At 42.5% G+C, this 53,244-nt stretch overlaps 1 protein-coding gene across 1 annotated transcript; it reads right to left on the bottom strand.

Moving 5' to 3' along the window:
• Positions 1–5,345: 5,345 nt before the first annotated feature.
• Positions 5,346–45,542, bottom strand: IL20RB (interleukin 20 receptor subunit beta). The gene is made up of 7 exons (XM_027584045.2): positions 45,364–45,542; positions 24,558–24,684; positions 22,659–22,849; positions 17,711–17,835; positions 15,826–15,976; positions 12,232–12,374; positions 5,346–7,007 (listed from the first exon to the last, which is right to left on the bottom strand). The coding sequence occupies exons 1-7, from the start codon at positions 45,476–45,478 to the stop codon at positions 6,900–6,902; spliced, it is 960 nt and encodes a 319-aa protein (XP_027439846.1). The 5' UTR covers positions 45,479–45,542; the 3' UTR covers positions 5,346–6,899.
• Between the last annotated feature and the right edge of the window lie 7,702 nt (positions 45,543–53,244).

Genomic DNA, 53,244 nt, shown 5'->3' with positions numbered 1-53,244 from the left:
TAGGTGCCAAATTTGCCAAAAAAAAAAAAAAAAAAGTCGTTGCTCTAGAGTCACTTATAATCTCTCACTCACATTTGTCTCTGTGAGTCCTTATCTGGCATAGAGTTTTGGTTCAACCATTTTCTTTCATTTTCAATCCGAGAGCCCTAGCATTACAAGAGCCGACCGACCAAAGCTCTTAGGAGTTGGAGACTGGCAGCCACTAGGAGAAAGAAGGCCCTCTCTGACACAAGATGATGGTGAGACCTCCAACAGTATGGTGGCCAAAATTCTGCATGATGGTTGCATTTCACCATTATCTGCCCATCTACCATGGCTTAACCCAGAGGTATAATATCAAGATTGGTACACATGAGTTCTGCCTCCTATTAACTAGCCTATCCAATCTATATTACTTTCATGTATTCAGTTGTTTTTTTTCTTTTTTTGTAAAATCCTGTTCTAATCTTCTAAGCTTTTTAATTTATCTTGCTCCTTTTATGAACTATAAATCCGCCCTTCTTTTATAATGTTCAACATTCCCTTCCCAGTCGAATATACCGTGTTATGTATTGTTACCTCAAGGTTGGCAGTGAAGAATAAAAATCAATTAGTAGTGTCTTAAGTCCAGTCAAAGCTTTTAATTTTCTCACAAACGGATCAAATTATTTATGATTATCCAAGAACAGTACCTATAAATGCTGTATATTAAGATTTTACCTGAAATTCCTTTTGACTCATGGGTCAAAATTCAGACTTTGCTTCATATACATTATTATTGCCCTTATTTTAATTATTGATCAACAGAGAGTAAAACTCCAAATTCTCTGAAGTCTCTGGAAAGTACAATTACCAATTACCTTCATTTTATACAAAATTCAAACTTGCCAAAGCCAAATAAGAATGTCATAAAATACAACCAGATATACTTCAATAAAGTTTCAATTAAAAATGCATAGCCAGGGAGGCCTGGGTGTCACAGTCAGTTAAGTGTCTGACTCTTGGTTTAGGCTCAGGTCACCATGTCAGTGTTGGGAGATCCAGCCCTGTGCCTGGCTCTGAGCTCAGCATGCGACTCAGCGCTTAGGACTCTCTCTCTCCCTCTGTCCCTACCCCGCCCCCCCCCACACACACACACTCTCTCTCTCTCTCAAATAAATAAATAAATCTTTAAAAAAAAAAAAATACATTACCAGATATATCAAATTATATCACAACCTTTTAATGACTGAAAAAATGTTATCAGATTATTTCACCTTTAAACCATTCTCAGAAAGTTCAAGAAGAAAATTTTACAAATTCATACAATTTCCAGATTATGTGGGTTCTCATAGAACTTTCATAAAAGCTATCAGTGTTTAGAAATCAAAGCACACTGCCTCATGGGACACAACTAGTTAATGTTAGAGGAGACATCCAAATTCTGCCCCAGAATCAAATAAGCCATGCCCTAAATTCCTGACTTTGCATTCTGTAGAAGCCTCTTTTATGACTTCAAGTGAATCACAAAACTACATTCTTTGAATTTAAGGTAAAAAGATACATTATCTGGTTTCAATTATCAATATCGTTAATACCTTTTTAAAGTTTTAAATGGTGTCTAATTCAAAAACTCTGGGAATAAATGTTTTTGGGGGGATGTGATTTTTTGGGGGGGAATGTGATCTTTTTAAATGAGTCATTAGCCAAAGGAAAGAGTGGGCCCCACCTCGGGCACACACCCTGCTGATACCGTACACATCCCTAGCACCCGCATGGTTAGAACCACACCTCAGACCCAAGCTGCTGACTAGCAGTTCTTCAACTTGCGGCAAGAGAGGGAGGGAAGGAAGGAAGAAGGAAAGAAAAAAAATGAAGGGAAAGGAAGGAAGGAGATGAATCCTTTTTTCTGACAGTTTATCTCAGGAACTGAAACGGAACTGCTTACAGTTACACATATTTAAATTGCAGCATCTACTCGCTGCCATCTGCTAACTTAAAACTCTTCATTTAAAATAGAGTAATTCTTCACCCCATTGGCAATCCTCCATAATCTAAGCTTAATCTGAGGAGAAGGTGCTATTCCATTTTGATCTAGTTCCAATTGCAAGACTCAAACGTGAAGGTGAGAGAGTGGGGCGTTAACTTCCTGACACGAGCCTCACCTGCGAAGGCCCTTCGGCCTCACTAATGTAGGTGGGATGATATCCGAGGGCCCTAGTTCTGGGGTAGGATTTCCTAAGGCTAAAAACCTAAGATGGTGTCTGTAGGCTTCATCTTGCACCGAGGCAGTTTGGCAGAGACGTGACTCTGGCATGTCCAGGAAATGAGGAGCCATGGGGTCCCTTCATAGATGAGTGGTTTAAAATACAGGAGCAAAATGTAGCAGTTATTGAAGTTTGTACAGACACTCATTTTTCTAACAGTCAGGATTTTTTCAGTAGTTTTTAAAAATTTCCCCAAGGGGGTCCAGTGAGGGACCAGGGTCAAGTGCCTCCTTCACAGTAAGAGGGTTTGTGCTTTTGCTCTTGAGGCTTTTTGCAGGTACCCAAGAACGCTCCTGCTCAGTTTTCCCTCCAGGATCCTTAATGGGGTTTTACAACCTCTCCTGGGCTTGCAGCTTCTCACTGAGGGAGGCAGGAAGGGCTCTGTCTTCCTTTTGGGAGCCTCCTGCTCCCACATGTGCCTGCTCCCACTTCAGGCGGGATTGGGTTTTTCCAGGCTTTTTTGTTAGATGCTTGAGGACCTTGGGGTCCCTGGAACCCACAAGACAAAACTGTAATTTGGGGTCAGATCTTGTATGCCATTTTCAAATTTTACAGGGTAGGTGTCACAGTGGTTTGATATGACTACCCTCTCGTGAACCATGGCCTGAGGAAAACCCCAGAAAGTCAGTCTAGTCCAAGAATAGGCTAGAAATATGACACACAGAAAAAATAAAAATTCAGAAAACTTTTTTTTTTTAAGAGATAAGGAAGGATAGCACAGAGGAAAGACGGACACAGAGTGAGGCCAAGGCAAGGGCGGAGTAGGGAGGGAAAGCCACACGGGTAGAGTGAAGCCACTAATGATGTGCTGGAGACAGAGCCCGAGTGAGGATATGGCGGCCACTAAATTCTGAATCCACTAATGACAGTGGAGGTTTGTTAGGGGCCAAGCCCATGGAAGTTCGGTAATTGAGTTCTCATTCTAGGAGATGTGTCTGAGTTTTTCTTTCTCCATCCCTGAAACTTGGCTCCGTGGGAACAGAAGAAGGACTTTTTCCAAAACTCAACACAAGGTGGCGCCAGACACCCGCGGACTTAATGAGCTCCCCCTTCCAGGTGGGCTCCAGAAGCTTTGCGAAAGTTCCCTGAAGGGATCAATCAAGTCAGGCCAGATTCAAAGGAAACAGAGAGCTCTGCATCCACAGAGAATTAGCCTACGGATAAAATAGGGCACACAGAAAATAAGATATATATATACGTATATTATATATATATGATATAGATACTATACACACACACACATATATATATATAGAAGATGGAGAGAAGTAGCACAGAGGCTAGACAGACAAACTGGACCTACGAAACCTCTGTAAAAGGAAAATAGAGGCACGCCCCCAGGGAATCCCTGGCAGGACAGGAGACGGGCAAGTGCAGAAGGCCTGGAAGTGAGGAGCAGCCAGTAAAGGGGCTGTTGCAGATGTCCCGTGGGGAGAGGGTCGCAGCTTGGGCCAGGGACTGGTGGCAGTGGAGAACAACGCCTCCTGACTGAGGTATTTACACTCACCAGTATTCACTGACGTGGTGAGTCAATAAACCCAACAGGACTGCGTCACAAGACTCAATTGAAAGGCATTCTGTCTGTCTTTTCTGAGAATTCACTGTACCAGCTCTGCTCTTTTTATGTGTTATTGTGGGCTCATGACATTTCAGATGTGCTGATGTCAGCCAATATTCTCATTTTGATGGTCACGCTGCCCCAACTTTGGCCGCTGGGGACCCTTTTAGCTTTCAAATGCCCCGGTTATTTCAAGCTTTGCTTCTGGCCCAGCAACATGTTAGGTGTTCTGAGATTGCCTTAATAGTCTTCTGCCCCAGACCAGACATGGGATCAGACATTGTTCAAAGAAACCCTGGTTCCTTTTGGGAGAGAAATTAAAACCATAATGTAGGCATCAGGGTGCATTGTTATGGGGTAACATTGCTACTGGGCCATTTTGATGGGGGGAAAAAGCCAGAAAAGAAATATATTTTTAATTACGTGTTTTACAAAGGCATGACTTCATACTGATATGTTCGATTCAGTTCTAAGAACACACTGCTCCCACTCAAATCTGTGAGTCTACAGTTAGCCTTCCCTTTCACCAATCTTGAAATCTAGGTTCCTATCAAAATAAACATAATTATTTACTTGTTCTGACAACTTATGAGAATAGCTCCAAAAGCAAACAAAAATACACTATCAATAAAAATAGTACAAATACTAAATAAAGTTTTTGTTTTAGACTGCAGACTCCTAAAGATTTGTTGCCAAAGTACTCTGTTCTAGAGCCATTTGTAATCTCCCCACCCTGTGTGGCTATATAAGGAGGGAACTGAGAGATAGTTGTGGTCCACTCATTTCCATTCACTTTCACTTAGAGGAGGCTGCAACCTGCCCCCACCCCCCATTTTCTGCTCTACCTTTTCATTTTTCATAGGACTTGTACACTCCCAATATACCAGATAATTCACTTTAAAAAAGTAATTGCTATCATTATTTGGTTTTGTATTATTTTGCTGTTATTCTTTCCCCTTCCCCCAGTGGAAATGTAAGCTTCATGAAGCAGGGGGGTTTTGTTCAACTGGACTCTGAAAGCTGTTCCCTGAGGACAGGGCTGAGAGAGCTGGGCTTGATTCTGGGGGCAGGGGTTTTCTACGGGGTTGAGTGCAGAGATGCGCAGTCTTCCTGTTCTGTTGTAGTTATTAACTGTGCCCCTTTTCACTCCTTAAAGTGTCATAGTTTAAAGAGCCAGGTGATGGGGGTAAAAGGAGAGGAGGCCCGGGGAGTCAGGATATAAACACTCCAGGAGGGAATAACCAGCTACAGAGGAGGGAGCCCCTCTACTATGGGGAACTAGCTCAATCTCTGATGCATGGTTGGACCTCAGTAAATGCATGTTTAGGAACTGGGAAGACAACAGAATAATAGAAATTTTTATATACATATATATGCCAGCAGGAATGGATAAGCACTGGGGCAAATTGCGAGAGGCACTCAAGCAGAGGGAAATCAAGGGTGATTTCTGGGTTCTAGGCCTGGACAGGTGACAGAGGGATAGCAGTCCCAGGGTGGAGGGGCAAGGAAGTGGGACGGGGGAGAGTGATGACCAGTATAGTATAGCTTTTATTTTTGCACACTGAAAATATGTTCCCAGTTTAGGCTAAATATAAAATTAACACATTCTCTTCATGAAAAAGTCCAACTACACAGAAGCATACAAATGGTACAAAGGAAAAGATCTTCAGTACTACCATCCTTCTGGAGAGCCAACCCTCTGGCTACTTGAGACCCCACCAGGAAGAGAGGGGGTTGTAGGCCTCTATCTTATAGGAGAAACACCTGGTTGAAGTAGTTAGCTTGTCCCCACCTCTGGGCTGGCTGGAAGGGGCCCAGGAAGTTGGTGTGGAGACAAACCAACTCAGAGGCTCCAAAGCTGGGGGCTAAGAAGGGAGGCACAGGCCTTGCCCATCAATCCCTTCACTTCTCAAGAAACTTCCCTCTTCATTCCTTCTCTAACCCTGACTCCTTTCCTCACCTGGTGGGGAGAGGGGAAGGAAGAGGCTTCCAAAGGTGGGTCCTGGAAGATCATGCTGGAAGGGGCTGAGGACACCCTGAGTGAGCTGTCTTAAGGAGGAGAGGTACCCAAAGGGATTTCCAGTGGAGCACCCTGACCAGGTGAGGCTTTGGCCAGCTGTACCGGTCAGGGTTCTCATGAGGCCAGAAGCTGCCTGCCACTCTTTCCCTGCCCCATCTCCTACATCCCCTTCCTGGGGTCACCCCCACAACTCCTGACCAATGGTGGCCTTCAGGAGCCTCTCAGTTTGATGATGTAACTAGAACACCAAAGACGACTTTTTTGGAAGAAACCAAAAAGATTACCCAAGGTGACCTCTTTTTCTTTTTAATGCTATACTTTAACAACTCTACAGGTGAAAGGAACACAGCAAACACCACATTTATTATCAACATCCTTCTGCATTCTCCTCTCCTCAAACACACACATTCTACCTGCTGCCTTCGGTGTGCATATGTTATTTACCTTTTACAATATCTCATGTATGCACAGCACGTCCCATTTTCCATGGGCCTGTGGCCTCCTTCTAGGTCATGTATTGTAGAGCTGGCTGAGCCATTAGCCCCCGCACAGGCATTTGGCTTGAAGTGAAGTCAACACCGTTGTACCCATCCTTCCTTTCCTCATCAAGGTTTCCTCTAGGAAAGTGGGCTCTCCAAGCCAACTGGTGTAAAGAGTTTTTATCATTCTTGTTACAATTTATATCCTGCTCTGCAGAAAAGTTGAACCAATCACAATGTACAGTGCTGCCAGTTTCCCAAAGCTCTGCAAGCGCCAGATATGTATAGTGGTTTCACAGTTGTATGGTTAATTCCCCCATTGTAGAGATGAGAAAACTGAGGACTAGAGAAACCAAACTACTTTCTCCAGGGTCACTCAGTCAGTGAAGGGCAGACAGACCTAGTTCTAGAGGTCACATCTCCTGACCCCCACTCAGTGCTCTGTCTGCCAAACCAGTCTGCCTCTGACAGTTGCCTCTAGACGTGGACACAGCAGGCTCTTCTTGCTTTTCTTGTCCTTTGTCGGTGGCGGAAAACAGCTACAGGGCCTTTCCCCTCATGGCTCCTGTGCCGTGCCGATCAGATTCTCAATTTCAACAGAGACCTTCCCCAGCTTGCTAGAGCCAGGCCCTGAAGGGTTCCTCAGAAGACAGCACAGCTGTGGCACAGGCTTCCACCTCTTCCCTTCTGCAGCTGATTAACTTCTGGGGTGAATTGGTTATTTTCTGGGAAAAAAAATAATTTTCATCACTATTCATTAGAGGAATGGTAGCAGTGGTAGAGTAGTAGTCACAATTACAGAGAATGACACAGAAATCCCAGCTACTTGGTTAACTTTCAAGCAGCAAAAAACCCCAAAGACAGTTCTAATCCCTGGTTCAGGGGCTTCCAACATTGACTTTGATCATCCCCCAGTTCAGTGACCAGCAGATCTCTTGGGGCCCTGCTATGTCAGTGCTCCTCTCTCTGGGACGCTGCCCCACAAAAACCCAGAAGGTAATTCTGGTCAAAAAAAATCTAACCTTCTTCCAGCAGAGAACTCTGAAAATAATGACCTGGGGTGAGATGCTCAATGTACAGCACATGGCAGTGTGCCCAGTCCAGAGATGGGACTCCATAAACAGGAGTCCCTTCCCACTCATATTCATGTTCCTACCATCTTCTCTCAGCAACCCCAATAAAAGGCAGGTGTCAACATTTCAGAGAGACTCTCCCCACTGTTGCTAGCCTGCTCACCCCCACCAAATTCATTAGGTTCTTCTACAGTTCTTTCCCATGGCCCTTCCCGTCATCACTCCAAAGAGGGGCGCATGGACACAGTAAATAGCCACAAAGGGTTCCTCAACCTCTGTCCTGGGAAACACTAGCTTCATGGAGCCAGGGGCCCTTGATCTTTGTTTGTAAAGAGGTGGCTGTGGAGCTCAGGCCTAGCGTTCATGAGCAAATAACAGGGAAGGACCACGTACACACAGGGTTCACTGAGGGGGAGTGTCAGTGTGGAGCCCATAACTCACTGCTGCTGGTCCAGTCAGATCCTTAGGATACCAGCCACCTAAATCTGCAGTCATTATATTTGATTATTTTTTTTTAACTTTAGAGAAGTACTGTCCAATGGAAACATAATTTGAGCGATATAAACAATTTAAAATTCTCCAGTAGCATGTTTTAAAAAGTAAAAAGAAACAGGTGAAATTAATTTTAATAATGCATTTTATTATTAAAATATTATTTTAACTTATGATCTATATAAAAACATTAATGCTTTTTTTGAAATCCATGTGTACTTTACAGTACATCTCGATTTGGACCAGCTACATTTGAAGTGCTTAAGAGTCACATATGGATAGTGGCTACCATATTGGACAGCATAGTTCTAGAACATGAAAGTGAGACACATAATCTCGGAAGTTCAGAAGATGTAAAACTGTTGTCCCATAGGTTAGAATAAACTTTCAAGCAAGGTTCAGTTGATTTTTTTATTTGAATTACTTTTCAACATTTAAAAAAATCAGGAGATCTCTCATAAATATTTGGATTTCTGGCTTCTCATTTAAAACTTGGAGATCTGGTAGGGCGCCTGGGTGGCTCAGTCACTTGGGCATCTGACTCTTGATTTCGGCTCAGGTCATGATCTCGGGGTTGTGAGATCAAACCCTGCGTCAGGCTCTGCACTCCGTGGGGAGTGTGTTTGGGATTCTCTCTCCCTCTGCCCCTCCCCAACACACACACACTCTCTCTCTCTCTCTCTTTTTCTCTATAAAATAAATAAATAAATCTTAAAAAAAAAAACAACTTTGGAGATCTGGTAGCATTGGTTCACATTTCTTATTAGCAACAACATGCTAGAGCTGAAAAACAGCTGCCTTCTTCAGCTGAAACACGTTTGCCATGGTCCCTACCATCTCCCCCTATCCAATTATGTTCACTGCGGTGCACACTTTGTGTGTGTGTGTGTGTACCTCTCTGGGCCCCAGAGGCATCAGAGCTCACAAACTCTACTTTCTATGAAGTACACAAAGCCAAATTTGGGATGACCCACTGAAGAATGACTAACCTGGAGCTATCTTTATGCTTGCTACCTACATTATAGTGGAATGTGACATCAAAAAGAGAAAGAATAAAGTGAGCCACAGCAAGGAAAGGGAGACCCTTTAGTACCAAAGCTTGTATCCCCATAAAGAAATTATGGAGGAAAGACAATGAAAAGAAATAATACTTTAAAATAGGGACTATACACTGAGCCTTCTTGATGTAATTTTCTTTGCATATATATTTTTGCTTTAGACTATTACTTGGTAATATAAATTTGAATGGAAAGAAAATCTTAATGGTGTATTTCAGAGTGTAACCATCACCAACCGTGAAATTATAGATGTAGACATCAAATGTTTAATCCAAACAGATAAATTAAACACTTACAAACTCAAGAGGGATTTTTGAAGAATTGTCAAGGATTTCCACTTGGTAATTTCCCGTGGTTTAATTGGAAAGATGCATGGGTTTTGCAAGGATGGCTGGAAGTTACTTTTTAATATTTTGGAGGATTATCTATAACTAAGGTAAATGTTGCAGTGCAGCTAGGCTATGCTAAAGTCAAGGCTGAGGCAGAGCAGGGGGTAGTGGTGACATACAACTCCACAATCTGTTTGGGATTTAATGGATGCTAGTGATCAATTTCTCATACAGCATTGTGGGAAATACATATACTCAGAGAAATTGTCCACTTAAAAAATTGAGGGAGAAACAATAAAAATTAAAAACCTTATGGAAAGAAATGCACATAGACCAGACACTAGAACAATGTAGGGAGGATGGTAAGGAGAACAGAGAAGCAAAAGGTAGTCAAGGGTAGTGGTATCTATCTCCAATGGATGAAAGTGGCCACACACTATTATAGAATATCCCTGTTTCTGGTCTCCTCTAAAATTCTTAGGTTTTCTCCAAAAGCTATGTTTAGGGTGTGGCTCATAATGTATTCGGATCCCTAGGAGCTCTAGCCATTTAAAGGGCTCTTCTTGTGCACCTGAAATTCTATAAGCAACTGACCCTTTACATGGTTCTCTCCCTGGCCCTTTGCTCTGTCACTCACTATGGGTCCTGGAAGGATTCTAGTGCCCCTGATCCTGAGGTAGGGAGGAACCTCTACTGAGCTGCTGAATGTAGACCCAGAAGAAGAAAAATGAGAGAGGGTGTTAGGAATGGAATACCCTGTGAATAGAGGGTAAGCATGAGGAAAACCATAAAAATGTGACTAATTGATGGAGTTCAGCTGAGGAAGGCTGAATTTTTTTTGCCACATGTGGAAAAGAAGAGCTGTGACCACCTCAGCCAGGATGCTCCCCTACCATTATCATTTGGTTGGTCCAGGACCTCTTCTTTGACTCCAGGGTACTGCTTCTACTTACAGTGGAGGAGCCCCAGTCAGACCAATCCTCCTACAGATAATAACTTTAAAAACTGATCAAGGGGTGCCTGGGTGGCTCAGTTGGTTAAGCGTCTGCCTTCGGCTCAACCATAATCCCCGGGTCCTGGAATCGAGCCCCGCACTGGGCTCCTTGCTCAGTGGGGAGCCTGCTTCTCCCCATCCTCCAGCTTGTGCTCTCTCTCGCTCTCTCCATCTCTCTCAAATAAATAAAGAAAATATTTTTTTAAGATTTTATTTATTTATTTGACAGAGAGAGACACAGCGAGAGAGGGCACACAAGCAGGGGGAGTGGGAGAGGGAGAAGCAGGCTTCCCGCCGAGCAGGGAGCCCGACGTGGGACTCGATCCCAGGACCCTGGGATCATGACCCGAGCTGAAGGCAGACACTTAAAGACTGAGCCACCCAGGCGCCCCTTTTTAAAAAATTTTTAAGACCAACATATGCTGCTACAAGAGACATACTTTAAATATGAGGACACAGATACGTGTAGAGTAAAAATGTGGAAAGAAGATATGCCACACAAACAGTAAACAGTGGAGAGCAATATTGATAACAGGATAAGGAATCTTGCCAGAGATAAAGAGGAACACTTCATGATGACAAAAGACTCAATTACTGAAGAAGACATGTCAACAGTGTATGCAACCAAAACAGAGTGTCAAAATACATGAAGGAAAAGTTGACAAACAGAAACAGACACATCCACACTCCTAGTTGGAGATTTTGTTGTCTCCCTCTCAATGACCAATAGAACTATACCAAAATATCTGAATGGGATTATCAAACACTTTGACCCAACTGATATTTATAAAACACTACTCCAACAAGTGCAGAATACACATCCTTTAATGGTCCTGGCAACTTTGAGCCCTGGGGTTCTTGCTGAAGGGGAAAAGGCCCGCCCTGCCCCCCTGTGTTCACCAGACCATGGTGCCTTCATGGTTAGCAGTGAACCATTTAATCATTCAGAGTGGCTGGCAGGGCGCTGATGAAACGCACATTGGTAAGCAATTATGGAAGAGAAAAAAATGAAATGAGTCAATGTATGTAAAGCCTTAGAACAATGCCTGGTGCTTAACTCTGTCCTAGTGTCGGCTAAAGTTAGGACTATGTAGAAGCGCTGGAAAGAAACAGAGAGAGATGATGTTAGGATAACAAGGTGAAGGGGTGTCCTGGAGAATGGGTCACAGGGAGGATTACTCCCCCGTGCTGGGAGAACATGGCACTCACTCTCAGGGCCATGAAGATATCACAAGAGTGACTCCAGAGTGACTCCAGGCTGATAAGGAACTACAGGCAGTTCTGAGTCTAGTTGCCTCTAAGAAGCCGACTGCTACCTCCCTCTTCCCAGGAGAGAATGGTGAGAAATCCCTGAGGTGACAGGGATGGGTTTGTTTTTGTTTGTTTTTGCTCAGTTTTGTTTTGTGCTGCTTTATGTACTGAGGTCTGGGGGTGGGTGGAGGGCACAGGAGGTAGGAAAATGGAACAAAGGGAGCTGCTGGAGGCCTGCTTTTGCTTTTCTCCACCCTGGGGTGGGCACAGGACCTACCTGCACTGGAGACTGAAACCTGTGGCCCAGTGTTCACAGTGCATGCTTCACACAATGCGCTTTGCCCTGGGAACCAATGAGGCTCTTGGCGTTTGAATTGAATATGTTGGGTTGGAACATACTACTGGATGTAGCTGCTGTTTTAATTATGGCAAGGGACCAAGAATCCTTGCAGGCCAGTCTAGAAGAGTAAGGCTGCGCGTGACTCTTGAAATGCCGAGCGTCCTGGTTGGTGTAACACACCTGCTCTCTTGGCTGGGCCAGGTCCTAAGGGCAAGCATCAGTGGCCTGACGGGAGCCTGAGGAAGGTCACCACTCCCTGGAGAAGGGGGTTCTCTCCCAGCCCCACTGATTAGAAGTGAATTTCTATAAATCCTCTTCTCTTTTCTTTGTGCAAATGCTCGTACAGCCATAGACTAAGGCTCAAACTGCATCTGGTCAGCGTCATGCCAAAATGAAAAAAGAATACCATTACCAAGGTGTCAGGGAGCACCACCACGGGGCAACAGGAGTTCCGGAGCAGCTGCCCCATTTTCCAGATGGAAAGGGGCACAACCACAAGGATCAGCATGAAGCCAACAAACGCAAACAGGGCCAGCGCCAGGGGGAGGGTCTCTCCTAGAGATGAAAAGATAAGGGCAATCTTAGGAGACAACAGTGAAGATGAACTCACCAATCCTGGCCTCTCTCACTTTCCTGGAGTTGGCTCTGCATGTCGGCCAAGATGGCAGATGCCGACATCCTGAGATTTGATATATGCCTTAGTGACTAAAATTACCACCATTAAAGCCATTTTTTTTTTTTTAGAATTCAGAGGAAGGCGTTGTTTCCAGAAAGCCCCAGGGGAGACTGAACTCTTGTTCTTGGGAAGGGAAAGGGAGTTAAGCCACTAGCTGTGTTAGCACGTACCTCGGCGCAGCTGCCAGGAGGAAGGCAGAGTGCCAGGACCCCCGGCAGGATGAGGGGGAGGGGCCGGAAGAGAACAGCACTGAAGGGAGCTGGATGGTAAGTGAAAACAAAATGTGTTTCACAATTTGCTCTTGGCATTGACTCACATTGTGGAGGAAAATCCTGACTTCAGAGAACAGTCACGGGATAACTGCGATCTACCGAGCCTCTGCTAATTGTTATGTGACTTACCCCGGGTCACACGAGTAGCTCTGGCTCCAAAGCCCAGGGTCATTCTACTAAGTAAATGTATCGGAAAGTGCCAAGTGTGAGCATCTGGAGATGCAAAAGGGGTGATCGATTACGTCCCCATCTTTCTGTTCTATGTAACGTGGAGCAACTCCTGCAGCCCCTCTAGGTCAGACTACTCACCCACCACGTGAAGGGCGCATGGCCAAGGAGGCCGCAGAGAAGATGGTGGTATCACATAGGTGGCCGGGGGGCACTGTACTTTCTCTCAATGCTTTTGGAAAATACTTCGGCAGTACACGTCAAGAGATAAACAAACGTTCATACCCTTTCATTTACTCCTCTGAGTGGATTCCAAAAAATAATTTCAAGGAAGGAAACAATTATATGCCTAAAGCAGTTCCTAGCAACATCTGGATTAGGGCAACAGCCTCACAACCAGTCTCTGTCCACCCACAGTGGCATACCTCCACCTCCAGGTATGCTCTGGTGTGTTTTGTTCATAGCACGTACCACCAAGTGAAACTATCTCATTTGTTTACTTGTTTGTAGCCTGTCTCCCCAGCTAGAGGATAAGCTCCTACGAGGGCAAGGACTTCGGTGCTACATCCCAGTGACTAGGCCAGCATTTGGCACACAGTCAATGCTCAATAAGTGGTCACTGAATGAGTGAATCAATCAATCAATGAACATCATCATCATGACCTAAAACATAGAAATGATCTAAATACCCCCAAATAGGAGATGATTTAATATATTATAAGACATCAGCATGGTAGCTCAGGAAGTCGGCTATTAAATTGGGAATTGGGATATAAACCAATTTGTTCACCACGGCATGATATAGTGGCAAGACTGGAAAGCACAGAATATATCTATTAGTGGGAGGATGGTTACATTTATTTTGGCACATCGATAAATTCACTTATTATGCATCTTCTTTAAAAAATGAGGTAGATCCACAGGTACTGATATGAAAAGATGATCCCAATATACTTCTAAGTGAAAACAAGTAAGGTGCAGAATGGTAAGCACAGTACAGTCCCATTTGTGCCTGTGAGCATTGGTATCACACAATGATGGGAAGATTAAATGTCAAACCTGCCAGAGGAAACCTCCTGCGTGGTGTGGGGGAGAATGGAGAACATGTACCTCTCACTTTACATACTTCTGTGTTGTTTGAATTATTTTTTTAAGATTTTATTTATTTATTTATTTATTTATTTATTTATTTATTTGATAGAGAGAGAGCACAAGCAGGGGGAGCGGCAGGCAGAGGTAGAGGGAGAAACAGGCTCCCCACTGCACCCCTGTGTTGTTTGAATTCACTAACAAACTTGACCTAAATGATTTTTAAAAGTAGCATAAAATAGTAATCAGAAAATCCATGTGGAAATATGATGGATGTGATATTTGTGAAAAAGCAAGCACAGAGTGTGTGTCTATACAGGGATGGTGATGGAACAACCTTGCAGAGCAGTCTGGGAACAGCGGTCCCAATTCAAATGTGCACGCCTCTGACCAAGCAGCTCTACTTCCAGGAATTTATCCTTCAAATATATACACACCAGCCAAATGATCCATGTACAAGGTAATTAATTAAAGCATTGGCTGTAAGAGCAAAATATTGGCAAAAAACAAAATGCCCATCAATGAAAGACTAGTTAAATTTGTTATCCATCCATACAACTATATACTGTGAGGTTGTAAGGAAGGATGAGAAAGTTCTTTATCAATATGGAAAAATCTATGATATATAAAGCAAAAAGGACAAGATCCAGAAGAATGCATAGAATATGGTACCATTTGTGCTAAAAAGAAGGGAAATATATATATATTCTCATTTACTTGTTATGCATTTAAAAATCTTTAGAAGGATGGGCACCTGGGTGTCTCAGTCAGTTAAGCATCTGCCTTCAGCTCAGGTCATGATCCCAGGGTCCTGGGATTGAGCCCCGCATCAAATCCCACATCGGGCTCCCAGGGAGTCTGCTTCTCCCACTCCCTCTGCAGCAACCCCTGCTTGTGCTCTCTTGTTCTCTCTCAAATAAATAAATAAAATCTTTAAAAAAATAAAAATAAAAATCTTTAGAAGGATATACAAGCAGCTAATACCTATGGGGGAGGGGCTGGAATTGCAAGGATTGGGGAAGAATAGAAAGGAGTTTCCACATGTATCTTGTATTTTTTGAATCATATGAAAGTACCAAATTTTTTAAATAACAATTTAAAAAATTTAAAGATGAAAAAGCTATACACAAAAATGTGTGGTATTTGAGCAGCAAAATCATGGGATGTGGGGGTTTTGTTTTGTTTCTTTTCAAAGGAATTTTTAACACTGTAGGGTTTTAGACTATAAAAAAATTCAAGGGATGTGGTGCCTGGGTGGCTCAGTCGGTTGAGCGTCTGACTCTTGGTTTCAGCTCAGATCATGATCTTGGGGTCCTGGGATCGATCCCGTGTCAGGCTTAGCCCTGAGTGCGGAGTCTGCTTAGGATTCTCTCTCCCTCTCCCTCTGCCCCTCCTGTTCATGCTCTCTCTCTCTAAAATAAATAAATCAAATATATAAATATTAAAAATTGAAGGAAGAAAAATTAAGTCAAACAGAACTCTGTAGACTTTCCACCAGGTCCCTTCCAGTGGAAAGCAGTGGTGATATAGAGCAGGGGGCCTCCTTGCAAGGTCTGACTCTCATACCCCTGGCTGCTTCTCTACCCCGCCCCCCCCAGCCCACTCTGGTTCCCAGGCCGTTGCCATCGGGGTAAACCAGACTTTCACCACACTTTCACCACAGACACCCACCCGGCTGGGGGGCAGGTCAATGAACCCTAGGGGAAACTCAGAACCAAAGGACCCCAGCGGGCAGCCAAGCATCCACCAGGAGGGACTATGGCCTGTGCAGGACTCCAGGGAACAGGCAGGCCATCCGTACCTTGCACCTTGACACACTCTGCCTGGCTGGAAGGGCTGTGCCTCCCGATGGCCTTCACGAACGTCCGGACCTTCACACAGTATGCAGCCCCTGGTTCCATGGTTTCCAGGTGCACCGGAATGCCCCTGCTCCTCACCACTTGGACATGTTCCTTTAGGAGACCAGAAAACAGTTACAGCCTGGGGGAAGCAGGACAGGAAAGGGCAAGAAGGGCCAAGGAAGGAAAGTTCTAGATATTTCCTTTCTGGGATGCATCGAGAATGTTCCCTCTCATTCATTTATTCATTCATTCTTGTTTATTTATTTATTTATTAAGCACCTCCTACATGCCAGTTTCTATTGTAGGCCCTGAGGTATATAGCACTGAACAAAACAAAGTCCCTGTTCTTGTGGAGCTGATGTGGGGGGAGACAGAAAATGTGTGACACATGTCAGGGGGTGATGGGGCTGTGAAACAAAAGGAAGCAGGGCAAGGAGGTAGGATGAGAAGGAGGCACTAAGCGGAGTGGTTAGGGAAGTCCTCTCTGATAGGGTCACATCTGCACAAACACCTGAAGGGCAGAAACCTGATGAGCCGGGGATTTGGCATGGCCAGTGCTGCCTCGGGGATCGGTGCATAGGAGCAGTGGAGCTGGCGGGCTATGTCTCCTCCTGCGTTCATCCATCTACCCACCTGTCCATCCATCTGTATTCCCCTCCATCTCCACCCGCCCACGGGAGCCTGGGCTCCACGTTTGAACCTGTGGAGGCTTGTCTGGGCCAAGCCCTATGACTCAGGGTACATGCTCCTCTCCGGGCGCTGGCCCTGCCTGTTACCGAGGGTGTGGAGTGGGCTCCATCCCAAAGAATCTGAGGGAGCCGCATGCTTCCTCCTGCCCGGGTCCTGACCTGTCCCCCGTACTACTCCATCTGCCTGGCTGGCAATTTCCTGTCCTACCGCTGAGCCCTGACCCAGCAGGAGTAAATACTGGAAACCATTGTTATTGCTTGCCCCACCTACACATATCACCTTTCAGGGGATCGTCCCTGTCAAGTAGGTGGTAGGACATGGGCTTTGCACCCCAGATACTGCTATGAGGTCAGGGGTAGCCTAGGCCAGCTCTGTTCATAGATTCCGTGAAAGCCCCTTACTGCAATCCTATCCAGACTTAGAATAAAACCCGTTTTCCTTGTGCTGGCAGGAATAGCCTTTGCCAATGATCTCGGACAGGGTCTCCAACAGGTCTGACTATCCCTCGGTTCCTGCTCAAGCTCTAGCCCTTCTGTTTGTTTGGCCAATCACTCTGGGAGTGTGGACATCCCACCCATCCCAGTCTGCAGCCAACTATCCCACAGGAGGATGGGCAGTGCCCCACCTAGGCATTCTGGGTGGCCAATTAGCTGATAATCAGACAGGTTTATTCACAAGCCAGCTCCTGGCTCTCTGCCCTGACTTCTGCACCCTACCCAGATACACACCCTCGAGAGGCTTGTGCCAGTTTTCGTACGCTTTTGAAATCATCTAGATGATCTGGAACACCCTGGTCTGCTGCACCTAAACCTGCCAGGGAGAATGGCTGAGAAGCCAGGCTGAGGAGGGAGAAGAAATGCACTGAAAGGTACTCTGGATCGTACTGTGTTCGAGTTTAGGGCAAAGAGGCAACCCCCATACTTCAACAAATCTGGCCTGAGCCTGCGGTGGACCCAGGCAATTCTTTGAAGAGGAGGCTCTAGGATTGTCAGTGTACTCACATCTCTCCTTTCCCACCCCGCACCCAGGCCTGCTCGTGCTCAGGCTACCCCTAGACAGTGAGCACTTCAGGGGACAGCTTTCCTCACCCACCTCTCAGAGGTCTGTGTCTCCTTCCCTGAGGACTGACTCCAAGGCCAAGGCTGGAAGTCTCACCTTGGCACCAGGCTCCCTCCTCCAGTAAGCCACAAGGAACTCAAACTGGGGCCCCAGGTCTTCCAGCTTAATAACCAGGTGGAAGCCATCCTTGGTGACCTCCATCACAGGCGGTGTGAGGGTGGCTGTTGGCAAGACGGGGGGAGAATCAAAGCCAGTTCCAGACAGGGCTGGTTTCTGTCCTGAGAGACCAGAACCAAGTCATCAATAGAAACATGCCGGGGTTGTAAGGAAGGGGGCGGGGTGTGGATGGAACTCCCCAGCATGCAGAAGCTATACCATCATCCCTCTTATCTGAGATCTTGCTTGCTGGGATTTCAGTTACCTGTGATCCGGGGGGAAGCAGGTGGTCCTCCTTCTGATATATGATCAGAAGGTCAATACACAGAGCCTGCGTCATTCCCCTCACTCTTCCCCTAGCCATTTTAGCATCTCACATTATCACAAGGAGGAGGAGGGCCAGTCCAGCACAATAAGTAACTTTGAGAGAGAAGACCACATTCACGTAACTTTTATTACAGTGTATTGTTATAATTGTTCTTCTATTATTAGTTATTGTTGTTAATCTCTTACTGTGACTAATTTATAAAGTCAACTTTATCATAAGTACGTATGTATAGGAAAAAACATAGTATATATAGGATTTGATACTATTCTCAATTTCAGGCATCCACTGGGGGTCTTGGAATGTATCCCCTGCAAATAAGGGGGAAACTGTATACCAATACTCTCTTGTATTTAGCAGGTACTCAGTAAATGCTTTTTGAATGATGAGCAAATTTTTTTTAAGTGACAAAGACTTACTGCAATTCTCTTTTTTCACTCCTCTCCTTGACCATAATAAAGTCTCTGCTCCTTCTTCAGGAGGCACACATACTCGAGAAAAGTGACTGAATACTCAGGTGTAAACATCTTCTGTTTTAAAATTTTATAACCCACACTCCTCTTTTTACTTTTTTGGCAGAAACTGTTCCTCACCTTGACCCATCTAAGTGAGCAGATACTATTTCTTAATGCTTGCCAAGCATCTGCATGAGCTGAGGTCTATATTGAACAGTTGGGTGCTTTCTTTGCCCCTTAGGAATGAACATTACCTGCAGGGATATGTGTATCTCTGTAGCTCAAAGAGATCAGTAATATATACTGGCTGCTGATGACTCTCAAGCATTAGGAAGTCAGCAGCCTGTGGATGGGTTGGCCATTCTATTCTCGGTCCAAGAATTCTTCACTTCATATTTCTAAGGGGGATGTTAGAAAGTCAGAGGGCTTTACAAATTCTAATAATCAACTCTAGAGATTACAGCTTAAGCACAAACACCCATATTTCACATTGTCAGATCCTAAACAGGGAGGCCAGCAGCCCCTGTGGATTCTTTCCCATCAGCGGACCAAGAACAGAAGGGCACACACAGGCAGCCTCCAGTCCCTGGCTACTGATGATGGATCCATACTTGCCTGTCAGATCTAAGCACTGCAGGACCAGAAGGGCTACCCCAATGGTTGGCCTTGGCTTGGGAAGTGCAGTGGGGTGTGTTCTGGGCTAAACCCCCCTGCACTGGGGTCAGGGGGGCATTTAGAGGAAAAGCAGTTCCTGGAGGGAGTTTTTGGAGAGAAGAGCATTTCCTGGCATTTGAAGAGCTGCCTGGATAGGAGACAGGAGAACTGGGGAAGTCAGGGACCAACTGTGCAAAACATAACCAGTTCAGTTCAGGAGCTTCAGTTTTAAGTAAACATGATTAAAACTGGATCCTCTCTTCTCCAAATTTATTGAGAGTAGAATTAGAGAAAAGGGCCTAACATCATTTCAGTTCAGAGGAAAATTTTTGATGGTGTTGTGGCAGGAACCTCTGTCCTGTGACTCTACATACTTATTTCATCCATCCAGCAGGCTTAGGAAGGCACACACTATTCCTGTTGTTCAGATGATGTAACTGAGCCTCAGAGAAGTTATGTGACTTGCCCAGAGTCACACAGTGAACAGCCAGAATTTGAGCCCATGTCTTTCCACACTTCTAGACTCTGCTGTGTGGGGGTATTTAGCCTCCATAGAAGTGGATCTCAAATCCAGCTATGTATGAGAACAACCTGAGGAAATTGTAAACTCCCAGGAACAGAATGCACACAGATCATTTAAATTAGACTCCCTGGGGATGGGCCCCAGACAGGTGGTTCTAAAGGTCTGCTGTAACTGGAATGTATAATCAAGGTGAAGAACCTCTGCTCTCAACAAGGTTTCCCCTGAAGAGGAGGAGAGCCTTTTCAGAAGAGCCTTAAAACAAGATTTTTCACATGCCTGCAGAGAAGTTGGGGTGGCCTTTTTCAAAAGCAAAAGAACAGATGTAATGCCCCTATAGGAGTCAGGACTCCATCCCCACTCCGTAGCTAACTCTGCCCGCACAGGGATCACATAGGATGACATCTTCTACCTTCTGGGGCAGGTCCAGAGGCTCTTCCTGTTCCTCAGCTTCTCCTGCAGTAAGACCCTGTTTATACTGGCCTTCTCAGGCACGAGTTGTTACTGCACACCCCTGCCCATGTAGTTTTATAAGCACTTTAGCTCCACCTGACCTATACCTTCCTTTCCAAAAATAGCTGCCAGTTCCCAGCAATGGTCTTGACTAGAGCCCCAGGCTCCTAGGAGCTGGAGAGAGGTAGTGCTGGGTGCTGCCTGGGCACTGCACCCTCCAGTGCCCCTCAGCCTCCCCCAGCGCCTCGCACTGGGATCCCACTGCCTCTGCTGTATCCTCTCAGTGCCTGGGGAGAGAGGCCCAGGCAGAGAAACCCACATTTTGCACCAAAATTCCTATCGGTACCCCATTCTTGTGGTTCCACTCCTGCCCCCACCTCTTCCCTCCTCTGCTCTCTGGCTCGCAGCGCCAAGCATCCGTTGGGCAATAATACGAGAACATTCACCAATAGCTGAGTGCTATGATAGGACAGCACTGCCCTGAACATTTACACGTCTCACCTTACATAGTCCCCCAAACCACCCAGCGAGGCCCTTCTTACAGGTGAGGAGGCAGGGAGTCAGCTATCAAGCAGCTGAGCTGGGATTTCAATTATACCTGTCTGACTCTAGAGGGCCAACTGCCCCTTCAAATCTGTCTTCACCTTCCCCAGCCCCTTCCAGCTTGGGCTCCCTGACCTGCTGGATCCTCCTGATTTCTACCCAATCTTACACACTCCTCAGTAACATTTGACCCATCCTATTACTATAGATGCTGCCCCAAACCTTTCCTTGTCCTCACTCACAGCAGAGGATCTTCAGCTACATCAAGAAAACAGAGATCAGGGGCGCCTGGGTGGCTCAGTCGTTAAGCGTCTGCCTTCGGCTCAGGTCATGATCCCAGGGTCCTGGGATCCAGTCCTGCATCGGGCTCCCTGCTCGGCGGAAAGCCTGCTTCTCCCTCTCCCTCTCCCGCTCCCCCTGCTTGTGTTCCTTCTCTCGCTGTGAGATAAATAAAATCTTTTAAAAAAAAGAAAAAGAAAACAGAGATCACCGAAGGCCTTTTCCCTTTCCTTTCCCACAGCTCCAACCTGGTCACATTATTGCCTGCGCCTCTCAGAGGAGGAGCTACCTTCTCCTTGCCCCCTCCACTCAGTCCTCCACCTAGCAGCCCCACCGCCATCCCTAATATTCCATGAAGCCATTTTCCCAAAGACCCATTTAGGGCCCTCCTTCAGACCTGTCAGCAGCCCTTCTTCCCTCCATGATGCTACCTGCCCTTCCTTCCATTCACTTTTTAAGCCCCGAGGTTTCCCAGGACCCTGTCCTGGGTTCTCTTTGTCCTCCTATCTTCTCCCTGGACAGTGTCATCTGCTCCCAAGACTTTAGCTATTAATTTCGTGTTGTATCTGATCTTGGCCTGTCTGAGCCCCAGGGCCTGATTTCCAGCTGCCAATCAGACATCTGTGGCATGCTATCTTGTAGGAGCCTTGATCTCAAAGAGCCCAAAGCCAGGAGTGTCTCCTATTCCTCCCGGGTTCTCTGTCTTGGATGACGTTCTCACCGACCACAGCTGGAAGCCGGACAGCATCATCGTCTCGCCCCACTCCATCTCCCAATAACTGGTTCCCAAGTTCTGTCCTTTCTAACTCGGCCATGTCTCTCGAATGTGTCCTCTCCTGTCCCTCACTTCTAGGGTCAGGACCAGTCTTGGCTCAGCTGGAATGACAGTGCCCTCCTCACTCTTCCCCCGCCCTGCAGACTTGTCCTACTTCAGTTCACTTTCCACACAGCATTCAGAGAGATTGGTGTAGAAAACAGGCCTGGCCTAAACCCCGTCTCCTCCCATGACTCCCCTCTACTGATTTTGGTAAGTTTCATGTCAAAGCCCTTCACCACAGGACCAGCCCTTGTTCCTGCTGTTCCCCAAACAAACACACCCTTTTATACACTGCCCATTACTTGCACTCTTGCCATATTAGGCCACGCATCTGGATTCTTCCCATACTTTTTTCTCACTCATTTTGCAGGTACTATTACTGTAGAAAAGTTATTCATTTCCCAGTGACGGTTTCTGGTGAGTCTGATAAATGTATAGATCCTATTGCATGAAGAAGCTGTTCACACAGGCAACAAAGACGAGGTTAAGGAGGCACCAGATGGGAGGCAATGTAAGACGTACTGAGGCACGATCAAGGTAGGAAGAAGCAGTGCTAGTTCTACCTCCTCACTTCAGAACAGCTTTCTTTCCATGTTCCCCACCGCCTGCAGACCCCGACAGAGACAGTCAGGAATGACTTCCAAAGTCTCTTTCAAAATGAGAGGGTGTGTGGGAAGCAGTTGGTAATTTCTTAAATGGACCCATTAGGACTGTGTGTGTTCATGGTACTCTGGCTTTGCAAGGCCACTTTGAGGCTAACAAGGATGCGGACAGTCTCAGTGAATTTGGTTCCTGAAGATGAGGCCAATGGGAGTGGGAGAGTAAGAAGAGAAGCGCCTTACTTGAGTTTCGGTTAAAGGGATGCTGCAGGGTGCTCCAGGCTGAGGTCTGTGAGCCCAGGGTGGCCCTGACACGGAGCTTGTATGGCACAGTGGCAGTGATGTCATCAGTGATGTCACACTCAGGACATTCCGTGGGTGAGCACCAGCTGCTGGGGATCCAGATGTGGCTCATGTACAGGCTCTCATACTCTCTGGCCAAGAAGAGGAGGGCACAGCGTCACACCAGCCCCTTTTACCCAGGCTCAATGACGGGTGCAAGTAACTGCTTCATTCACCTACTTTTTATGGGTCAGCAAAACAAGCATTTGCTCCACACTCCAGTTCCTCGCCAACCATCCATTCTTTCTTAGTCCTTTTATCACCAAACAAGGGAAACATAGGCGTAAACCCCAGTCTGTCCTGGCTTCTCCATCTCTACAGCAGCCCCTCATTCTCAGCTGCTGTCATCCCTGGCCTTGCTATGGTCTCCTGACTGATCTTCCAGCTTCGACTCCTGCCATTCTTCAAACCATTCATCACTCAACAGACCATGACATTTCTCTCCTTAATGGCTTCCAAAGCACTCAAAATGGAATCCAAAGTCTTTCCTGTAGCCTGGAAGACTCTCTGGCCTTCTCTCTCACTCTGCCCCTAAACATGATGTTCCCTCTACACTGGCCTCCTTGCCATTCCTCCCACATGCTGAGCTCTTGTTACCATAGGACCTTTGACTGCCTGTTCACTGTCTCAAATGTTCCATCCCTGCTGTTCATTGGTTGGCTCCTCCTGTCCTTCAGATACCAGCTTAAACAACACCTCCTCAGAAAACATCACCTCCTACCTTCCCTGACCACCTAATTTTTTTAATTTAAATTCAACTAGCCAAGGTATAGTACATCGTTAGTTTTTGATATCATGTTCAATGATTCATTAGTTCAGTATAACATCCAGTGCTCATCACACCTGAACCTAATTAAAAGGAGCCTCAGAGTCGACTTTCTATTGCATCAGCCTTTTAGCTTCCTCTAGCATGGAATACTATCTGAGGCCACCTCGAGCAGTGCTGCCCAATAGAACATGTTCTATATCAGTGTTGTTCACTATGGTAGTCACTAGCCACGTGTCGCTATCAAGAACTTGAAATGTGACTGGTATGATTGAAAAACAGATACTTTAATTTAATGTAATTTTAATAAATTTAAATTTAAATAGCTCTCTGTGTCTAGTGCTACCACACTGGACAGTGCAGATCTAGTGTATATATTTCTTTACCCTTTTACTGTCTGTCTCCTCTTCTAAATGGAAGCTCCCCATATCTAGAAACCTTGTCAACTGTACCCCTGAGTCTAGAGGAATATCTACACACATAAGTGCTCAGTTTGTATTTACTGTTCATGAAACAGATTGAGCGCCTTCTGTGTCCCTGTCCCTCCTCAACAGCTCTCAGAGCCTGGACACCTGGAGAAGAGCAGAGTCCTGCTTGGCCCCAGGTCCAGCTGAACTTTAAGGTCATGATTTATTTTGGTTCCTACGGGCATGCTCTAAGTCAGGAAAACTGAGGTCTCCTCCCACTTCCAAAGGATTTGCATCTCCAATGATTTATCCACCTCAAGTCAGAGTCAAACTCATTTCTCAAGATTTTCTTTAGCATTGGACATTTGGCTCACTGTTGAAAAGAAGCTCTACCAAAATGTGTTTATACACACTTATATTCCCAGAGAGTTCATGGTCAAATCCACAGGACAATTTTCCTTGCTTCTTCAACTGTGCTAATGCCCATGCAGAAGAGGAGACAGATCATGGGAAATGACCTATCCCTGGGCTTACAAAGTCTCCTTGAGCTCTGGAATGAGGAGGACTTTACCTCCAGGAATCAACTACTCTTTAAAGGGAGAAAAATTAGAAGCAAAAAAAACTCACCCCTGGTACTCGACAAAATAGTATATTATTTCTCCAGGCACAATCACTGGGCTCCACATCAAGAGATGCTTCATGTTAGTTGATTGTACAGAGAGGTTCTGAGGGGCAGGCAGGACGGCCACTCCATCTGGGTTTGAGGCATTTAGACAGGCTGACATGTGGGTTCGTATCAGAGGAATGTCACAGCTTCAAATTAGTTTCTAATGAAAGGCCTCACATGTTAATGAACCAGAAACAATTCTAATTTCATCATACTTGTATTGATGCTAAATTTTTGCTATTGTCATTGTAATTCTGCCTTTGGTGATAAATGGCATATTAACATTAATAATAATAATGGCTAATATTATGAGTACTTACAATGTTCTATCTAGGCCACATGTTCGATTGTTACGTGATTCTCTCATTTAATCTTCATGATCATATGGGGAGGTAAGGACCATTGGTTTCTCCATTGTACAAATGAGAAAACTGAAGCACATTATTTACAACTTATGTCAGATCCACCTAGATGCAGGCCTTGGCTCTGCCACTTACTAACCATGTGACCAAACCAATGCAGGCTCCTGCCACTTTCTCATTACCTCCTTCTCCTGCTACTGCCATGCTCGGGGACGAAAACACATCCCTTCACATCCCCCAATAAGCCAAATGGGGCATCAGCTGCCATCTGGGAAGTGCAGGTTCAGGTCTCCTGTGGAAGCAGTCCAATCCAGAAGGGCACCAAGCCATATCAGAGACTCCACCAGGCAGACCACAGGACCCTAAGCCAGGGGGGACCCACACATCTCCTCACACAGGTGTGTGTGGTGTGCCCAGAGTGTGCCCAGAGTGGGTCTGCGGTTTTCATGCAGAATCAAAGAGACCTGTGGAAATGAACCTGCACTCCTAAGGAGGTGGGCAGTCCTGGGGTCCATCCTTGCATGCAGCCCAGGGTGCAGTCTGGATCTTCTGTTATGGCCCTTCTCCTCCCTCTTTTACACACTTCTCTTTTAATGCCTAACACCTGCCTCCCTTTGCTGTTACAACTGCAGTGATAACATCGATAACAGTGCGGGAGGAATGGGGGCCCTCACCCGGGGCCTTTTCATCTCTGTGCCTGTCTCCAGATTGGCACCTGTTGTTCGTTATCAAGCCCTGTGACCACGAGGGGATGGGGAGCTGCTGGGGACATCCCACCTGATGCCCTTGCTTCTCTGATGTAGGACCGTGGTGATACACCTCCATCTCACTCACAGCATCCACAGCTTGCCCTGCAAGGAAACACCTGGTGTACCCACAGGGAGGCTTTCTCCCCTCCCCACTCAACTTTGCAATCACCCGAGAGATGAAAAGGACAAGAGCCAGCTGCAGTGGGATGGCACAGGAGGGGGGAGCATGGTCCTCTCCAACATCCTTCCTCTGGTAAAGTACACAACACATTTCTCTAGTAACATATATGGGTATTATATAGCTATGTAAACATACAACTATAATTAGTAATTTTTAAACTCTCAAAACTTAAATCTCCAGGCCCAGATGCTTTCACTGGAGAATGCCACCAATTATTAAAAAATAAACAAATAAATAAACACCAATTTTATACAACCTCTTAAAAAAATAGAAGAGAAAAACTTTCCAACTTATTTTATGAAGCTAGCATTACCCTGAAACCATAATCAGACAAAGATAGTGTGTATTTTTAAAAACAAAACCCAACAGAACAATGTATCTCATGTACTTAGATGCAAAAGTCTTCAACAAAATACCAGCAATACAAATTCAATAATGTATAAAAAAGGTCATACACCATGACCAAGTGGGATTTATTCCAGGCATGCAAGGTTAGTTCAACATTTGGAAAATCAATTAATGTAATCCACCATATCAATAAACTAAAGAAGAAAAATCATACAGTCAATAAAATCTAACACTCATTCATGATATAAAAAAGAAAACATCTCTCTTCAAGTTAAGAACAGCAGGGAGTTATCTCAATTTGATAAAGACCATCTATAAAAAACCTACAGCTAGTATCTTACTTAATGGCAAAAGACTAAACGCTTTCCCCCTAAAATCGGGAACAAGGTAAGGATGTTTACTCTCACCACTTTTATTCAACATAGTACTGAAAGTTGTAGCAGCTGCCATAAGGCAAACAAAAGATGTAAAAGGCATTACAGATTGGAAATGAAGCAATGAAATTCCTCCTGTCTGCAGTAACATGATAGGCTATATAGAAAATCCCAGGGAATTGGGGTACCTGGCTGGCTCAGTCCGTAGATTATGCAACTCTGGATCTCAGGATTGTGAGTTTGAGCCCCACATTGGGTGTTGAGAATACTTAAAAAAAAAATAAAAGCAGAAAGAAAGAAAGAAAAAAGAAAGAAAACCCCATGTAATCTACAAAAAACAAGACAAAACAAAAACTTCCTAAAACTAATAAGGGTGTTCAGCAAATTCATAGGATACAAGATAAACAAAAAATTAATCGTACTTCTACATATTAACAATGAACACTTATACACCAAAGTTAGAAATACTATTGACAATCACTCAAAAAAAAATGGAATACTTAGGTATAAACCTAGCAAAACATATCTAGGATTTGTATGGAAAAAACTCCACAATGTTGGTGAAAGATTTCAAAGAAAATCTAAATAAATGGAGAGACATACTGTGTTGATAGATGGAACAATTCAACATAATTAAAATGGTAATTTCCCCCAAATTGATATACAGGTTTAATGTAATTCCTATCAAAACCCATCAAGGGTTTTTATAGATATAGACAGGTTTTTTTCTAAAATACATAAAAGATAAAGGAACTAGAATAATTAAGACAATTTTGAAAAATAATAAAATGAGGAGAATAAATCTACCCAATTTCAAGACTTATAGTAATTGAGACTATATGGTTTGGCAAAAAAAAAAAAAAAAAAATAGACACTTAGATCAATGAAACACAATAGAGGTCCCAGAAATAGACCTACACAAATATGCTCAACTGATTTTTGGCATAAGTACAAAAGTAATTCAGTAGAAGAAGGATAGCCTTTTCAACAATACTAGAGCAATACGACATCTGTAAGACAAATAATAATTCTAATAAATCCCAGCCTAAATTCCACATCTTACTTAAAAATGAACTCAAAATGGATCATAGACTTAATGTAAAATGTAAAACTCCAAAACTTTTAAGAAAAAAACATTAAGAAAATTTTCAGGGCCAAGCAAAGAGTTGATACTGAAAGCAAGATTCATAAAACGAAAAATTTATAATTTAACATTATCAAAATTAAAACCCTTTGCTCTGCAAAAGAACCTATTAAAAGAATGAGAAGAGAGGCTACAGAGTGGGAGAAAATCTTTGCAAGCTACGTAGCTCACAAAGGACTCATGTCTAGAACGTATAAAGAACTCTCAAAATTCAATAGTATAAAAGGAAATAATAATTAGAAAATGGGCAAAAGACATGAAGAGACGGTCCACTGAAGAGTACATACAGATGGCAAAAAAGTACATGAACAGATGTTCAACATCATTAGCTATTAGGAAAATGCAAATTAAAAAACCACAATAAAATAGCACTATACAGCTATCAGAATGGCTAAAATTTAAAAAACAAAAACAAAAACAACTCCTGTTGAGGATCCAGAGAAACTGGATCACTTACACATTGCTGGTAGGAATGTAAAATAGTGTTAACCACTCTGGAAAATATGTTAGCAGTTTCTTATAAAACTAAACTTGTGATTACTATATAACCCAGCAATTTCACTCTTGGGTAACTTATATCACAAAAGATCTGCACATAAATGTCCATAGACAAACTGGAATTAGCCCATACGTCCTTCAAGAGCTAAATGGTTAAACAAACTATAGTATATCCATCCAAGGAATACTATTCAGCAATAAAAAGGAGCAAACTAATGATACACAAAACAACTTAGGGAATGTCCAAGGAACTTTGCTGAATGAAAAAAGCCAATCCCAAAAGTTACATACTATATGATTCTATTTATATAACATTTTTGAAATGATAAAATTTTAGAAATTAAGAATAGATTAGTGGTTACCAGGGGTTAGAAACAGTGGGGAAGGGAAAGTGGTAAGAGGGAGGTGGGTATAGTTATAAATGGCAACAGAAGGTATCATTGTGATGTTGGAAAAGTTCAGTATGTTAACTGTGGTGGTAAATAGACAAAGCTATACACACATGCACACACATACACAAATGAGTACAAGTCAAACTGGAGACATCAGAACAAGATGGGATTATATCAATGATGTCAAAATCCTGGTTGTGATATTGTGCTATCATTTTGCAAAATACCACTTGGGGAACCTGGGCTCCCTGTATTATTTCTTATAATTTCATATGAATCTAGATTTTCCTCAACAAATTTTCAATTAAAAAATACAACTATGAAGTCATCACACCTAAAAAATAGTATTAATTATGATTATCTGAATGACAGGATATATTTTAAAAGATCATGATGGGATAAACTCAATATGAAATGTACCTAGGAAAAACATAAAGTTCTACAATTAGATCCAGTCAATTAAATCAGTGAGGGTGACCTGTTTAGGGAGAGTGACCTGATGATTAGGGCACTCAAGGATTTAAGCAACACACCCTGAGGTTGAATTACTAGGTATGTCTTTCTTCATGTGGGGGCGTCCAGGCAGGAAAACAGCAAGAGATGTTCCAACTTTTAGGTGGCCCCATTATGTTAATGCAATAATTTGCACTTGCGTTACTCTCTTCTACTTGTGAATTTCCAAATCTAACTTGATTATGGTCAAGATACTCAGTGTCATTCCTGTATCAAAATGAAAACTGCTGCTTCTTGAGGCACCCGGGTGGCTCAGTTGGTTAAGCATCTGCCTTCAGCTCAGGTCATGATTTCAGGGTCCTGGGATCACAGGTCCACTTATACATAGATCTCTTTTGATAAATACAGTACAATACTATAATGTATTATCTCTTACGATTTTCTTAATGACATTTTCTTTTTTCTAGTTTACTTCATTATAGAATAGAGGATATAATATATATAGCATACAAAATATGGGTTAATCAACCGTTTATGATAAGACTTGGTAAGACTTCTGGTCAATAGAGCCTATTAGTAATTAAGTTTTGGAGAATTCAAAAGCTATATGGGAGGGCACCTGGGTGGCTCATTGGTTAAGCATCCGACTCTTGATTCCGGCTTAGGTCATGATCTCAGGGTGGTGAGATCAAGCCCCAGGTCGGGCTCCATGCTCAGCAGGGAGTCTGCTTCTCTCTCTCTCTCTCTCAATCTCTCTCTCTCTGCTCCTACCTTCGCTCATGCGCTCTCTCTCTAAAATAAATAAAATCTTTTTTAAAAATCTAAAAAAAAAAGTTATAATGGATTTTTTTATTGCACCAGGATTGGTGTGTTGTTCAAGTCTCAACTGTATAGTCAAGGGGAAAGAGGAGAGTAAACTTAAGTGTGAACAGGAAAGAGAGATCAGCCACAGTAAGGAGGTGACAAACCCGAAAGAACTGTATCTTCAGCCACGTTGGAGGAGGGTTCTCACCAGAGTCGGAGAGAGATGCCGGAACCCTCTGTATAATCTTTTGGTTCCTTGTAAATATTTTTGCTTTGGTTTCTATAGAACATTGTACTTTTCTCATTCTAGCAGTCTGACTCAAGTATCTTAAGAAAGATCACTGGGTGGAGCTCCTTTGGTGGTGTTTCCAACAGGGACTTGAGCCTGGTGACAGTGACCTGACTATTAAGATTCAGTGTGGGCAAGACTAAGCAACATTTTGCACAGAGTTTCATTCACAATGCTGATCTCTCTCTCTTGCCACTTATTAAGTGCTCTATTGCTGTTGTAACAAATTACCACAAATTTAGCATCTTGTAAAACAACACAAATTTATTATATTACAGTTCTGTAGGTCAGAAGTCTGATACAGGTCTCCAGGGGCCTGTGAGTTGGCAGGACTGCATTTATTCTAGAAGCTCCAGGGGAGAATCTGTTTCTTTGACATTCCAGCTTCTAGAGGCCGCCTACATTCCTGCTCAAGGCCCCCATCCTCCATCTTCAAAGTCAACAATGGCTGATTGAGTCCCTTTCATGCTTCAAATTTCTCCTGCCTTCTCTTCTGTCTTCCCATCTCTCTCACTGCATCCAGAAAAGGTTCTCAGTTTTTAAGGACCCATGTTTTAGATTGGGCCCACCCTGATAATGCAGGATAATCTCCCCATCTCAAGATCCCATAGTTAATATTAGTCACATCTTTAAAATTCCTCTTTCCAGGGGCGCCTGGGTGGCTCAGTCGGTTAAGTGTTTGCCTTTGGCTCAGGTCATGATCCCAGGGTCCTGGGATCGAGTCCCGCATCAGGCTCCCTGCTCAGTGGGGCCTGCTTTTCCCTTTCCCCCTGCCCCACCCTGCCCCACCCTCCACAGCTCATGCTCTCTATTTCTCTCTCTCAATAAAATTCCTTTTTCTGGGGTGCCTGGGTGGCTCAGTCATTAAGTGTCTGCCTTCAGCTCAGGTCATGACCCCAGGGTCCTGAGATCAAGCCCCACATTGGGCTCCCCACTCCCCAGGAAGCCTGCTTCTCCCTCCCCCACTCCTCCTGCCTGTGTTCCCTCTCTCGCTGTGTCTCTCTCTGTCAAATAAATAAATAAAATCTTAAAAAAAAACTCCTGGGGCACCTGGGTGGCTCAGTTGGTTGAGTGAATGCCTTCGGCTCAGGTCATGATCCTGGAGTCCCGGGATCAAGTCCCACATCGGGCTCCCTGCTCAGCAGGGAGTCTGCTTCTCCCTCTGACCCTCTTCCCTCTTGTGCTCTCTCTCATTCTCTCTCTCTCAAATAAATAAATAAAATCTTTAAAAAAAATTCCTTTGTCCATGGAAGGTGACATAGCACAGGTTCCAGTAATTAGAGCATGTACATCTTTGGAGAACCACTTTTCTGCCTACAACATGGGGCTTGCACTATAGAGGATATTGGCACTATAAACTGACACTATGCGCTCAAATTTCTTCCTCAAACATAGTCAATTATTGCAAGAGAATTACTTTGTATGTGACCAGAAGAAGAAAAGACCAATGCTGAACTAGGACATGGCTGCTAAGCAGGCTGCTGGCATCACTTGCTGCTTGAGTAACTAGTGCCTACATCCCAGCTTCAAAAGGTATGTAAATTCATGCCTCAGGAAAGTGATAGAATACTTCATGGTCTTAAAGTACAGTGTTTGGATCAGCAGCATCACATTACCCAGAAGTTTATTAGAAATACAGACTCTCAGGGTGCTTGGGTGTCTCAGTCAGTTAATCATCGGACTCTTAATTTCAGCTAAGGTCATGATCTCAGGGTTGGGAGGTCAAGCCCTGCGTCCAGTCCCCCGAGTCGGGCTCCATGCTCAACGGGAGTCTTCTTCTCTCCCTTTCCCTCTGCCCCTCCCACCATCCTCAAATAAATAAATAAATCTTAAAAAAAAGGAAGAAATATAGACTCTGAGGCACAACCTATGCCTTACAGAACCAGAATCTGCATTTTAACAAGATCCCCAGGTAATTCATATGCACATTAAAGTTTGAGAAACATGGGTCCAGAAGCCATTCTCAAACTTGGCTGCCCATTAGAATCACTAGGGAAATGGTTTTGTTTTGTTCATTAAGTCTTATTTTATTTTTTTAAAGATTTTATGTATTTATTTAGAGAGAGAGAGAGCACGGGGGGAGTGGCAGAGGCAGAGGGAGAGGGAGAATCTCAAGCTGACTCCACACTGAGCGCAGAGCTTGATGCAGGGCTCAATCCCAGGACCCCAAGATAATGACCTGAGCCAAAATCAAGAGTCCAATGCTAACTGACTGAGCCACGCAGTCACCCCTGTTAAGTTTTATTTTAAAATAATTTCAGACTTAGGGGCACCTGGGTGGCTCAGTCGGTTGGGCATCTGGCTCTTGGTTTCAGCTAGGATCATGATCTCAGGGTCATGGCATTGAGCCTCCCAATGGGCTCCCTGTTCAGTGGGTAGTTGGCTTGAAAGATTCTCTTCCTCTGCCCCTCCCCCCACTCGTTCATGTGCTCTCACTCTCTCTCAAATAAGTAAATCTTAAAAAAATAATTTTAGACTTAGAGTTGCAAAAATAGTACAGAGAGCTCCCATATACCCTCTACTTCAGCACTCCATGTGTACATAACCATAATATAATATGAAAATTAAGATATTAACATTGGTACACTATCATTAATGAAGCTTCAGTCTTTATTTAAATGTGACCAGTTTTCCCCCTAATGTCCTTTCTTTTGTCCCAGGAACCAATCCAGGATCCCACATTTGGTTATCCTATCTCGTTAGTCTCCTCCAATCTGTTCTCAGTCTTTGTCTGTGTGACCTTACCTTTAAGAGTACTAGTCAGGGAGAAGAGTCCAAAATCTTGGAGGAGGAGGAGACCTTAATTTCGTCTGGTCCCAGGGAATTCAGCTAGATAGCTATCACATCATTCTGAACACCTGCTAACTCAATCGGAGATCAAAGAAAAGAATAGTAGAAATTCTATGAACAGAAAAGTGACCACTTTCTGGAAGGTAAGACATTCAGAGAAGTGAATCTGAGGTGATATTTGGGAAGATAGACCGCGGGGGGAGGGAGCCGGGTACCGGCAAGTGACAGAGCAGCAGAGCACAAAATCGGAACTTTTAGAAGTCCGCTCCAGTTTGGGATATCACTTAGGCAGCTAAGTGGGGGGCGGGGGGGGGGCCTCGCTGGGACAGTGTGGTCTCAGGATCCCAGGGTCACAGAAAGATCAGGGGTGCCTGAGTGCGGCAGAGCTCCCAGGTATCGGAGCAGGGAAGCTGGCTGCAAAGAGTGAGCCCAGGAGTGGGCTCTCAGTTCACCGTTGCCATAAACCGAGATCCACAGCAGAACTGAGGAGACCCTACTTCCTCCCCAGGGAGGAGCAGCCTGAGAGTGCACTGCAGGAATCTGCTGGGTTTGGAAACTCCAAGGGGTCACGTGCCTGAGATTGAAACCCTTGGTCACAGGCCAGAGGAGCACAGAGTACGGCGGGAGACCAGGGAGAGAGAGAAACTGAGGGCTCACTGAGGAGTGGAGCCTCAGGCTCTTGGCTCCTCCAGGGCCAGAGACTGGAAAGCTGCCATTTTCATTCTTGTCCTCTAAAGCTGCACAGAGAAAGCCTTCAGGGAACAAAAGCCACATAGAGCAAACCAGAGCAGCTTATTTAGCCTGGCCCCTGGCAAGGGTGGTTCAATTCCACCCAGGGCAAAGACATTTAAGAATCACTGCAACAGGCCCCTCCCCCAGAAGATCAGCAAGAACATCCATCTAAGACCAACTTTACCAAACAATGAGAACTGTAAAACTCCAGAGCTGGGGAATACAGCACCTAGAACCCATAGCTTTTTTCCCATGATTCTTTAGTCTTTCAACTTTAATTTTAATTTTCTTTATTTTTTTAATTTTTCTTCTTCCCTTTTCAACCAACTTATTTTATCAACTCCTTTTTAAAATCTCTTTTAATTTTCATTTTTGTATTTACATTCTATCCCTTCATTGTATTTAATCTTATTTTTCTTTCTTTAAAATTTTGGGATGCAGTTTCTTCTAACAGACCAAAATACAACCATAATCTAGTGTATGGCTCTGTTCTGTTCACCTGCCTGATCATATTCTTGTTTTTTTCTTCTTCCTTTTTTTTTTGTTTTTTTGTTCAATTATTTTTAATTTTCATCTTTACAGTTACATTCTATCCTTTCAATGTATTTAATTTTATTTTTGTATATAGAAATGTTTCTTTCTTTACAATTTTGAGATGTAGTTTCCTCTAACAAACTGACTGAAATACACTCAGGAGATAGTGTATTGCTCTGTTCTGTTCACCTGTTTATATCCTTTCTTTTTTTATTATTGTTGTTGTTTTTCTCTTTTGATTTTCTTGTCTTTTAATTTCCATTTTTACAGTTACATTCTATCCTTTCAATGTATTTAATTTTATTTTTGTACATATATAAGTTTTTCTTTCTTTATAACTTTGGGATCTAGTTTTCTAAAAAACAGACCAAAATATACAGAATCCAGTGTATTGCTCTATTCTGCTCACCTGTCTGATTATATTCTTTTTTTCCCTCCCAGTTTTGGGTCTCTTCTGATTTGTTTAGTGTATATTTCTCTGGGGTCGCTGTTGCCATTTTACTATTTTGTTCTCTTGTTCATCTATTCTTCTCTGGACAGAATGACAAGATGGACAAACTCAACTCAAAAAAGAGAACAAGAGGCAGTACTGACTGCCAGGGACTTAATCAATATGGACATTAGTAAGATGTCAGAACCAGAGTTCAGAATTAATGATTATAAAGATACTAGGTGGGCTTGAAAAAAAGCATAGAAGACACTAGAGAATCCCTTTCTGGAGAAATAAAAGAACTAAAATCTAACCAAGTCAAAATCAAAAAGACTATTAATGAGGTGCAATAAAAAATGGAGGCTCTAACTGCTAGGATAAATGAGACAGAAGAGAGAATCAGTGATATAGAAGACCAAATGATGGAAAATAAAGAAGCTGAGAAAAAGAGAGATAAACAACTACTGGATCATGAGGGCAGAATTCGAGAGATAAGTGATACCATAAGATGAAACAATATCAGAATAATTGGGATCCCAGAAGAAGAAAGAGAGAGAAGGGCAGAAGGTATATTGGAGCAAATTATAGCAGAGAACTTCCCTAATTTGGGGAAGGAAACAGGTATCAAAATCCAGGAGGCACAGAGAACCCCCCTCAAAATCAATAAAAATAGGTCAACACCCCGACATCTAATAGTAAAACTTACGAGTCTCACAGACAAAGAGAAAATCCTGAAAGCAGCTTGGGAGAAGAGATCTGTAACCTCCAATGGTAGGTTCATTAGACCGGCAACAGACCTATCCTCGGAGACCTGGCAGGCCAAAAGGACTGGCATGATATATTCAGGGTGCTAAATGAGAAAAATATGCAGCCAAGAATACTTTATCCAGCTAGGATGCCATTCAAAATAGGAGTGATAAAAAGCTTTCAGGACAAACAGAAACTAAAAGTATTTGTGGTCTGATCATCAGACCACAAATACAATAAATATTGAAAAGGGTCCTCTAAGCAAAGACAGTGACCAAAACTAACATAGACCAGAAAGGAACAGAGACAATATACAGTAACAGTCACCTTACAGGCAATACAATGGCACTAAATTCATATCTCTTAATAGTTACTCTGAATGTAAATGGCCTAAATGTCCCAATCAAAAGACGAAGGGTATCAGACTGGATTAAAAAACAAGACCCATCGATATGCTGTCTGCAAGAGACTCGTTTTAGACCCAAAGACACCCCCACATTGAAAGTGAGGGGGTGGAAAATCATTTACCATGCTAACAGACTTTATCAAAAGAAAGCTGGGGTTGGCAATCCTTATATTAGACAAATTAGATTTTAAGCCAAAGACTGTAATAAGAGATGAGGAAGGACAGTATATCATAATTAAAGTTTCTATCCAATAAGATCTAACAATTGTAAATATTTATGCCCCTAACATGAGTGCAGCCAACTACTTAAGCCAATTAATAACAAAATCAAAGAAACATTGATAATAATACAATAATAGTAGGGGACTTTAACACCCCACTCCCTGCAATGGACAGATCATTTAAGCAGAAGATCAAGGAAATAAGGGCTTTGAATGACACACTGGACCAGATGGACTTCAAAGATATATACAGAGCATTCCATCCTAAAGCAACAGAATACACATTCTTCTCAAGGGTAAATAGAACATTCTCCAGAATAGATCACATCCTGGGTCATAAATCAAGTCCCAACCAGTATCAAAAGATTGGGATCATTCCCTGCATATTTTTGAATCACAATGCTTTGAAACTGGAACTCAATCACAAGAGGAAAGTCGGAAAGAACTCAGATACATGGAGACTAAAGAGCATCTTACTAAAGAATGAATGGGCCAACCAGGAAATTAAAGAAGAGTTAAAAAAAATTCATGGAAACCAATGAAAATGAAAACACAACTGTTCAAAATCTTTGGGATGCAGCAAAGGCAGTCCTAAGAGGAAAGTATATAGCACTACAGGGTTTTCTCAAGAAACAACCTAACCCTACACCTAAAGGAGCTGGAGAAAGAACAGCAAATAAAGCCTAAACCCAGCAGAAGAGAAATAATAAAGATTAGAGCAGAAATCAATGGAATAGAAACCAAAAGAACAGTAGAACAGATCAACAAAACTAGGAACTGGTTCTTTGAAGGAATTAATAAGATTGATAAACCCCTGGCCAAACTCATCAAAAAGAAGAGAAAGGACCCAAATAAATAAAACCACGAATGAAAGAGGAGTGATCACAACAAACACTAAAGAAATACAAACAATTATAAGAACATATTATGAGCAACTATATGCCGACAAATTAGGCAATCTGGAAGAAATGGATGCATTCCTAGAGATGTATCAACTACCAAAACTGAACCAGGAAGAAATAGAAAACCTGAACAGAACCATAACCATCAAGGAAATCGGAGCAATCATCAAACATCTCCCAACAAACAAGAGTCCAAGGCCAGATGGCATCCCAGGGGAATCTACCAAACATTTAAAGAAGAATTAATACCTATTCTTCTAAAGCTGTTTCCAAAAATAGAAATGGAAGGAAAACTTCCAAACTCTTTTTATGAGGCCAGCATTACCTTGATCCCCAAACCAGCTAAAGACCCCATCAAAAAAGAGAATTACAGACCAATATCCCTGATGAGCATGGATGCAAAAATTCTCACCAAGATACTAGCCGATAGGATCCAACAGTACATTACAAGGATTATTCACCCTACCAAGTGGGATTTATTCCTGGGCTGCAAGGTTGGTTCAACATCCGCAAATCAATCAATGTGATACACTACATAAATAAAACGACAAGAATCGTATGATCTTCTCAATAGATGCAGTAAAAGCATTTGACAAAGTACAGCATCCTTTCTTGACTAAAACTCTTCACAGTGTACATACCTCAATATCATAAAAGCCATCTATGAAAATCATTCACAATGGGGAAAAGCTGAGAGATTTTCCCCTAAGGTCAGGAACATGGCAGGGATGTCCAGTATCACCACTGCTGTTCAACATAGTACGAGAAGTCCTAACTTCAGCAATCAGACAACAAAAAGAAATAAAAGGCATCCGAATTGGCAAAGAAGAAGTCAAACTCTTACTCTTTGCAGATGACATGATACTCTAAGTGGAAACTCAAAAGACTCCACCCCAAAATTGCTAAAACGCATACAGGAATTCAGTAAAGTGGCAGGTTATAAAAATCAATGCACAGAAATCAGCTGCATTTCTATATACCAACAATGAGACAGAAGAAAGAGAAACTAAAGAGTCAATCCCATTTACAATTGCAACCAAAACCATAAGATACCTAGGAATAAACCTAACCAAAGAGGGAAAGGATCTGTACTCAGAAAACTACAGAACACGCATGAAAGAAATTGAGGAAGACACAAAGAAATGGAAAAACGTTCAATGCTCATGGATCAGAAGACAAATATTGTTAAATGTCTAATGCTACCTAGAGCAATCTACACATTCAAAATACCATCAACTTTTTTCAAAGAAATGGAACAAATAATCCTAAAATTTGTATGGAACCAGAAAGGACCCCAAATAACCAGAGGAATGTTGAAAAAGATGGTGGCATCACAATTCCGGACTTCAAGCTATATTACAAAGCTGTAATCATCAAAACAGTATGGTACTGGCACAAAAGCAGACACATAGATCAATGGAACAAAATAGAGAACCCAGAAATGGACCCTCAAACTCTAGGGTCAACTAATCTTTGACAAAGCAAGAAAGAATATCCAATGGAAAAAAGACAGTCTCTTCAATAAATGATGTTGGGAAAACTGGACAGCCACATGCAGAAGAATGAAACTGGACCATTTTCCTACACCATACACAAAAATAGACTCAAAATGATGAAAGACCAAATTTTGGGACAGGAATCCATCAAAATCCTTGAGGAGAACACAGGCAGCAACCTCTGTGAACTTGGCGGCAGCAACTTCTTGCTAGACACGTCTCCAAAAGCAAGGGAAACAAAAGCAAAAATGAACTATTGGGACTTCATCAAGATAAAAGCTTTTGCACAGCAAAGGAAACAGTCAACAAAACCAAAAGACAACTGACAGAATGGGAAAAGATATTTGCAAATGACATATCAGATAAAGGGCTAGTATCCAAAATCTATAAAGAACTTATCAAACTCAACACCCAAAGAACAAATAATCCAATCAAGATGACATGAAAAGACATTTCTGCAAAGAAGACTTCCAAATAGCCAACAGACACATGAAAAAGTGCTCAACATTGCTCGGCATCAGGGAAATCCAAATCAAAACCACAATGAGATACCACCTCACACCAGTCAGAATGGGTAAAATTAGCAAGTCAGGAACTGACAGATGTTCGTGAGGAGGCAGAGAAAGGGGAACCCTCCTACACTGTTGGTGGGAATGCAAGCTGGTGCAGCCACTCTGGAAAACAGTATGGAGGTTCCTCAAAAAGTTGAAAGTAGAGTTACCCTACAACCCAGCAATTGCACTACTGGGTATTTACTCCAAAGATACAAATGTTGTGATCCAAAGGGGCATGTGTACCCCAATGTTTATAGCAGCAATGTCCACAATAGCCAAACTGTGGAAAGAGCCCAGATGTCCATTAACAGATGAGTGGATAAAGAAGATACACACACACAGACACACACACAGACACACACACACACACACACACACACACACACACACACAAAATGGAATATTATGCTGCCATCAAAAATGAAATCTCACCATTTGCAACAACATGGATGGAACTAGAGGGTATTATGCTAAGTGAAATAAATCAGTCAGAGAAAGACAATTATCATATGATCTCACTCATGGGAGGATCATAGGGGAAGAGAGGAAAAAATAAAACAAGACAAAATCAGAGAGGGAGACAAACCATAAGAGACTCTTAATCTCAGGAAACAAACTGAAGGTTGCTGGAGTGGAGGAGGGTAGGGGGATGGGGTAACTGGGTGATGGACATTGGGGAAGGCACATGATATAATGAGCACTGGGTATTATATAAGACTGATGAATCACAGGCCTGAACCCCTGAAACAAATAATACATTATATGTTAATTTTAAAAAGAGTAGTAGTCAGTTGTTTTGTAGAATATTCCTCAGTTTGAGTTTGTCTGATATTTTCCCATAATTTGACTGAGGTAATACATTTTTGGCATGTATTCACAGGGAGTACAAGATGTTAGTGTCTTATTGCAGGTGATGTTAACCTTGGTCACTTGGTTAAGGTGGTGTCTCTACTATAAAAGGTACCATTTCCCCCCTTTATAATTAATAAATAACTTAGGGGACATACTTTGACACTGTGTGAATATTCTGCTTCTCAAACTTTTATCCATTAATTTTAGCACTTACTAGTGGCTATTATTTGCAACAATTATTGCTGTGATGTTCTAATTAACCATGATTTATTATTTATTAATTGGAGTTCTGTAAGGAAGAGCTGTTCCTTCTCCACTATTTATTCACTCATTCATTGATTCATTCATTCATTCAACTACTTATATTAGTATGGGGTCATGAATATTTATTTTATTCTATTGTTACTTTGTTACTCAAATTATTCCATCTTTGGCCATTGGGAGCTCTTTCAGATTGTTGTTTTGTTTGTTTTGTTTTGTTTTAAGGTTTTATTTATTTATTGGACAGAGAGAGAGCACAAGCAGGGGGAGTGGCAGAGGGAGAGGGAGAGGCAGGCTACCGGCTGAGCAGGAAACCTGATATGGAACTCTATCCCAGGACCCTGGGATCATGACCTGAGCCGAAGGCAGATGCCTAATGAACTGAGCCACCCAGGTGCCCCTTCAGATTGGTTCTTGTGTCCTTTTTATTTACTCCCACTTCTCAATCTCTTTTTTCATGTTATTTTTATTAATATAATTTTTATTTTTGGAATAATTTTAGATTTACAGAAAAAACTTCAATAGTACACACAGAGTTTCTACATATCCTTCACCCAGCTTCCCCTAATACTAACATCTTACATAACCATGATGTATTTGTCAAAACTAAGAAACCAACATTGGTACATTACCATTAACCAAACTCTACGCTTATTTGAATTTTGTCTGTTTTTCCACTAATGTTCTTTTTTCCAATCCAGGATCCAATCCAGGATACTCATTTCATTTAGGAGTCCATCCTTTTTTGAGTACTTTCTTACTTACCACAAATGCCCAGACTTGTCCTGTATTTTCTCTGCCCAGTCCTGGAATAAACCACTTCTCTAGGAGCCCCAGCCAGGAGTTTTGAAAAATTCCAATGCCCAGGAAGCACCCCAGATTCATTAAGTCAGAATCTCTGGTTGTGAAATCCAGGCATTCATAGTTTTTAAAAGCTCCCCAGGTTATTACAATGTGCATTTGAGACTGAGTACCACTAATGCACACCTTCCCTCTCATTGTCAAAGAATAGCTGAAACTATAATGTTAAGTTCCCAAATGTCAAAGACTTAAATGTATTTCCCAGCAGGCTCTATGTTCCCTGAAGACAAGGGACTCCAATTTGTTCTTCTATAATCAGTCCCTAGCCCAGAACCCAGCACATAGAAGGTACCAGAAATGCCGAATGAATGAAAAACTAAGTGAATCAGGTCTTGACCCCCTTAGTGAATTTAGCCTCAGCCTGACTTCCTTTTTCCTAATCCCCTACCTTACATTAGACAGTTTTGCTGCTAAGTAAAGGCTACCCACCTCAAAGCCCTTGGGCAAATTTTCCAGACAGAAATCCTTGTATCTCCTCCCTAGAATGATGCCAATGCTGGCTTCCTCCCACTGGGTCTACTATCAACTCCTTCATTTGGGTCCCCTTCTGCCACTTCTACTTCCAATAGCCCTTATAGCAAATGCTCAAAAAAGGTAGCAGCATCTTTATTCCCTGTACTTCACCTGTCCTCCCCTTTCCTAGCCTGCTTCAGTGTCTCAGCTTCTTCTGCAGAGAGATACAGAGGGCACAGGCTCTGGAACCAGCCAAACCAGAGTCAAATCTCAATTCTCCCACTTACTAGATGTATATATTTGGGCAAATTACTGAACCTCTCTGAATCTCTGTTTCATAGTACGTAAAATGGGGATAATACCACGTACTTTGCAGGATTGTGAGAAGTCAAGAGAACATTTTTGCTAAACTAGAGCACAGTGTGAGCTCAGAAATGGCCACTGTGATTGTTGTTGCTGCTATTGTTACTGATGTTGTCTGTAGTAGCAGTAGTAGAAATAGTCGTAGTGGGAGTGGTGGTGGTGGTAGCAGGGATCAGTTCCCTGAATCACACACTATCATTTGGAAGGGACAGGGCAAGGCAAATTCTATAAAGGTGAGCAAGAACTTCTACCCATCTGTCCAGGGATCTAGAGTAACTAACAGAAGTTCATTTAGAATTTGCAGAATTCATTGCAATCACCTACACCATCCAGAGGAAATGGTCAAAATTGCACAAAGGCAACCTCAGCCAAAGCAATTATTTGCTGAGAACACCATCTGTTTACGTAACCCACAGATAATAATAATTAACATGGGGGGCGTGGCACACAATGACATCTTCGGAGTGTTTTTGTTTGCATCATCTCATTTAATTAAAACACCTCCCAATTTCAAGGTGGCTTTTTTTTTTAACCATTTCACTGATGAGGAAAATGAAGTTGTATGATACAGTCACTGACTTAGCAAGCGATGGAGTCAAAACTCACACAGGTCTCTCTGGCTCTGACATCCTTGTGGTTTCCACTCCTGGTTTTGTTTTTGGTTTTTTTGGATAGGTTTATAGGTGGCAGAAGAGCACACTCATTTCCAGGTCTGTTTGAAACAGGAGTTTCAGGAAAGGCTTAAAAGACTGGACTGCCTCACTGAAGAAAATGTCAAATCTAAAATTGGGTGAAGGGAGTCAAAATGTAAAAATTTCCAGTTTTAAGTGAAATCGGTTAAGTCCTGGGGATGTAATGTACAGCATGGTGACTAAATAATACTGTATTGCATATTTTGAAGTATTTAAATAGTACTGTATTGCATCACAAGAAAAAAAATGTGTAACTGTCACCAGCTAGACTCCAAGACCTGCCATTTACTACCCACCTGCTTATACCCACTAACCTTCGTCTTATATTTTTCCTTAAGCTCTCTTTCTGGCTTACCTCTTAACTCAGGCAGATGAAACCCAAAACCACACCCGGGGGATGGCGACTGCCCTGGCAACACCTTCCACTGCCCCACACCACCCAGACTGTTTGAGCTAAACCCCAGGCTAGTGCCTACGCAGATGGACCATGGAGTGACCTCTGGAATGACCGGCAATTACCTTTACTTCATTGTAATACTAAATCTCTGCCCAAGAAGGAGCATTTGCCTCATTTATATAACATACAGTGTGTGCCTAGGCATTTTTCCTTAAGGCGCATGTGCAACCTTATGCCCACCTCTATATACCATGACAGGGCTTTCCTATCTAAAATATCCATTCTAGGGCGCCTGGGTGGCTCAGATGGGTAAGCGTCTACCTTCGGCTCAGGTCATGATCCCCGGGGTCCTGGGATCGAGTCCCACATCAGGCTCCCTGCTCCTTGGGAGCCTGCTTCTCCCTCTGCCTCTCTCTCTCTCTCTCTCTGTCTCTCATGAATAAATAAATAAAAAGTTTTAAAATAAAAAATAAAAATAAAAAAAAATAAAATATCCATTCTAACTCTAAACAAAAAGAACCCATTCACCCTGGGGGAGTTACCACTTTGGAAGCCGTTCTCTATGATCTCCTTATTTGCTGCAAATAAAAGTTTTCTTTGTGCAACAAATTAATTTGGTGCAGTTTCTGACTCATCAAGGAGCCAACTCACACTGGTTCGGTTACATAACTATGTATGGTGATGGATGTTAACTAGATTTATTATGGTCATCATTTTGCAATATATACAAATACCAAATCATTATGGTGTATACCTGAAAGTAATATAATGTTATATGTCAATTACACCTCAATATAAGAAAAAGAATCTGGGAAAAAAATGTTGAGCCTTCCCTTTCTCATTTAGCCTCCCCATATTCTCCCTCTGGCTTAGTGGGGGGTGTGTTTATCCGGCAACTTGTTTCACCAATAGTCAGTCAGCTAACTAACCAAATAACCAACATGATTAGCCTATGCTAGGAACTGTGAGGACACCAGAAAAGATGTCCAGGCCTTCCCTCAGGCCAGTGCAGGAAACAGAAGTAACCCACCTAAGCAGAGTATGTGGGGTCAAGGGTCAAAGGAGAGAGAAGTCTGGGAAGAGTCTAAAGGAAGAGGGAATGATGATGGGAGTATGGGCTTGAGATGGAGAAAGGAACTGGAGATGGTGCTTTGGTAGGAAATAACAATCATAAAAGCTGGGAGGAGGAAATGAGGGTGTTACAGGTCAATTGTGAAGACAGCAGCTACCTGTGGTTCCTATTTGTTGTCAAAGAACAGTGGGGAACAGAGTTGAGGCCTGAATAGGCTGGGTCATGAAACAAACAGCGGACTTGAACGCCATGTGCTGAGCAATTGGGAGCTGCAAAGTTTTTGAGCTAGGAAGGGACACTATAAATTTGATGTTAAAGCCAATTCTAAACATTTGCAAATCGCTTTAGACTAATTGTTGCCTGATTTAAACTAAAACAATTAGTCCTCAGTGTTGAAAGAAAAAGAAAGAAAGAAAGAAAGAAAGAAAGAAAGAAAGAAAGAAAGAAAGAAAGAAAGAAAGAAAGAAAGAAAGAAAAAAAAAAGAGAAGACAGAAAGTACTCAAGGCTCCCACCAACACTGCAAAGTGCCCAGTAACTTGGAACATTAAAATTAGAAATTTCTCTTGCAAGTGTTTTGACATGAAGAAACATCAAAGACTAAGGAGCTTCAATTTTGGAACAACAAAGCATGTAGGTACACGCAGCCAGGAATGGAGCAGAGAAAATTATGTAATCTTACTGGTAGGGAAAATGTCCCAAACCAAATTTTTTAAAATGCTATGGAATACCGGGGCGCCTGGGTGGCTCAGATGGTTGAGCGTCTGCTTTGGGCTTGGGTCATGATCCCGGGATCCTGGGATCGAGTTCCGCAACGGGTTCCCTGCTCAGTGCGGAGCCTGCTTCTCCCTCTGCCTCTGCCTTTCTCTGTCTCTCATGAATAAATAAATAAAATCTTTAAAAAAATGCTATGGAGTACCTAACCGCTACTTTTTCTGCAGTGACCAGGAGAAATCCAATTTTTATAAGTATTATACCCAATATTAAGGTTGCAAATTAAGCCTTTTTATTCATGTATATTTTGTTAGAATCTTTATTTTACTTTAACCTGTCCTTACAGTTAACATCTCCAAGGCACACACAGAAAAACCAAGATAACCATGTTGTATTTTAAAACCAGATGAGATAAATAATAAAATGCGTGGAGCTCTGCTAATCTTTAGACTATCTGTTTTGATACTTTATCTTTCCAAATTGTTCTGTGATCATTAGGAAAGAGATTTCCAAACAGAAGGCAGGCTTTTGCTTTGTGAGTGGGGATGAAGGTTTAAGATGTGAGAAACCTTCTTAAAAACAGACATAAGATGTTCTACACATATATTGAAACTCCAAACTCTGCTAAAAGTATTTTTCACCTTCTTAACCTATATTTGAATCCCAAGCTATTGGCTATATTCTAATTCATACTTACCTATGAGCAAACAAGGTATCAAGGCGTAGAAAAACCACATGATAAGACTTGTCAAGATTTCTTCTAAACCACAGAGAGGGTCTGTGTTTGGCAGATTCAGCTCGACCTGGAACATTGTTTCCTTCCAGAATGAAGCATTCTGTCCATCTCAGCCATCCTTGCTTCAGAATGCAGATGTTGGAGCTGAGGTCTGAGTTGCCCTGAAGACTGAATTGTTCTAGAAAGAGGAGCCAGCCCAGACAGCTCAGAAAAGAGGAACCAGCCCAGACAGCTCCCTCCTTTCTGTCCAAACCCAGATATTGCATCAGAGGGAGTGGCCTAGGAGAGTTCCAGGGAAAGGGTAACTCTGAGGAGCTTGAGAATCTGCCTAGGAGAGATAACTGACCAAGGCTCTGTCCTGGGGGACCCTGGATGTCCCTAGAATCTTCACTGGCGGTGAGCAAGCATTATTTTCCCCTCTCCTCAAATAGCTATCCATCATCTTCCAAGTCTCCATCTTGTCAGTTCATTCAAACTGGGTACTTACTAGCTCCCTTTGCTACATACTCCAGAAAAAGTAAAGAAGTTAAAAAAATTTTTTTGAATATCTTTTGAAAAGTCAGAAGGTGAATATTATAGCTTTATATTTGTTTATATTTGCAAAAAGAAAACCTGGAAGGAGATACAGAAACTAACAAGATTGGTTACCTTGGAGCAGAGAGAGTGGGAATCAGCAAGATGGAGGAGAAAAATGGGACCAAGACTCCTTGCAGTATATCTTTGTTTGGGGGCTTTTTTTGAAATTTGTTTTTTATTTTGGTAAAATACACATAACATAAAATTTACCGTCTTAACTATTTAAAAAAATTTATTTAAATTCAATTTAATTAACATACACTGTATTATTAGTTTCAGAGGTAGAATTTAGTGATTCATCAGTTGCATATAACACCCAGTGCTCATTACTTCAAGTGCCCTCCTTAATATCCATCACCCAGTTACCCCATCCCCCACCCATCCCCCCTCCAGCGACCCTCAGTTTATTTCCTAGAGTTAAGAGTCTCTTATGGTTTGCTTCCCTTTCTGTTTTCAGCTTATTTTATTTTTCCTTCCCTTCCCCTATGTTCAACTGTTTTGTTTCTTAAATTCCACGTATGAGTGAAATCATATGGTATTTGTCTTTCTGACTTCCTTCTTAACCATTTTTAAGTGGTATTAATATATTCAAATTGTTGTGCAACCATCACCACCATCTGTCCTATAAATCTTTTCATCTGGTAAAACTGAAACTCTATACCAATTAAACAGTAACTCCCCGTTCTCCCCTCCCCTTAGCCCCTGGCAACCACCATTATACTCTCTGCCTTTATGATTTTGACTACACTAAGTATCTCATATAAATGGAATCATGCAATTACTTGTCTTTTTCTATGACTGATTTATTTCGTTTAGCATAATGTCCTCAAGATTCAACTACGTTATAGCATATTACAGAATTTCCTTCCTTTCTAAAGCTAAATAATATTCCATTGTATGTACATTTTGCTTATCCATTCATTCATCCATCAATGGACATTTGAGTTGCTTCCACTTTTTAGCTATTGTGAATAATGCTGCTATGAACATGGGTGTACAAACAACTCAAGACCCTACTTTCAATTCTTTTGGGTGCTGCATATCTTTTTGTACTGTTTGATGTAAGCATTAGTGGGGTGCATTAGTGGGAGAACATGGGTTTTAGAGTGCCACAGATTTTGGTTCCAGTTTCAGAATTTATTTGCATTATAACCTTTGGGAAAGTTATTTATTCATTCAACAAATATTCACTAAGGGCCTACTGTGTACTAGAATCTGGGAATTCAATAGACCCTGCCCTAAACCAATAACTTTTCAACTGGTGGTGAATATAGGTATGGGAATAATCATAAATCAATACTGAAGATAAAATGACAGAAATATCCACAAAGAAATATAGGAGCATTAAGGAGAAATACCTAACCTAGCCTGGAGGATTAGAGAAGGCTTCCTGAAAGAGGTGACTTTTAACCTGAGTGTTAAATGCTGAAAAAAATTAGCCAGGCATGGTGTACTTAGGAAACCACAAGAAGTTTCGTTCAACTGAAGAGCAAGATTGGGTGGTAAGAAATGAGGCTCAAAGGCAGACAGATCCAGGATTCCAGACAGCTTTGAATGCTTTGTTGAGGACGTTAGAGTTTATCCTGAGAGCAATGAAGGTCAAAGGAGGGGTTAAAACCTCAAATCTCATCATGTTATTCCCTGCACTGGAGGTTTAAAAAATTTATGACTAGAGTGGAGAAAACAGTGGAAAGGACAAAACTGGAGGGAGGAGGGCAAGGAATAAACTGTTGGTCAGTGAGGTGAGAGATAGTGTTGGCTTCCACTAGGCTTTCCCAGGTCTGTAGAGAGAAGTGACTAAATTCAAAAGATGAAGGATGTAGAATTGATAGTTCTTAGATATAGAGTGGATTAGGAGGGTGGAGGAGGAAAACATGACTTTCAGGTTCTAGGTTTGAGTAACTGGGTGGATGGCAGCACCTCAATCAAAATAATGGAAAGGATGGGCGCCTGGGTGGCTCAGTCGTTAGGCATCTGCCTTCGGCTCAGGTCATGATCCTAGGGTCCTGGGATCGAGCCCCGCATCAGGCTCTCTGCTCTGCGGGAAGCCTGCTTCTCCCTCTCCCACTCCCCTTGCTTGTGTTCCCTCTCTTGCTGTGTGTCTCTGTCAAATAAATAAATAAAATCTTTAAAAAAAATAATGGAAAGGAGGAGGGAAAGGTGAGGTCAGGCTAGGTAGGGTTGGGGTGGTACAGAAGAAGGTTGCATGTGTTCACCTTGATACACTTCAATTTGACATGCTTCTATGGGCAGCAGCAGTCTCTAGTATGTTAATGATCTTTGTCTCAACTCTTATGGGTGTCAAGGGTATGGAACCATTTCCCCTACCTTCAGCATTCCAGTGGTAGCAGAGACCAGGAAGTGGGTGAAAACATGCAAGGAGAGTATGCAGATTAAGGAGACACGTGGACGTGCTCTTGGAGAACACCTACATATAAGGACCAGCACAGGAAAAAAGATATGGAGATATAGGGAGAAAAAAAAGGTCAAAGAGGTAGCCCTGGAGCAAACTGCGGTCCTGGAAATGAGGAAGGATGGGGAAATCATCAAGGAGGAGTGCAGAAGAGTTATTGAGTTGATCACTGAAAAATGTCCCCTGGATTTAGCCCCTGGAAGGCCATTTGTAATCTCAGAAGAGTTCCAGTGGAGAGCTTGGCTCATGGGATAGTTGTAGGTTGAGGAGTGAATAGGAAAAGTAGTACTCCTTTGATGTGAATGGGAAGAAAGCAACTCCATGAGCCTCATTTTTTCATTTACAAAATAGATAATGTCTTACATAATAGTTGTGGGATTAAAGAATACAGGAAACACAATTAGCCCAGTGCCAGGAACACAGTAGTCTTCACAAATGCTGTATTAACCATGTGTTATATTAACAGTGTTAACAATAGGGGCACCTGGGTGGCTCAGTCGTTCATTAAGCGTCTGCCTTCAGATCACGGCTCAGGTCATGATCCCAGGGTTCTGGGATCGAGCCCCACATTGGGCTCCCTGCTCGGGCGGGAAGCCTGCTTCTCCCTCCCCCGCTCTCCCTGCTTGTGTTCCTGCTCTATCTGTCAAATAAATTAATAAAATCTTTTAAAAATATGTTAACAATAAATACACGGGCCCCTGGCTGGCTCAGTCAGTGGAGCATGCAACCCTTCATCTCAGGGTTGTGGGTTCGAGTTCCACACTGGGTGTAGAGATCACTTAAAAATAAAATCTTAAAAAAAACAAACAATATATACATTGGGGATTATTCACTTTGGCTGGTCCTTTGCAGGCTCCCCATCTTATGGTTTGACCCTTGGATCAGCAAAGAAAGTCTTCCAGTTGAAGATACCTATTAGAGGGTAGTTAAAAGAAGGCTCTGGAGACAACTGTCTGGGTTGGCATCTAGACTCTGCCAATTACTAGTTGTATTTTTTAGGAAAGTCATTTAAACACTCTGTTTTAGTGTCTTCATCTGTAAATTGGAGACCATAGTACCTAATTCATAGGGCTGTTGTGAGGAGTAAATAGGATGGTACACTTAGAATGGGATCTAGCAAAGTAAGTGTACAGTAAATATTACCTGTATATTTTTTACTACATCATGGTCAAGAACACTTGGTGCATGTTCTCCTTGATCCCAGCACTGAGTCAGTGGCCACATCTGTGCCCTGACCTCTGGTCACCAGCTGCTTGTACACAGTCTCTCACTGCTCTCCAACTTCCGATCCCGGCCCCCTTTGCCTTTGGGTCTGGACACACCCCAATTTGGGAGTGTTTCATACATACTGGCATTAACACCTGTCCCCACTTTTACTTTTCTTCTCCCACTCCTGGCTTCCTGATTCCTCTATCCTAAGTCCATTTCTGCCCACAATTTCCACATGTTAGAAGCTAACAATAAAAGTCAATGAGTACTGGGTATCTATTGCCTGCCAGGAATTGTCCCTAAAGGTTTTCCATAATTATAATATACAAGATACAATATACAATACAAGAGACTTACAAGGTAAGATTTGATTTCCAACTTTTCAGATGAGGACACAGGGCTCAGAGAAATTTATTGTAGATCACAGAGCTAGTCAGGGATGGAGACAGGAATTCCAACCGAAGTTTGCCTAACTCCAAGTCCTTTACACTCACCTTACTGCCCCACAATGTGTCTGTGGAGCACAGTGGGGTAAGTGATCCCGGAGATTAGCAAAGGTTTTGGGGAATAGACAAATCTCAATATGGAATCCTAAGGATCTACCAATATAGATTTCGGTAGGAGAGATGCATTCAGTTTAGCCACTGTGCCAGTGGCATGAGCCAGGCTCAAGGACCGAAAAGTTAAAGGGAATACAAACTGAGGATGGAAAGGAAAAGGTCCATAAACAGAAAATGACAGACAGAACAATACTCATTTACATATGCTGTGGGGGAAGCAGGAGAGTTGTTCAACAGAACTTAGGTTCTGTTCTTCAGAAACAGGTCTTAGGATAATTAGCTCTATTTGGGCATAGGTTCCTGTCAAGATGCCCATCTGCCATGCTGACAAGGCAGTACTACTGAGTTCACAAGCCACTGCAAAAAGAGCCTCCGTCTTGGGCTCAGCACATCTCAAGGGACACTGAGGGGTAATGCTACCTGCCTGCCACAGCTTTTGAATGACAGTCCCTGTCAGGACTGTTTCATGACTCAAGGAACTCAGATCATCACCTCTGCTTGGGCCTGCCATTGGGTGAGAACTTCTGGAGGGCTGTGCCTCACCTTCCCTTACCTAGACACCCCCACTCTGATCTTGCCTTCCTCTTCTGGCTCTGAGGTACTTCTTTTGACACCTCCTCATCAGCTGGTTGTGGTCTCTTGCATGCAACATGCTCAAACCAAACTATCCGCTAACCTGTTTCCTGCACTTCTCAGGTAAATTTCTACTGCTTTCCAGAGTTGAAGGATCATCTATGCCTGAAGATGAACTGCTGGAAGAATGGACCTATTTCCTACTATAAGCAAGTGCAGTCTAGAAATGGGAATTTTTTTTTTCCTTTACACTACTTGACACTTAAGTATTTGATATTTAATTATGGAAGAAAAAGCAAGGAGAGAAAAGGTTTTTATGGAAAGGTAAAGAGGCAGTGGGGAGGGATAAGGAGGTTGATGATCAAAGAAGAGATTCCTAAGCCCTCTGAGCTCTGCAGGGCTGGGACTAGAATTGAAGCAAGGCGAGGGGCGGTGGGGGGACCAGTAGGGCCACCACTCTTAGGCTTGTGCAAGTGCAGGATAGGTCCTGGTGCCCTGGCATGGACTACATGGTCAATTACTCCATTCCAATAACCATTCCTTGCCCTACTTAGCACAGAATTCCCTTCCTTTTACCAAGATTCCTAAATTGTGTCCTGTGTTTTTAGCACATCTGACAGTTGTAATCCAGTCTAAATATTCCTTTCCTTTCTTCCTTCCTTCATTCTTTCCTTCCTTCCTCCCTCCCTCCCCTCCATTTGTTTTTGGAAGTAACACAGGGTATTCCCCTTGTCTTATACTCTTCTAACTCCTGCTTCCACTGAGTCTGCTCCAGATGTAATTTCCACTTTCAAGCTCTAGTTTTCAGGGTTCTTGTAGCCCTTTTTCACCTCCTCTGAATATACTTTTCAATTTCCTAAGTTTATTGTCTGGCCACCAGTGCAGGGAACTAGGAATTTAACCTTCCTTAACCTCAATTCTTTCCTTTGGGTGTGATCAATTAAAAACTTTGTCAAGTTTCTTCCTGTAGTTAGAACTGATTTCTTTTCAATGTGACATCCCCCAACAATTCCTCTTAAGATGGAGAATCAAGCTCTATTCAGAACAGCCCTTTGAGTTAAAAATTCTATACTTAAATGTCATTTTATTCAATTAAAAAAAAAATTGAAAACCAGAAACAATGCTCTGCAATAGTGAAGATTGTACTATAATTTTCAAATGGCTATGGTTGCTGTATTTTCACTCAACCACTGGTTTAATCCTGGTCAGTCATCAGTGATTCTATTAAGTGGAGCACACAATATGCTCAAAGGTCAATTTTTTTTTTATTAGAGGTGTCCTTTGATCACCCTATATAAATTAACACCCTACTTCTCACTCTCAGCCTCCTCAACTGGCTGCTCTATTCTTTCTTTAGAGCACTTCACTGTTAGGCATCTCATCACTAGCAATGTAAATTTTATGAAGCTTTTAGACAGTTTTGTCTATTTTCTTCAATATCATATTGCTAACTCAAAACTCTGACACCTAAGCATTCAAATATTTGAGGTGAGTTGGTTGGATGGCTGGATGATGGACAAATATCTCCAAAAGCTAAACACTGACACATAATCATACATATAGATATTAATAGTTCAAATAATATTCTTTTCATCTTGACACCAAGTGATTAGCATATACCCTGAGGAAATCAATATTTGTTTTCTGTAACATTCCCCTTATCTATAGTCTAGAAAATGTATCAAAACAAGTAAAATTTGGCATTACATACTCCTAGATACAACATGCTTATTCAGGGATTACAAATTTCTTCCATAAGAGCCCAAGAAAATCAATTCAATAATCGTTCTTCTAAAACAGGTAACACTTCAGTCTCATTATGGAACCCATCTATCTCCATAATTATCCAAAGGCTATCTGCAACTTCTCTACATAGTCTCAGATACAAATCTTCTTAGAGTCAGCCCAGAGATTTATTTAAAGCAACTAGGTATCTTTACCTTAGATGTCTATTTTTAATTGTCCATTTATGTTTATTTTCCTACTTGAAAGTCATTATTATTCCAAAAGGTACCAAAAAACATGGACAAAAGGAAATTGACTACTGTCTTCTGTAGTTATAACTACAAATGAAGTTTACATTATTCCAAAATACTGAGCCCAGCTTTACCTAGCCTTAAAAGCTAATTTGAGTTAAACATTTAAAAATCAGCCAGACAGGCAGATAAATTAACTGTTTGTGCTAGGCCACTGTGAGCAACAGACCAATTCTGAAATATTCGATAATGAAAGTACTCTGGCCAAACAAACATAATCTTAAAAAGACACTTTGGTTTAAAAACTTACCTCTATGAACCATGGCCGATTATAACTGAAACTCCTCCCGTTCTTCAAAACCTCACACACTCAATTTAGGTTCTACTCATTAAACAAAAGTCTCGGCAAACTGTATACTTTCAGATCAAAAAACACCTCAGTGGTAAACTAGAAAAATGTATTTCGGTTCCTTGATGACTTGGTTTAGGTCATGTAACAGCAAGAAATTAGGGTGTGGAGTATGCATGCTGGTCT

The sequence above is a fragment of the Zalophus californianus genome, chromosome 1 (genome assembly GCF_009762305.2).
Source record: "Zalophus californianus isolate mZalCal1 chromosome 1, mZalCal1.pri.v2, whole genome shotgun sequence".
Taxonomy (NCBI): Eukaryota; Metazoa; Chordata; class Mammalia; order Carnivora; family Otariidae; genus Zalophus; species Zalophus californianus.
The sequence above is the reverse complement of the archived record's forward strand: the minus strand, read 5'-3'. Positions and strand labels throughout refer to the sequence as shown.

What these genes read in the sequence shown, in the direction of transcription:
- IL20RB (XM_027584045.2), bottom strand. Translation starts at nt 45,478, where the DNA reads ATGTTCCAGGTCGAGCTGAATCTGCCAAACACAGACCCTCTCTGTGGT. An exon ending in TCCCTTTAACCGAAACTCAA is followed by an intron (nt 17,836 to 22,658) that starts GTAAGGCGCTTC and finishes TCTTGCCAACAG; the next exon opens with CCACCCTCACACCGCCTGTG. An exon ending in GGAGGGAGCCTGGTGCCAAG is followed by an intron (nt 15,977 to 17,710) that starts GTGAGACTTCCA and finishes GGTCTCCTAAAG; the next exon opens with GAACATGTCCAAGTGGTGAG.